General features: G+C 35.7%; 1 protein-coding gene and 2 pseudogenes across 1 annotated transcript; all 3 read right to left on the bottom strand.

Moving 5' to 3' along the window:
• Positions 1-7,277: 7,277 nt before the first annotated feature.
• LOC135229424 (olfactory receptor 4A5-like) lies at positions 7,278-13,280 on the bottom strand (annotated as a pseudogene).
• A 16,916-nt stretch (positions 13,281-30,196) lies between these two features.
• On the bottom strand, positions 30,197-31,640 carry LOC135229447 (olfactory receptor 4A5-like; annotated as a pseudogene).
• Positions 31,641-53,504: 21,864 nt separating this feature from the next.
• LOC100653820 (olfactory receptor 4A5-like) lies at positions 53,505-62,764 on the bottom strand. Its single transcript, XM_023542577.2, has one exon. The coding sequence runs from the start codon at positions 59,120-59,122 to the stop codon at positions 58,136-58,138; it is 987 nt and encodes a 328-aa protein (XP_023398345.2). The 5' UTR covers positions 59,123-62,764; the 3' UTR covers positions 53,505-58,135.
• Positions 62,765-69,359: the final 6,595 nt, after the last annotated feature.

Genomic DNA, 69,359 nt, shown 5'->3' with positions numbered 1-69,359 from the left:
AAGAAAGTGGGAGGCCTTACTCTACCTGATTTTAGAATCTATTATACAGCCACTGTAGTCAAAACAGCCTGGTACTGGTACAACGACAGGCACATAGACCAATGGAACAGAATTGAGAACCCCTAATCCATCCACATATGAGAAGCTGATATTTGACAAAGGCTCAGTGTCAGTTAATTGGGGAAAAGATAGTCTTTTTAACAAATGGTGCTGGCTTAACTGGATATTCATTTGCAAAAAAATGAAACTGGACCCATACCTCACACCATGCACAAAAACTAACTCCAAGTGGATCAAAGACCTAAACATAAAGACTAAAACAATAAAGATCAAGGACGAAAAAATAGGGACAACTTTAGGAGCCCTAATACAAGGCATAAACAGAATACAAAATATTACCAAAAATGACGAAGAGAAACCAGATAACTGGGAGCTCCTAAAAATCAAACACCTATGCTCATCTAAAGACTTCACCAAAAGAGTAAAAAGACCACCTACAGACTGGGAAAGAATTTTCAGCTATGACATCTCCGACCAGTGCCTGATCTCTAAAATCTATATGATTCTGTTAAAACTCAACCACAAATAGATAAATGATCCAATCAAAATTGGGCAAAGGATATGACCATGCACTTCACTAAAGAAGATATTCAGGCAGCTAACAGATACAGGAGAAATGCAAATTAAAACTAGGATGAGATTCCATCTCACTCCGACAAGGCTGGCATTAATCCAAAAAACACAAAATAATAAATGTTGGAGAGGCTGTGGAGAGATTGGAACCCTTTTACACTGCTGGTGGGAATGTAAAATGGTACAACCACTTTGGAAATCCATCTGGCCTTTTCTTAAAAAGTTAGAAATAGAACTACAATACAACCCAGAAATCCCGCTCCTCAGAATATAACCTAGAGAAATAAGAGACTTTACAAGAACAGATATATGCACACCCATGTTTATTGCAGCATTGTTTACAATAGCAAGAAGCTGGAAGCAACCAAGGTGTCCCTCAATGGGTGACTGGTTAAATAAATTATGGTATATTCACACAATGGAATACTATGCATCAACAAAGAACAGTGAAGAATCTGTGAAACATTTCTTAACATGGAGGAACCTAGAAGGCATTATGCTGACTGAAATTAGTCAGAGGCAAAAGGACAAATATTGTATAAGACCACTATTATGAGATCTTGAGAAATAGTATAAACTGAGAACACATTCTTTTGTGGTTACGAGAGGGGGGAGGTAGGGAGGGTGGGAGAGGGTTATTTACTGATTAAATAGTAGATAAGAACTACTTTAGGTGAAGGGAAGGGCAATACCCAATATAGGGAAGGTCAGCTCAACTGGACTGGACCAAAAGCAAAGAGGTTTCCTGAATAAACTGAACGCTTCGAAGGTCAGTGGAGCAAGGGCATGGGTTTGGGGACTATGGCTTAAGCGGACTGCTAAGTCAATTGGCAAAATAAATTGTATGAAGAAAACATTCTGCATCCCACTTTGAAGTGTGGCATCTGGGGTCTTAAATGTTAACAAGCGGCCATCTAACATGCACCAGTTGGTCTCAACCCACCTGGATCAAAGGAGAATGAAGAACACCAAGGTCACACGATAACTATGAGCCCAACACAGAAAGGGCCACATGAACTAGAGACTTACATCATCCTGAGACCAGAAGAACTAGGAGGTGCCCAGCCACAACTGATGACTGCCCTGACAGGGAGCACAACAGAGAATCCCTGAGGGAGCAGGAGAACAGTGGGATGTAGACCCCAAATTCTCATAAAAAGACCAGACTTAATGGTCTGACTGAGACTAGAAGTATCCCGGGGGTCATGTTTACCAAACCTTCTGTAGGCCAAGGACAGGAACCAGTCCTGAAGACAACTCATCAGACATGGAAGGGACTGGACAAGGGGTTGGAGAGAGATGCTGATCAAGAGTGAGCTATTTGTATCAGGTGGACACTTGAGACTGTGTTGGCAGCTCTTGTCTGGAGGGGAGATGGGAGGGTAGAGAGGGTTAGAAACTGACAAAACGGTCATGAAAGGAGAGACTGGAAGGAGGGAGCGGGCTGACTTATCAGGGGGAGAGTAAATGGGAGTATGTAGTAAGGTGTATATAAGTTTATATGTGACAGACTGACTTGATTTGTAAACTTTCACTTAAAGCACAAGAAAAATTATTTTAAAGAATACCGAATGAGAGAAGATACTGACAGAAAACAGAGATCTAGGAGATACACGAAGTGGAGGCCCCCTGTCAACAAATGTGAACAGTGTTGCCATCTTGAAGCACAGCCAGCAACGAGCTCAGACAGGAAAGATGGGAAAGCAACTTCACAGAGCTCACAACAGGACATAGAACCCTTGGTAACCAGAAATACAAGCTTTTCCATACCTCACCCTTCTGCCCCATATGCCGCTTCCCTCCTTTTACTTGGGCCCCCACAAAGCAGCCAAGGCTAGAGCATCCCCCAACACTCAGGCACACCTCCATCCCAGATTTCCATTGCACGTCCTCTACCACCACTCAACCAATTGCTGAATGGTGGGAAGTAAGCCTGTACCACACCCCATCTGACACCCCCGCCCAACTGGTGAGGGGCTGTGAATATTTGCACACCTCTGGAACAACATCAGAAGGCAAAAAACACCCACCCAGTATACCTTCACCCACCTCACCAAATCAGCGTAGAAAGAAGTGGGCTCACCCTGCCTGGTGTTGCCTTGCCAGTCAGAGAAGGTGGTGAAAGCTATCATACCAGAGACAAGCAAGCACCAAAGAATGTCCAGCCTACCTACCCTGAGATGAAAACAAAAGAGAAAAACAGGATGAAACAAATAAATATACAATCAATATATAAAGAAAATAAGACTTTAATATCTTGGAGACAGCAGGACAAGATGGCTCCAGCAAGTGACCAAAATAAAGAATCAGATAAACTTCTGGTAGAAGAAAAGGCAATGGAACTACCTAGTAATTCAAAATACCAATATTTAGAGCTTTCCAAGACATTAGGAAAGAGATTAAGAAAAACACAGGGGAAAAAAAAGAAAAAATTCACAAAATCATGGAAAAAAAGAGATGAAACCAACAAAAACATACTCAAAATCAAGGAAAACAAAGACAAAAATATACAAGAATTCAGGAAAATCACAATAAATAAACAATTAGAAACCATGCAAAAGAAAAAAAAAGGCAAATCTAAATCAAAAAGATAACAAAAGTTCAGAAATAGACAACTTAATAGAAGGTTAAAAGCAAATTTGAAACAATAGAAGACAGAATCAACTATATTGAAGGCAAACATATGTACACCACTTTCTCTGAGGAAAAATTAGAGAAGACAATGAAGAAAAATTAAGAATTATGTGGGACATAATCAAGAGCAAAAATTTGCATATGATTGGAGTATAAGAACAGGGAGAGAAAGTGGAAAACATAGAGAAGGTTGTTGAAGATTTACTGACAGAAAACTTCCAAATATCATGAAAGAAGAAAACCTGACCATCTAATAAGCTCAGATAGCCCCATATATGATGAACTACAAAAGAATGTCACAACAATACATCATAATCACACTTGCCAAAACCAAAGACAAAGAAGGAATCCTGAAAGCAGATCTAGAAAAACGAAAAGTCACTTATAAAAGGGAAAAATAAGATTAAACTCTGATTACTTGGCAAAAACAATGCAGGTAAGAAGGTGATAGGATGACATATATAAAACCTCGAATTGATAAAAATGCAAACTAAGAATAATATATCCTGCAAGACTCTCCAATACAATAGCAAAATAAGTACATATCCAGATAAACAGAAGTTGAGGTAATTCTAAAAAACCAAACAAATATTGAGGGCAGACCTTATGTTAGAGAACTAGCAACATCAGACAACACCAGAGTCTGGGACATAGGTCAGCATCAGCCAGATACTAACCTAGATAAAGAACTCTTAATATTAAAATAAAGCTAAAGACTTAGAAAGGAAAACAGAAATGTCAATCAGTAAATGATGACAGTGTCAAAACAATAAAAAGGAGAATAAATGGGGTAAACATAGAATTTTCAGATGGAGAGGAAGTCAAGGCAATATCAAGCAATAAACAACTGATTCAGACTTAGGAAGATATGGGGAAATTTCAAGGAAACCACAAAGAAAGTTAACAAACTTAACCATCCAAATAAAAAAAAGAAGAAACACACAAAAATTCAGTAAACACAAAACCTACACAAACGAAAGAAAATCCACAAACAAAAGGAACGCAGCACAGGAAAGTAAGAGCAACAAAGAAAACATCAGCACCACAAAAGAAAAGCACAACATGAAGGCAATAAATGCATACCTGTCTATCAATAATCACACTGAATGTTAATGGCTTAAATGCACCCATAAAGAGACAGAAAGTGTCAGAATGGATTAAAAAAAAAAGATTCATCAATATGTTGTCTACAAGAGACATATCATTGACACAAGACATAAACATAATAAAAATTAAAAGAAAGAAAAACTATATCAAGCAAGCAGTAACCAAAAAAGAGTAGGTGTAGCAATATTACTCTCAGATAAATAAGACTTTAAGGTAAAATCGATCATCTAGACAAGGGAGGACATTATATAATGATTGAGATGACAATCAACCAAGAACACATAATCTTAATAAATATCTATGCACTCAATGACAGGGTTCTAAAATACATAAAAGGAATTCTAAGAGCAAGGAAAAAAGAAATGCTCAGTTCCACAATAATAGTAGAAGACTTCAACACATCACTAGGTGAAGGACAGAACATCTAGAAAGAAACTCAGCAAAAATACAGAACATCTAAAGGCCATGATCACCCAACCTGACCTCAGAGGTGTATGTAGAACACTCCACCAAACAGCAGCGAAGTGTGCATTTTTTCAAAGCATATGAAACATTCTCTAGAATAGACCACATTTTAGCACAAAACAAGCCTCAATAAAATCCAAAACATCAAAATAATACAAAACATTCTCTCTAATCACACCACCATAAAAGTAGAAAACAACAATAAGAAGAGCAAGGGAAAAATCAAATACATGAAACCTGAATAACATCTTGCTTAAAAACCATTGGCTAAAAGAGAGAATCAAAAAATTCCCAGAATCACATGAGAATGTAAACTTGTCCTATCGAAGCTTTTGCAACACAGCAAAGGCAGTGTTCAGAGGTCAACTTATAGCAATAAATGCACACATCAAAATAGAAGGACAAATCAAAATGAAAATGTTAGCACTATGACTCAAACAAGTAGAAAGAGAATAGCAAAAAGAGGCCAGAGGCAAGAGAAGAAAGGAAGTAATAAGGATTGGAGCAGAAATAAATGAAATAACAGGAAAAAAAAAAAATAGAAAGAACCAACAAGACAAAAACTTCGCTGCTTGAATAGATCAAAAAATTCGGCAAACCATTGGACAAGCTGACAAGAGAAAAGCAGAAGAGGAAAACACCCAAATAAGCTGAGATGAGAGACTTTACAACAGAAATAACGAAAATAAATATCACACCAGAATACTATGAAAAATTGTACTCCAACAAATTTGAGAAACGAGAGGAAATGGACAAATTTCTAGAAACACACTACCTACCTAAACTAACAAAAACTGAGATAGAAAATCTGAAAAATGCATAACAAGAGAAGAGATTGAATGGGGTAAAAATAAAAAATAAAATAAAATAAAAAACTCCCAACAAAGAAAAGCCCTGGTCTGGACAGCTTCACTGGAGAATTCTACCAAACGTTCAGAGAAGAGATCACACCAGTGCTATTCAAACTATTTCAGAGCATAGGAATGCAGGAAATCTCCCAAATTCATTCTATAAAGCCAGTATAACCCTGATACCAAAGCCAGGAAAACACACAAATTTAAAAAATAAAAATACAGACCAATATCTCTCATGAATACAAAAGCAAAAATGCACAGCAAAATTCTAACTAATAGATTTCAGCATCACATTAAAAAAGTAATACACCCCTACCACGTGAGATTCATACCAGATATGCAAGGTTGGTTCAACATTAGAAAATCAATCAACATAATCCATCATATAAATAGAACAAAAGAAAAAATCCCATAACACAGTAGACATTTGATAAAGCTCAACACTTATTCCTGATAAAACTCTCAATAAAATAGGAATAGTAGAGAAATTCCTCAACATAATAAAGGACATCTATGCAAAACCAAAAGCCAACATCATTCTCAGTGGAGAGAGGCTGAAAGCATTCCCCCTTAGAACATCAGCAAAACAAGGAGGCCCTTTATTGCCACTCCTATTTAACCTTGTGCTGGAAGTCCTAGCTAGAGCAATAAGGCAAGAAAAAGAAATAATGGCATCCAAACTGAAAAGGAATTGGCAAAACTATCCCTATTCGCAGATGATATAATCCTACACATAGACAATACCAAATAGTCCATAAGGAAACTATTAGAATAAGAAAATCTAAACAATATACATTAAGGATACATACATACATAATTAAACTATTTTTAATTGTGATTAAAAACTTAGCATTGGGATTACTTCTGAGAAGAGGTGGAGAAATGTCATCAGAGAAGAGCAATCAGGTAGTTTCAATGATATTGATAATATACTAGGTAAGAGGCCATAAGATTTATAAATAATTGCATATGTTGCTGGATATACATGAAAAATTACACATCAAAAGTAAGAAAAGTTCTAAAACCTTTCTTTTAGTTAAAAAAGTAAAATCTTGTTAAGAGTAGATTATGTTCCATATTACGTTAAGAAAATTCTTTCTGTTTTCTGGTTTGGGGATGTGTCTGGATGGGCTGTAGACTGAGAAAAGCATTTTTTTTACATGAAAATGAAAAAACCAAAACTTTATTTTTACCAAAACAAATCATTACTAAGTGTTTACATTAAAACATATTTAAATTTAATACAACTTTTAGAGAACATGCTGCTTATGTAAAATAACACATTTCTTTTCATAAATTCAATTTCATGGAGATAAAATCAGAACCTCTATCTAATCTTTTAAGAATTGCAAAAATGCACATAATTGCTAATGAGGAAAACATTGTTTATAACTTAGATTAATGTTATTTTCAAACCCACGTGAGCATACTATCTGTCCTCTAATCAAGAGCTAGAATGAGTTTTCTTCATCAACCACATCCTATCTACCAAAATTGCTCAAAGATGGTGTCTCAAACCAAACACAATATCATGTCCCACTAAAATCTGCAGAATTACAAATGCATAGGCATTGCCCAGAAGAAGAGAAATAATCTTAAACACAAAGTACATAGTGGAGCTTAAAAAAAAACTGTTGTGCTAATAGAATAATGAAGAGCAAAATTTTAAAACCGTACTTTTGGCCTCAGAAATTTGTTCTAAGGATTGGCCTAATTGTTTTCTCATTAATTTGAATAATACAAAATTTTCCAAAATAGCTTGTTTTTTTCTCTTTTTAAAAGGAAAAAAACAAAAGAATTTCTTCTAAGTCTTGTTTCAGCATGTACTGAGAAAAATAAAATTACAATGTGAGCTTAGTTTTACTTTTATTTATAAAATAAAAAATACAAATGCCCTTCATCCAGCCTCCAGAATGTCTCTATTAGTTTAATTCTAACCTCAAAGAGTAATTTATTCTACATTTTGGATGTGTTTGCATCAATAAAGAGAAGTATTCCTCGAGAATCCACTGAATTGCCTTAATCGCTCCTTGTGATCATTGTGATCATTTATCGCCTATATTTTGCTTTAGAATTAGCAATGATATTTTCAGTGTGGACACAAATTCTTACTCTACCTGTGGTTAACTTTGTACTCCAGATTTTTTTCCACAGCTTTTTTCATCTCAGAATTTCTCAGGGTATATATCAGAGGATTCAACATGGGAGTGATAACTGTAAAAACCACAGTCATGGATTTGTCAATAGGAAAGTTGGAAACAGGTCTAACATATACGAAGATACATGGGACAAAAAAAAGGACAACCACTGTGATGTGGGAGCTGCAGGTAGACAGGGCTTCGTGCCTCCCTTCCTGACTGTGAGTCTTCAGGGATCTTAGGATAACCCCATAGGAGATTAGTAGAAGGATAAAAATTGCCATACAGATGGCTCCACCATTGGCAACAACAGTGAGCCCTATAAAATAGGTGTCAGAGCAAGCAAGTTCCAATAACGGGTACATGTCACACATGAAGTGATCAATGACATTGGGGCCACAGAAGGGGAGTCTGTGCACAAAGAGAAGTTGAATCACAGAGTGCAAAACTCCTCCAACCCAGGCCACCACCAGCAAGAGAATGCAAAACCGTCGATTCATGACGGTCAAATAGTGCCGTGGTTTACAGATGGCCACATAGCGGTCATAGGCCATTGCCACCAGAAGAAAGACCTCAGTACCACTAAATAAGTGTTCTATAAAGAGCTGGCCCATGCAAGCTGGGAAGGAAATAGTCTTTTTATCACAGAGTAAGTCTAGAATCATTTTGGGGGAAATGGCAGTGGAATAAACAGCATCCATAAGTGACAGATAGGCAAGGAAGAAGTACATGGGGGAGCCCAGGGAGGGGCTGACAATAATAGTCATGACAATAAGTAGGTTGCCCACCATTGTCACAATGTAGATGAGCAGAAACATGACAAATAACACTTTTTGGCCCTCAGGGTCCTGAGTGAGTCCCAGGAGAACAAATTCTGTTACGCTGTTACTGTATCCCATTTACTCTTCTATAAGACCTGCTTCAGAGATGAGAGCTCAGAAAAACAAGACCTGTAATGAAATCATGGACATCACTGTGAATATATGCATTAGGTCATGGAGCTCTTCTTCACTATTAATCTTGTACTGTGGCTTATTCACAATAAACATTTAGAAATATCTACTGAGTTTCTCTTTCAAAGATCCCAGTATGTCTTCCCTTAAGAATTCTACTTATTCTCAGATGACTGGATTGGGCCTATGATTACGAGGTTCTGTCTATAAATCTTAGTGGACCTTATATAGAGAAGATCAGTCAGAGGTTCGACAGCCTTTCATTCATTTAATACTCTTTTTTTAAAACATGACAGTGCTTGGCACAGAGATCAGCAATGACAAAGAGGGAAAGGATTTCTGCTCTCAAGAAACATTCTCTAGTGATGAAGATAAACTCTAAACAAATAAATTGACATAGAATCAGTACTTAGAGCTGGTAGTATTTGTGGTGAGTCCCTTTACAATATGATCTATACAGCACCAAAAATAACCCCTTTTTAGGAATATCTCACTAAATATTATGATATTCCACTCTTAGAAGTTTGGTCCTTTATGCCTCAAATGTTTTTCTGTCTTTATGAATCTCCCATTAAATTTGAAGGGGCTGGAATTTGAAATGTATCAGATAACTATGAAATTATTTAGTATATTATTCCCTGTACAAAGTATTGGGCCATAGATTGAATGTCTCTTCTTAAGGATCCATAGTCCCCTCCATTTTCACTTTGGTTATCCCACAACTCCTAACACATTTCTATACCTTATTGACGTACAGTCAGTATCTTGAGTTGGTTGTATTTGTGGTGAGTACCCTTGCAATATACTCTATATTTTCAGCAAACATTTTTGAACTGAAGTTAACTGACATATAACAACTAACAACTAGTACATTACCAGCCAGCATTTTTCAAATCCATTGCATGTGAGCTGGGTAGCCATGGGGGAGAAAATAGATGCTGTAAAGAGAGGTAGAGGACAACAGAAGAGGGTTTAATATGTAATACTTCTTAGGCGCTGAGAGTGGTCAGAATTAGAACTTCAATATCCAGATTCCGAAAAGAAACATACTCAAAGAAAAAATCCAAACTCAGTGTAAGAAGGTATGAGTTTTATTTATTTGCTATATTTTCTAGATTTAGTCTCAAATCTGTCTCAATTTACTCATTGAAAAATAAAGATTCAAACTAGATGATCTTAGAATCCTTTCTAGTCCAACTGTCTGTGACACTATCAGTGAAACCCCATCTTATTTTATTCTGCTGGATGTTTCTGTTTATATATTTGTAACTAAACAACAATCTCCAAGCTCATCAATGTTACTTTAAAAAATGCTAGTCGGTGTTGGAATTGGATCATTCAAGTGACCAAATAATGGTTAGCTTTCTCACTCAGTGTGTGCCTGTTTAAGGCCCAGGACACCCTTGGAAACAGCGCACAGCACAGTGACGAATAATGCGTACTCTGGGGCAACGCTGTCTGTGTTTGAATTCCGCCTTCACCGCTTACTGTATCTGTGACCTTGTGCAACTTCATAAACCTCTTCGTGCCTCAGTTTCATAATTTGTAAAACGGGAAACCAGTAGTACATATCTCTGAAATTTGTGCGTGTGTGTGTTTTTATATGTAAAGTGCCTAGAGCACTGTTGGATCCTGATAAAGAATCAATAAACAACACCTTTTTATTATTGTCCTTGAATGTTTCTCTATGGACATTTCATCAGAATAAATCTTCTGGATCTTTTTCACATTAGGAATAAGCATACTTCTTATAAAAATAATATTATATACCTGTAACTCACAGACACACAGTTTTGGACATAGGATAAAACTGTGCATTATAAGAACTATCTATTTTGTTGTATATGTGTCATAATATATACCTGTCATGGTATGTATATTAATGAATGTTAAGCAGAAAAAAAGGAAAAACTTGTACCCATGGATCAGATGGAGACCTAAAGAGTAGAAAATGAAAGAAAAGAAGACTCAAAACAGGAAGCAGAGAAATTATATTTAAAAAATTACTATACACAGGTAATGGGGATATTAATGTGTTAAGTGGGGATAGCTTTCTTAAGAAATCTTCAGAAAGACTACTTCTAGTGAAAGAGTGCTGGAAGGTCAACCTCTGAGGCTTCCTGAATTTACTCAGGAGGCTTTCTGGGAAGCCATTACAAATAAACACAGAGCCCATCCTAGAAAATAAAGAATGAAAAAGGAAAGGAAATGAAAGGAAGGGGAAAAGGGAGACAAGAGTAAAACAAACAAACAAAAAAAGAAGAGCAGAGGAGAGAAGATGGGAGGGGAGGAGAGAAGGAAAGAGAAAGGAAGGGAAGGAAAAGAAGAAAAAGAAAAGAAAATTCAAAGGAAAAAAAAGAACATTGATCCCTCCGAGGACCTAGCACTTCTGGTTAAAGACAAACTCAGATAAGACAGAACAGTACATATACAGATACAAACACAATCTCTAGGATTGTTCATTCTTGCAGAAAATTGCCAAATTACTACTTCTCAAACGTAGACAAGCTGATTTCATTTATATGGATTTGGTTGAGGGGAAAGAACCTGTGCAGAAGAATTCTGAGCTTTCTTTTAGAAACCAGCTGTAATGAGCACTCTGTATGTCTGGGTGATTCAGGAGTTCTACCATTTTTGAAGCTGTAGATTAATAAAGGCACAGCTATTGAAGAACATAATGGTAAAGATAGTTTATATCTAATTGTTTTTTAACTACTTATTTTCTGCAAGGTCTAGTGCCCTTAATGTTATTAATAATCAATGCTGGATTTCACTGAAATAAATATTCTATTGCCCAGCTAAATTATTTCCATGTAAAACAATCAGTATGTAAAGTATCCACTATAATTTCACTCCTCAAAGATTTGATACTATAAAAACTAAAATAATTACTAGGCTGTCAACTTAAACCACTAAGTTTACACCTTTCTAGAAGAAAAATCATTTAACTTATTTTTATAAGGACATGGCTTTTTACAAATATTAATTAAAATGCCATAGTAACAAAAATAACTTCTATATAGTACATTACAATTACAGATTTATAAGTCTCTCTAAGCGGCAGTTTTTTTCTAAGCGGCAGTAGGCAAGGTACTTCCTGTTCACCAGTTTCTTTTAGTATAAATTTTTTAAAAAACATATATAGTACTATGGTTGTTGTCAAAATTTTGTATATATACAAAAAGATATACATAAGTAAATATAATATATACATACATATGTAAGGTTGTTGTCATCATTTAAAACATTCACACTTAAAAGCACATATCAAACTTCCAGACATAACAGACATTTTTTTACACCCTGACACACTTGATATAATACATAGCTTTAAATTTTCTAGTTCACATATGGAGCCTTGGTGGTGCAGTGGTTAAGAGTATGGCTGTTAACTAAAAGGTTGGTAGTTTGAATCCACCAGCTGCTCTTTGGAAACTCTATGGGGTAGCTCTACTCTGTCCTTCAGGGTCGCTATGAGTTAAAATCCACTTGACAACAATGGGTTTGGTTTTTTGATTTAGCTCAAATACATCTAAATTAATTATAAATCTTTATTAACATATCGCATATCCTACGAACCAAGGTTACAGACCTACTGAATTCGTTGTAATGCACAGCATGCTTCTTTTGTTTTCTGGCAAACGGACAGTAAACGTCTATCTGATAAAATACTAAAGCGGAATAGACTGTGTAGGTTCTGGTTAATTTCTGTGTTTCTCTTGCTTAATTTTACCAATTAGCAATAAACCTAAAGAAATATTTTTAAGAAACTAGCTCTATTTCTATATATCATGTAATATTTTTAATGAGTGTCCTCCTTCAAATGTTTCAAAATCTCACCTCTTGGTTCTTGTCCTTGGTCCTGAAAATCAGGGCTTCTTGAGAGTAATCGTACATACCTCATGTATTTATCTGAAATCACAGAACGCATGGCAATGTGCATCTGATCAGTGGGCCCAGAAATAGTTCCAAGTGGTTACACTCTTCACACTTCCACACAAGCTACCCATCATACCATTTTTTTTCAGATAACTGTGGAAGTGTATATATAGATGCCTGGAAAATGAAGACTTTTAAAAATAATAGTAAACAGTTGAACATTCTCACCTGTCGGGAAAATGTGCTAGAAGAACAATGAGGGTGCCATGTTTCCATGACTATGTAAAAACTGGGCAAATTAATGGAAATTAACCTGGCCAAGCTCATTATTTAGTGACACAAAGTAAAAATCACTGAAATTAGTTATTTGAATTTTTCTTTCTTAATCAATTATAATGAAGCAAACAAAAGTTTTTGACTGAGGATTTAGGGTCATGCTCATGTCTCTCTCCTCATTAATTCTGTACCTAACAAGGCAAAGGCTGGGATTTAGCTTCCCAGAAAAGCCAATGACAGAGCTTCTCACAGATAGGAACAGAACTTTTCAGACATTCAGTCATTCAAAAAGCATATCAAAGACCATGTCTTTCCTCACTAGAATAATGCTCCTACATCTCTCCAACTGCACTCCAGAAAATCATGACCTTTCAGGAATTCCTACAAGCAATGAGAGACATGTATCAAGAGAAAATATCACAAAAAAACCATTTACAGGACTAGATGCCAATTAAAGAGAGTCTCCAGCCTGGACAGGAATTTGAATTTTCAGAAATCTCTTGGGTCATTCTATCTGGAAATAATTCTTCCATTTATATGTGCAGACATAGTGTGTGGCTTTTTACATCATCACTATTTTAAATGAAAGACAATGCAAGTTCATTATGAATTAGTTTATTAGAATATTTGGAAAAAATTCAAATGAAATTTCCTCTCCTGGAAGGTTTTCTTCCCTAGACATCCTAGAGGAAAAAGGCTTGAGTCTTGCTAAGAAAAAGTAGCAGACAAGCAAGTAATGAGAAAAGTCTGTAATGTGAAGAGAAAATTCTAAAATAAAGTGAATACTAAATTATGAATTTTATATTAGTAAATAAAATGTTGTTGTTGTTGTTGTTAGATGCCATCGAGTCGGTTCCGACTCATAGAAACCCAATGCACAACAGAACGAAACACCGCCTAATTCTGAGCTATCCCTACAATAGTTGTTATGCCTGAGCTCATTGTTGCAGCCACTGTGTCAATCCACCTCCTTGAGGGTCCTCCTCTTTTCCACTGACCCTGTACTCTGCCAAGCATGATGTTCTTCTCCAGGGACTGATTCCTCCTGACAACACCTTCAAAGTATGTAAGACGCAGTTTCACCAGCCTTGCCTCTAAGGAGCATTCTGGCTGTACTTCTAAATCAGGTTTGTTCTTTCTTTTGGCAGTCCATGGTATATTCAATATTCTTCGCCAACACCACAATTCAAAGGCATCAATTCTTTGGTCTTCCTTATTCACTGTCCACTTTCACATGCATATGACGTGATTGAAAATACCATGGCTTGGGCTCGGCCCACCTTAGTTTTCAAGGTAACATCTTTGTTCTTCAACACTTTGAAGAGGTCCTTTGCAGCAGATTTGCCCAATGCAACGCGTCTTTTGATTTCTTGACTGCTGCTTCCATAGCTGTTGATTGTGGATCCAAGTAAAATGAAATCCTTGACAATTTCAATCTTTTCTCCATTTATCATGATGTTGCTCATTGGTCCACTTGTGAGGATTTTTGTTTTCTTTGTGCTGAGGTGCAATCCATACTGAAGGCTGTGGTCTTTGATCTTCATTAGTAAGTCCTTCAAGTCCTCTTCAATTTCAGCAAGCGAGGTTGTGTTATCTGCATAATGCAGGTTGTTTGAGTCTTCCTCCAATCCTGATGCCCCGTTCGTCTTCATATAGTCCAGCTTCTCGTATTATTTGCTCAGTATACAGATTGAATAGGCTTGAAGAAAGAATACAACCCTGACTCACACCTTTCCTGACTTTAAGCCAATCAGTACCCCCTTGTCCTATACGAACAACCGCCTCTTGATTTATGTAAAGGTTCCTCATGAGCACAATTAAGTGTTCTGGAATTCCCATTCTTCGCAATGTTATCCATAGTTTGTTATGACCCACACAGTCAAATGTCTTTGTATAGTCAAGAAAACGTAGGTAAACATCCTTCTGGTATTCTCTGCTTTCAGCCAGGATCCATCTGACATCAGCAATGATATCCCTGGTTCCACATCCTCTTCTGAAACCGGCCTGAGTTTCTGGCAGTTCCCTGTCGATATACTGCTGCAGCCATTTTTGAATGATCTTCAGCAAAATTTTGCTTGGGTGTGATATTAATGATATTGTTCTATAGTTTCCACATTTGGTTGGATCACCTTTCTTGGGAATAGTCATAAATATGGATCTCTTCCAGTCAGCTGGCCAGGAAGCTGTCTTCCACATTTCTTGGCATAGACAAGTGAGCACTTCAGGTGTTGCATCTGTCTGTTGAAACATTTCAATTGATATTCCATCAATTCCTGGAGCCTTGTTTTTCGCCAATGCCTTCAGAGCAGCTTGGACTTCTTCCTTCAGTACCATAGGTTCCTGATCATATGCCACCTCTTGTTATGTTTGAACATTGACTAATTCTTTAGATAAAGTAGATAATATTTATTCCAAAATGAAGGGAGAACAAGTCACAGGCTCTCATGCGTTACTATATTCCTAGTAGAGGAAGGCCTTACTCTGACTGTTAGAGGCATTATACCCAATAAACCTTATGGCTCAGAGGCAGAGAACATTGGGACTAGGTAAGTTACTGAAATTTACCTTCTAATTATTGAAAAGGCAGGTAATCACAGTTCTGCACTTCTGGATTGGAGCAGATGCTGTTGATCTAAGCCTGAATCTAGATCAGCTGGAACCATACTGATCTATTTCTCAAACACCATCAGCAATTGCTTTCATGAATAGTCACAACATGAAGATTTAACTCCCAATCCAAGAGGATGTGTCTTAATCACTTCATTCTTTGTTGGACCAAGACTCAACTTGACTAGGACTTCAAACTGGCACCTTAACTTTGAGTGAGCTAAATTTTACTTGCATGCATGGCTCCTTTACACAAAATTGATACACTTTATCAACTAACCCTGAAGCTTGCCATAACCTTGAAGTTTATAGTTACGATGACCAATTATTAAGTACATTTATAGTTCGAAAAGTTTTTAGTTGAGTTTTTTGTCATTTGCAACCAAAAGCGTCCTGACTGAAGCACCCTGATCTTAAATGTATATGTGAATTTAGGTTAGTTTATGTGTATGAGTGTGTTTTTGGAGCAGTATCACTTGACTTTAATTTTACATTATAGTCTCTCTTCTTATTGGCAACAGTTCATTAATCTTCCAAAATTTTAATTGAATTTCCATGTTTTCTGCTTCCAAATGAACTTTTAGAATTAGAGAAATGTTAGGCATAGTTATATGTAGAAAAAAGGGAAATATGTATTTACACTTTTCCCCAAGGATTGACTTAGAATATTATCACACTTTTGTGAAATAAAATTTAGACAAGATCATACTCAAAGTAAGTTAACTCATTACATTCTTCTGACAGTCCATGGTATTTTAAATATCTTTTGCTGACACCACAATTCAGATGTACTAATTCTCCTTTTGTCTTCTTTTTTCTTTGTATAGCTTTTGCATTAGAAAGCCATAATCCTAATGCTCAGGTAACTTTGGAAATGTCTGTTATACGAACATTTGCACATGGAGACACTGGCAGAAGTCTAATACTGCCACCCAGTGATGAACACTAGGAGGCAGGATTCAATATTTCCCTGATACACTGGTAACATGCATGCTATTTGAAAGACAGCTAGCGTAAGGTCATTGGAATTCATAGGGACACAAGGAAATGACATCATGAGTGCCCTTTACATCATGCTTGATATCAGAGAGTCATTCACTAAAAGATTGAGCAGCATAACAAAACTCCTTAATAAAAACAAAACTGTACATACAGATACATGGCCAGGGATGTGGCTCAGGGGAAGTATACCATATTCATAAGCATAATTTTCAGAACAAACGAAGCCTCTGTCAAGATTTCCATTTCTGTTTTTGAGTGATATGACTGTGATGCTCACTTTCTGAAAGAAAAACAAAATCCTTTGTTTTCCAAAGAGAGCTCTTAAATAAAAGGGTGTGGCATAGTGGTCAAAGAGCTCAGCTGCTAGCCAAAAAATCAGCATTTTGACTCTACCAGCTGCTCCTTGGAAACTCTATGGGGCAGTTCTGCTCTGTTCTACAGAGTGACTATGAGTCAGAATAGACTCGATGGCAACAGATTTGGTTTCTTTTGGGGGTGTACCAGGTATAAATAACATTAGAAATATTTGATTACTGAAATATGTGTTTTAGTAGCAGAGAAATAAACTAAAAAAAGAAAAAGTAGAAGAAAAGATTTGATTATTTTAAAGATGTATAAAATGACATATTAACAGGAAAAAAATTTTCAATTTGTACTTAATTAATAAACTATGCTGGCAGAATATTTTACCAATTTGGAGAAAATAGGTTTAGATATTCTCTTTCTAGAAATAAAAATAAATCCTAGATGGGCTGAAAACAGAATTATTTGAAAAGTTACTTACAAAACAAAACAAAAAAGATTAAAATGTATAGTCAATGAAAGGGAATAGAATTCCTCAAGTTTAAGTAAATGAAGAATTCTAAAAGTAAAAGAGTTTTTAAATAGAATGTATATAAAAACCAGTCATAATGATAATATGAAAAACATGGTATGCTAAACATTTCTAGCAAATATGAAAGAAAACTAGTACATATATTTAATACATGGAGAGTTCATCAGAATCCATCAGTAAAAATTCTGGTTCCAATAGATTGACAATTCAAAAATACAAAGAATTTAAAAGTTTCTGGTGTGATTTCTATATCCCACACATTGCACAAGAAAGAGAGGGCACGACAATAATTAACTTTTCCACCTTCAGGTAACTTATAAATCAGTGAACATAAATAGATAATTAACTAGAATTTTTATCTCATCGTTTGAGATAACTATGCAAATTTTAAAATTGACTAAATTGCCAAAAGTGAAGGATTTAGTTATGTTAACTCAGACCAACCAAATGTTTGACATTATTTGATGAATTGTGTTAGGCTTAGGAAGGGTTGAGTTGGTGTAAGGAATAGCCGTGTAATAATACTGGAGATAAATTCCAGGATACAAAGTCGTGCATACAGTGTGCTTTACCAGTGAAATGGACCCAATGCCCCATCGCATTAGACCATCATAAAATAGGCCTAAATAGGGAAGGCAGGGACCATGAGTGTCTTTGACCACATTTTTCCTACTATCACAGGGGTAGATAATATTTTAAGCCTGATTCAACAGAGAAATGCTCACAAAAATGTAATGAATGAGGCCTCTGTCAAATAAAACAATATATTCCAATCTCTTTATTACCTAATAACCTGCATTTCCCTAGGAAGAGATGTGAGGATGGAAATGGCATGAATGGTCAGCATCTTTCTTGACAATGAAATCACACAAAATAATCCAGTGCCAAGTTCTGGAGTGTACACGTGAAGCTTATTGATTATGGATTTTGCTAAATTTCCAAGTGAAAGTCAGCCTTTTGGAAACCTTGGTGGCATAGCGGTTAATAGCTAAAGCTGCTAACCAAAAGGTGGGCAGTTAGATTCCACCAGGCACTCCTCGGAAACCCTATGGGGCAATTCTACTATGTCCTACAGGCTCTCTATGAGTCGGAATCGGCAACAGGTTTGTTTCTTTTTTTTTTGTTTGTTTAGGACGTTTTGGAAGACCATGAAACACTATGAGAAAGAAGGAGAAGGGATATTGAAAAATAACAAAGGCTCCATCAGGTATTTTAAATGATTTTGGAAGATGAATGCTTCATCTTTATGAAAATATAACACCAAACAAAGCTGCCCCACTTGAGGAGATGATTTCCCAATTTGGAAAACAAGCCAGATTGAGTCATTTTTCTGCTTACCTGCCTTGTTCATTCACATTCCTTTTGTAGCTTTAGCCACTTTATGATTAATTTAGAATTCTGAAGCATTCTTTCTATAAACCTTAACATGCTAACCAATATAAGCAAAACTACATATTTAAAAGATCTTTCAGATATAAAAATAAAAATATAAAATTTTAATGTAATGTGACCTATCTCTGTATGGGGTGGAGTGAAACATATTTTTATGTCATATTTAAAAATGTATTATTCTGAAATTGGCAATAACACTATTAATAGTAAACAAAGGATTAGTTTTACTTAAGAAAGAGACATCAGAGAATCTTCTATCATCTAAAATAAATTTCTGGCATCAGCTGTAGCATAAGTCATCACATGCAACATAAATCTATAGACTCAACAGAACTATTCTACACCAAGAAAAAAGAAAATGTATATATTCCCAGGAAATGAAAATCTTAAAAATATATTTTCAACAAAAGAAATCATCGGAAGCATCCTAATAAATGTTTTTCATCATGCACAATCATGATGACGGGAGGAAATATTTACTACAGTTAAATAATTACACGCAGCTTCCCTGGAATTGACTGGGTGGCAGTGGATTTCAGTGTTTTGTTTTGTTTTCCTGGTAGGGTGGTCGGGACAGTTTTCTTATTGAAAGTAGGTGATGCATTTGTTTAAGACCTCATTTTCTTTTTCTGGCCGAGAGCTTCTTCATGGCATTTTTCATCTCCGATTTTCTCAGAGTACAGATTAAGGGATTCAACATAGGGGTGAAAACAGCGCAAAACACAGTCAAGAATTTATCAGTGGGTAAGGTGGAACGAGGTTTCACATACAGGAAAACACAAGGGGCAAAGAAGAGGACTACCACGGTGATGTTGGAACCAGGTGTAGATAAGGCTTTGCACCTTCCTTCTGGACTAAGATTCTTCAGGGAGTGCATAATGACTCCATAAGAGATGAGTAACAGCATAAAAATGACCACACATATTTCCCCATCATTGGTAACCACAGTGAGACCAATGACATAGATGTCAGTGCCGGCAAGTTATAATAAGGGGTACACGTCACAGCAGAAGTGGTCAATGACATTGGTAGTACAGAAGGGAAGATTATAAACAAAGAGAAGATGAAGTATAGCATGCACAAACATCCAACCCTGGTCATGGACAGCAACAGAATATGCACCCGTTGGTTCATGATGGTCATCTAATGCAAGGGTGTGCAGATAGCCACTTAGTGATCATAGGCCATGACCATCAGAAGTAAAACCTCAGAACCACCAAATAAGTGTTCTGCAGAAAGCTGGGTCAGGCAATCTTGGAAGGAAAATCTTTTCTTCTCATAGAGTAAGTCTATGATCATATTTGGATTAACTGCAGTAGAAGAAACAGCATCTACACATGCTAAGTAGCCAAGACAGAAGTACATAGGGGCACCCAGTGTTGGGCTGACCACTACAGTCACACCAATAAGTAGTTTGTCCACCATTGTCACAATATAGATGAGCAGGAACACAACAAACAATATTTTCTTACCCTGAAGACTGAGTGAGCCCCAAGAGGAAAACTAGGTCACATATTTCCTTTGTTACATAAGTTCTTCTGTGTGTCCTTATTTCAGAGTTCAGGACAAATTTACATGTAATTATAATGACTAGTGACTTTATGAAATCCCCAGGTAATCTATTTATTCATTCAACACATAGGAATTATGATTTACTATGTTTCAGTCCTGTATGATATTTTTAGAATACAATGCTAATTAAAATATGGTCCATAACCTCAGTGATCTTATCAAATAACAAAAGACAAAAATGTAATTAGAAACATAGGGGAATGGAATAGATTATGAAATAAATAGGGTTACCACACTAACTGGCCACATCTGGTAGAAAATAAAATTGTGCATATATGGTTAATGCTATTTATAAAAATAAAATATAAATAGAATAAAGCTTTAATATAAAAATAAAAGAAGATTTACTTAATACTCACTTTCATATTAGTAAATGGGATTATTTTCTACATTCTAGGAATGGTAGAATCTTTTTTTTTTATTAACTTTTATTGAGCTTCAAGTGAATGTTTACAAATCAAGTCAGTCTGTCACATATAAGTTTATATACATCTTACTCCGTACTCCCACTTGCTCTCCCCCTAATGAGTCAGCCCTTCCAGTCTCTCCTTTCGTGACAATTTTGCCAGCTTCCAACTCTCTCTATCCTCCCATCCCCCCTCCAGACAGGAGATGCCAACACAGTCTCAAGTGTCCATAATTAGCTCACTCTTCATCAGCATCTCTCTCCTACCCACTGTCCAGTCCCTTTCATGTCTGATGAGTTGTCTTCGGGGATGGTTCCTGTCCTGTGCCAACAGAAGGTCTGGGGACCATGGCCGCCGGGATTCCTCTAGTCTCAGTCAGACCATTAAGTATGGTCTTTTTATGAGAATTTGGGGTCTGCATCCCACTGATCTCCTGCTCCTTCACGGGTTCTCTATTGTGCTCCCTGTCAGGGCAGTCATCGATTGTGGCCGGGCACCAACTAGTTCTTCTGGTCTCAGGATGATGTAGGTCTCTGGTTCATGTGGCCCTTTCTGTCTCTTGGGCTCTTAGTTGTCGTGTGACCTTGGTGTTCTTCATTCTCCTTTGTTCCAGGTGGGTTGAGACCAATTGATGCATCTTAGATGGCCGCTTATTAGCATTTAAGACCCCCGATGCCACATTTCAAAGTGGGATGCAGAATGTTTTCATAATAGAATTATTTTGCCAATTGACTTAAAAGTCCCCTTAAACCATGGTTCCCAAACCCCCGCCCTTGCTCCGCTCACCTTTGAAGCATTCATTTTATCCCGGAAACTTCTTTGCTTTTGGTCCAGTCCAATTGAGCTGACCTTCCATGTATTGAGTGTTGTCCTTCCCTTTACCTAAAGCAGTTCTTATCTACTAATTAATCAGTAAAAAACCCTCTCCCTCCCTCCCTCCCTCTCTCCCCCCCGTCGTAACCACAAAAGTATGTGTTCTTCTCAGTTTATACTATTTCTCAAGATGTTATAATAGTGGTCTTATACAATATTTGTCCTTTTGCCTCTGACTTTGCTCAGCATAATGCCTTCCAGGATCCCCCATGTTAGGAAATGTTTCACAGATTAGTCACTGTTCTTTATCGATGCGTAGTATTCCATTGTGTGAATATACCACAATTTATTTACCAATTCATCCGTTGATGGACACCTTGGTTGCTTCCAGCTTTTTGCTATTGTAAACAGAGCTGCAATAAACATGGGTGTGCATATATCTGTTTGTGTGAAGGCTCTTGTTTCTCTAGGGTATATTCCGAGGAGTGGGATTTCTGGGTTGTATGGTACTTCTATTTCTAACTGTTTAAGATAACGCCAGATAGATTTCCAAAGTGGTTGTACCATTTTACATTCCCACCAGCAGTGTATAAGAGTTCCAATCTCTCCGCAGCCTCTCCAACATTTATTATTTTGTGTTTTTTGGATTAATGCCAGCCTTGTTGGAGTGAGATGGAATCTCATCGTAGTTTTAATTTGCATTTCTCTAATGACTAATGATCGAGAGCATTTTCTCATGTATCTGTTAGCTGCCTGAATATCTTCCTTGGTGAAGTGTGTGTTCATATCCTTTGACCACTTCTTGATTGCGTTGTTTGTCTTTTTGTGGTTGAGTTTTGACAGAATCATATAGATTTTAGAGATCAGGCACTGGTCGGAGATGTCATAGCTGAAAATTCTTTCCCAGTCTGTAGGTGGTCTTTTTACTTTTTTGGTGAAGTCTTTAGATGAGCATAGGTGTTTGATTTTTAGGAGCTCCCAGTTATCGGGTTTCTCTTCATCATTTTTGGTAATGTTTTGTATTCTGTTTATGCCTTGTATTAGGGCTCCTAGGGTTGTCCCTATTTTTTCTTCCGTGATCTTTATTATTTTAGTCTTTGATCCACTTGGAGTTAGTTTTTGTGCATGGTGTGAGGTGTGGGTCCAGTTTCATTTTTTTGCAAATGGATATCCAGTTATGCCAGCACCATTTGTTAAAAAGACTATCTTTTCCCCAATTAACTGACACTGGGCCTTTGTCAAATATCAGCTGCTCATATGTGGATGGATTTATATCTGGATTCTCAATTCTGTTCCACTGGTCTATGTGCCTGTTGTTGTACCAATACCAGGCTGTTTTGACTACTGTGGCTGTATAATAGGTTCTGAAATCAGGTAGAGTGAGGCCTCCCACTTTCTTCCTCTTTTTCAGTAATGCTTTACTTATCCGAGGCTTCTCTCCCTTCCATATGAAGTTGGTGATTTGTTTCTCTATCACCTTAAAAAATGACATTGGAATTTGGATCGGAAGTGCATTGTATGTATAGATGGCTTTTGGTAGAATAGACATTTTTACTATGTTAAGTCTTCCTATCCATGAGCAAGGTATGTTTTTCCACTCAAGTATGTCCTTTTGAATTTCTTGTAGTAGAGCTTTGTAGTTTTCTTTGTATAGGTCTTTTACATCCTTGGTAAGATTTATTCCTAAGTATTTTATCTTCTTGGGGGCTACTGTGAATGGTATTGATTTGGTGATTTCCTCTTCGATGTTCTTTTTGTTGATGTAGAGGAATCCAAGTGATTTTTGTATGTTTATTTTATACCCTGAGACTCTGCCAAACTCTTCTATTAGTTTCAGTAGTTTTCTGGAGGATTCCTTAGGGTTTTCTGTGTATAAGATCATGTCATCTGCAAATAGAGATAATTTTACTTCCTCCTTGCTAACCCGGATGCCTTTTATTTCTTTGTCTAGCCTAATTGCCCTGGCTAGGAGTTCTAGCACGATGTTGAATAAGAGCAGTGATAAAGGGCATCCTTGTCTGGTTCCTGTTCTCAAGGGAAATGCTTCCAGGTTCTCTCCATTTAGAGTGATGTTGGCTGTTGGCTTTGCATAGATGCCCTTTATTATGTTGAGGAATTTTCCTTCACCTTCTATTTTGGTGAGAGTTTTTATCATGAATGGGTGTTGGACTTTGTCAAATGCCTTTTCTGCATCAATTGATAAGATCATGTGGTTTTTGTCTTTTGTTTTATTTATCTGGTGGATTACATTAATGGTTTTTCTGATATTAAACCAGCCTTGCATACCTGGTATAAATCCCACGTGATCGTGCTGAATTATTTTTTTGATATGTTGTTGAATTCTATTTGCTAGAATTTTGTTGAGGATTTTTGCATCTATGTTTATGAGGGATATAGGTCTGTAATTTTCTTTTTTTTGTAATGTCTTTACCTGGTTTTGGTGTCAGGGAGATGGTGGCTTCATAGAATGAGTTGGGTAGTATTCTGTCCTTTTCTATGCTTTGAAATACCTTTAGTAGTAGTGGTGTTAACTTTTCTGTGAAAGTTTGGTAGAACTCTGCAGTGAAGCCGTCCGGGCCAGGGCTTTTATTTGTTGGGAGTTTTTTGATTACCTTTTCAATCTCTTTTTTTTGTTATGGGTCTCTTTAGTTGTTCTATTTCTGAATGTGTTAGTTTAGGTAGGTAGTGTTTTTCCAGGAATTCATCCATTTCTTCTAGGTTTGCAAATTTGTTAGACTACAATTTTTCGTAATAATCTGATATGATTCTTTTAATTTCAGTTGGGTCTGTTGTGATGTGGCCCTTCTCGTTTCTTATTCGGGTTGTTTGTTTCCTTTCCCGTATTTCTTTAGTCAGTCTAGCCAATGGTTTATCAACTTTGTTAATTTTTTCAAAGAACCAGCTTTTGGCTTTGTTAATTCTTTCAATTGTTTTTCTGTTCTCTAATTCATTTAGTTCATTTAGTTCAGCTCTAATTTTTATTATTTGTTTTCTTCTGGTACCTGATGGATTCTTTTGTTGCTCACTTTCTATTTGTTCAAGTTGTAGGGACAGTTCTCTGATTTTGGCTCTTTCTTCTTTTTGTATGTTTGCATTTATCGATATAAATTGGCCTCTGAGCACTGCTTTTGCTGTGTCCCAGAGGTTTTGGTAGGAAGTATTTTCATTTTCGTTGCATTCTATGAATTTCCTTATTCCCTCCTTGATGTCTTCTATAACCCAGTCTCTTTTCAGGAGGGTATTGTTCATTTTCCAAGTACTTGATTTCTTTTCCCTAGTTTTTCTGTTATTGATTTCTAGTTTTATTGCCTTGTGGTCTGAGAAGATGCTTTGTAATATTTCGATGTTTTGGATTCTGCAAAGATTTGTTTTGTGACCTAATATGTGGTCTATTCTAGAGAATGTTCCATGTGCGCTAGAGAAAGAAGTATACTTTGGAGCAGTTGGGTGGAGAGTTCTGCGTAAGTCAATGAGGTCAAGTTGGTTGATTGTTGTAATTAGGTGTTCCGTGTCTCTATTGAGCTTCTTACTGGATGTCCTGTCCTTCTCCGAAAGTGGTGTGTTGAAGTCTCCTACTATAATTGTGGAGGTGTCTATCTTACTTTTCAGTTCTGTTAAAATCTGATTTATGTATCTTGCAGCCCAGTCATTGGATGCATACATATTTAATATGGTTTTGTCTTCCTGATCAATTGTCCCTTTTATCATTATATAGTGTCCTTCTTTATCCTTTGTGGTGGATTTAAGTCTAAAGTCTATTTTGTCAGAAATTAATATTGCTACTCCTGCTCTTTTTTGCTTATTATTTGCTTGATATATTTTTTCCATCCTTTGAGTTTTAGTTTGTTTGTGTCTCTAAGTCTAAGGTGTGTCTCTTGTAGGCAGCCTATAGACGAATTGTGTTTCTTTATCCAGTCTGAGACTCTCTGTCTCTTAATTGGTGCATTTAGTCCATTTACGTTCAGCATAATTATAGATAAATAAGTGTTTAGTGTTGTCATTTTGATGCCTTTTTATGTGTGTTGTTGACAATTTCATTTTTCCACATACTTTTTTGTGCTGAGACTTTTTCTTAGTAAATTGTGAGATCCTCATTTACGTAGTGTTTGACTTTATGTTTGTTGAGTCGTTACGTTTTTCTTGGCTTTTATCTTGAGTTATGGAGTTGTTATACCTCTTTGTGGTTACCTTAATATTTACCCCTATTTTTCTAAGCAAAAACCTAACTTGTATTGTTCTATATCGCCTTGTATCACTCTCCATATGGCAGTTCTATGCCACCTGTATTTAGTCCCTCTTTTTGATTATTGTGATCTTTTACATATTGACTTCAATGATTCCCTGTTATGCGCATTTTTTTTAAATTAATCTTAATTTGTTTTTGTGATTTCCCTATTTGAGTTGATATCAGGATGTTCTGTTTTGTGACCTTGTGTTGTGCTGGAATCTGATATTATTTGTTTTCTGAAGAAACAGTTTCCTTTAGTATTTCTTGTAGCTTATGTTTGGTTTTTGCAAATTCTCTAAGCTTGTGTTTATCTGTAAATATCTTAATTTCGCCTTCATATTTGAGAGAGAGTTTTGCTGGATATATGATCCTTGGCTGGCTGTTTTTCTCCTTCAGTGCTCTATATATGTCATCCCATTTCCTTCTTGCCTGCATGGTTTCTGCTGAGAAGTCTGAACTTATTTTTATTGATTCTCCCTTGAAGGAGAACTTTCTTTTCTCCCTGGCTGCTTTTAAAATTTTCTCTTTATCTTTGGTTTTGGCAAGTTTGTTGACAATATGTCTTGGTGTTTTTCTTTTTGTATCAATCTTAAATGGGGTTCAATGAGCATCTTGGATAGATATCCTTTCGTCTTTCTTGATGTCAGGCAAGTTTTCTGTCAGCAGATCTACTATTTTCTCTGTGTTTTCTGTCCTCCCTCCCTGTTCTGGGACTCCAATCACACACAAGTTATCCTTCTTGATAGTGTCCCACATGATTCTTAGGGTTTCTTCATTTTTTTTTTAATTCTTTTATCTGATTTTTTTTTCAGCTATGTTGGTGTTAATTCCCTGGTCCTCCAGATGTCCCAGTCTGCATTCTAATTGCTCGAGCCTGCTCCTCTGACTTCCTGTTGCGTTGTCTAATTCTGTAATTTTATTGTTAATCTTTTGGATCTCTACATGCTGTCTCTCTATGGATTCTTGCAACTTATTAATTTTTCCACTATGTTCTTGAATAATCTTTTTGAGTTCTTCAACAGTTTTATCAGTGTGTTCCTTGGCTTTTTCTGCAGTTTGCCTTATTTCGTTTGTGATGTCTTGAAGCATTCTGTAAATTAGTTTTTTATATTCTGTATCTGATAATTCCAGGATTGTATCTTCATTTGGAAAAGATTTTGATTCTTTTGTTTGGGGGGTTGTAGAAGCTGTCATGGTCTGCTTCTTTATGTGGTTTGATATTGACTGCTGTCTCTGAGCCATCACTAGGATATAAAAAGTGGTTTATTCTATAATTGCTCACTGAGTCTTATCTTGTTTTGTTTTCTTTCAATATACGTGGTTGGGTTACTAGATTGTGCTGTCTTGTTTGTTGTAGCCCTTGACTTATTTATGACCTATTACCAGCTGGTTTGGGCTGTTTCCCGATATATATGCCTGAGTCTGTTCACTATTCTTGAGTAGAATCTGATTTTGGGTCATCAAGTGTGTGCTGCACCCTAATACCTATCCACCTCAAGAAGTAGTGGTGATAGTTGTGTGCACCAGATTCTATTAGCAGCTGGGGTTCACCCTCCGGGGGGGGCAGGATGCTGACAGCCTTCCCCCACGTGTCAGTGAGGTGGGTGTGTCTCTATTCCTATAGCACCTTGGTGGGAGGTCACTGCAGCTGTACCTTAGGCCCCCAGTGCAAGTACCTCTACTGATTGGTAGGTGTCACCCTCCTTAGACCCCTAAGGCAAGAGGCTAGGTGGTCTGGGGGGAGCTTCAGCCCTCATTTCTCTGTTGTGGGTCAGTTAGGGCTCTATTGAATAAGCAGAGATATCAGACCTGGTAAACTTGTTTTTCCAGAATATCCGCTAAAAAAAAATGCAGTCAGATCCCTATCAGAACTGCCTTTGCATTATAACTGCCACCTTCTTCCCTGTAAGGATGAAAGCCTGAGATTTGGATCATATATGCTTGGCTGTAGCTGGTTTTGTGTTTTCAGTCCAGTTAGGGATGGATTTTTTGTCCCTGGGTTTTTTGTGTTTCCTTCTCTCAGGCCGGAAGAATGGGTTAGGAAAAGACCAAAAAAAAAGGGGGGGAAGCAAAGCCGCCGCGGATCCGGAGCCGTTCTCCCTCTGGCTCAGGAAATTCCAATGTTAATGAAGCTGCCTGGGAAGGGTGGGTGAGGGTTCAGAGAGATAGGAGAGTAGCACCTCGGAATATAGCGAAAGTTGCTTGTCTTGCTTGGAATGACTATTTCATCTGAGATTGCCAAGGGGCGTGTCGCCTACGTGTGCTGGCTGTGTGGAGATTGCCCCCGGGGGTCTGGCCCACTGAAGCCACGGTCAGATCCTCCGCTACCAGTCCAAAGCCCAGCGTCAAGGTTCCCCTGCTGGGACGCTGCACTCCCGGCTCCAAAATCAGTCGCTGCCTCCCAGGAACTTCTCGTCCCGCCAGCCGCGTCACCTCGCTGCCCCTGCGGACTGGCTGGGCCCCCTCCCGGGGTTAGTTCAGGGGAGTAGGGCTGCCCCCCTTGTTTGCGCCATCACAAGATTTTTGAGTTCAGCTCCCCTGGGCCCGGAAGCCTGGTGCCAATGCTACCTGACTGGGACGCTGGCTCTAGGCTCCGAAAACAGTCACTGCTTCCCCGTATTTGTTCGTTTTCTGCCTCTAAATCTGTGTTTGTTGTTCAGGGTTCGTAGATTGTTATGTATGTGATCGATTCACCTGTTTTTCTGAGTCTTGGTTGCAAGAGGGATCCGAGGTAGCATCTACCTAGTCCGCCATCTTGGCCCCCACCCCAGAATCTTTTTAAGTAATAACCAAAATCCCCAACGGACATATTTCACAATTTCAAAAACTGGTACTGACAAAGTACTGCTGAGCAATAAAGAAATAAGCATAAAAATGTGTATAATACTACCATAAACCAAAATAAAAATAATTATACATGCATGAATTTAACATTCTAAGATACAATTTTTGTTGTAAATAGATTACAATTTTACTGGTGATGTGTGTGTAGGAGTGAAAGAGATGAGAGAAGAGATCCCAAGGAAAAAAGAAGACCACACACACACAACTATATAATAAATATCATCGATATTAACCAGCCCTGCTATCTCTTAAAATAATCCTAGTAATGATATCCGGTTACTTTTGAAATTTCTGTTGACATTTACTTCAATATCTGATGTCATAATTCTGCTGGACCTCTTATTCACAGTACATGGATTTTCTGTTTCTATGGCTAAAACCTCTGTGTGTGCACTAGATCCCATCCTCTTTGTTACTCTTCCTCCTTTAAGGATACATACATAGTTAAACTATTATTAAAGTATGATTAAAAATTTAGAATTGCGATTACTTCTGAGAAGAGGTGGAAAATGGCATCAGAGAAGTGAACCAGTAAGTTTCAATGATTTTGATAATATTCTAAGTAAGAGGCTACAAGTTTATAAATAATTGCATATGTTGCTGGATATACTTGAAAAATTACACACTAAAATTGAAAAATAAGAGAAGTTGTAAAATCTTTCTTTTTATTAGAAAAGTAAACTCTTGTTAAGCATAGATAATGTTCCATATTACCCTGAGAAAATTCTTTCAGCTTTCTGGATTTGGGATGTTCCAGGATGGGCTGTAGGTGGAGGAAAAACTTATTTTTTTTTTACATAAGATTGAAAAAAACAAAATTTTGTTTTTACCAAAAAAATCATTACTAAGTATCTACGTAAAAAATATTTAAGTTTAATACAACTTTTGGGAAATGCTGCTTGTGTAAAACAACACATTTCTTTCCAAATATTCAATTTCATGGAGATAAAATCAGAAGCTCTGTCTACTCATTTAAGAATCACAAAAAGTGCGTATACTGACTAATGAGGAAAATATAAAATATGTTTATAACTTGGATTGGTGTTATTTTCAAATTCAAACTGAAAGAATACTATCTGTCCTCTAGTCAAGAAAACTAGAATGAGTTTTCCTCATCAACCACATCCTATCTACCAAAATTACACACTGATGGTGTCTCAAACCAAACACAATTTCATGTCTCACTAAAATATGCAGAATTGCAAATGCGTAGACATTGCCCAGAGGAACAGAAGTAATCTTAAACACAAAATGCATAATGAGGTTAAAAAAAAGCTCTTGTGTGAAGAGAATAATGAACAGCAAATTTTTTTAAAAGCACACTTTTAACCTCAGAAATTTGTTCTAAGTATTGGCCAAATTGTTTTCTCATTAATTGGAATGATATAAAATTTTCCAAAGAAACTTGTGTTTTCTCTTTCTAAAAGGAAAAAAACAAAGAATTTCTTTGAAGCCCTGTTTCAGTATATACTGAGAAAAATGAAATTACAATGTTAGCTTAGTTTTATTTTTATTTAAAGAGAAAAAATATGTTTGCCTTTTATCCAGCCTCCAGAATGTCTCTACTAGTTTAATTCTAATGTCAAAGAATAATTTATTCTACATTTTGGATGCCTTTTGTCAATAAAGAGAAGTATTCCTAGAGAATCCATTGAATTGACTTAATCATTCATTGTGATCATTCGTTGCCTATTTCTTGCTTTAGAATTAGCAATGTTATTTTCAGTGTGGATGCTCATTCTTACTCTACCTGTGGTTAACTTTCTACCCCAGATTTTTTTTTTCATAGCATTTTTCATCTCAGAATTTCTCAGGGTGTATATCAGAGGATTCAAGATGAGAGTAATAACTGTATAAACCACAGTCATGGATTTGTCAATGGGAAATTTGGAAAGAGGTCTAACGTACATGAAAATACATGGCACACAAGAGAGGACAACCACTGTGATGTGGGAGCTGCAGGTAGACAGGGCTTTGTGCCTCCCTGACTGTGAGTCTTCAGGGAGCTTAGGATGACCCCATAGGAGATTAGTAGAAGGACAAAAATTATCATACAGATGGCTCCACTATTGGCAACAACAGTGAGACCTATAAAATAGGTGTCAGTGCAAGCGAGTTCCAATAATGGGTACATATCACAGCAGAAGTGATCTATGATGTTGGGGCCACAGAAGGGGAGGCTGCACACAAAGAGAAGTTGAACCAAAGAGTGCAAAAAACCTCGAACCCAGGCCACCACCAGTAACAGAATGCACACCTGTCGATTCATGGTGGTCAAGTAATGTAGTGGCTTACAGATGGCCACATAGCGATCATAGGCCATTGCCACCAGAAAAAAGACCTCGGCACCACCAAATAAGTGTTCTATAAAGAGCTGGCCCATGCAAGCCGAGAAGGAAATAGTCTTTTTATCACAGAGTAAGTCTAGAATCATTTTGGGGGAAATGGCAGTGGAATAAACAGCATCCATGAAGGACAGATAGGCAAGGAAGAAGTACATGGGAGGGCCAAGGGATGGGTTGACAATAACAGTCATGACAATGAGCAGGTTGCCCACCATCGTGACAATGTAGACGAGCAAAAACATGACAAATAACACTTTTTGGCCCTCAGGGTCCTGAGTGAGTCCCAGGAGGACAAATTCTGTTACACTGTTACTGTGTCCCATTCATTCTTCTGCAAGACCTGTTTCAGAGATGCGAGCTCAAGAGAACAAGCCTGTAATGAAATCATGAACATCACTATGAATATGTCCATTAGGTCATGGAGCACTTCAGTGTTAATCTTCTACAGTGGCTTATACATAATAAACTTTTAAGAATGTCTACTGAGGTTCTCTTCCAAAGATCCTAATATGTCTTCCCTTAAAAATTCTACTTTTCAGAAGACTGCATTGGGCCTATGAATAACAAGTTCTATCTCTAAATCTTAGTGGACCTTCTGTAGAGAAGATCAGTCAGAGGCCTAACAGACTTTCATTCATTGAATATTCTTTTTTAAAACATGACCGTGCTTGGTACAGATGTTAGCAATGACAAAGAGGGAAAGGGTTTCTGCTTTAAAGAAACTTATTCTCTGGTGGTGAAGATAAACTCTAAATTAATAAATTGAAGTAGAATCAGTACTTAGAGTTGATAATATTTATGATGAGTACCTTTACAGTGTAATCTATATAAAACCAAATAATAGCACCAAAAATAACCCCTCTTCAGGAATATGTCATACATATTATGACATTCCACTATGAGAAGTGTGGGCCTTCCTGCCTCAAAGGTTGTTCAGTCTTTATGAATCTCTCACTAAATCTGAAGAGCCTGGACTTTGAAATGTATCAGATCACTATAAAATTATTTAGCACACTATTCCCTGTAGCAATTATTTGGGTATAGATTGCTCTTTTCTTAAGCATCCATAATCTTTTCTATTTCCTCTTTGCTTATCCCACAACGCTTAACACACTTCTACACTCTACTGACATACAGTCAGCACTTTAAGTTGGTAGCATTTGTGGTGAGTCCCCTTACAATATGATCCATATTTTAAGCAAATATTTTTGAACTGAAGTTAACTGACACATAACAATTACCAACTAGTACCTTAGCAGCCACTATTTTCATACCAATTGGGGGTAAGCTGGGCAGTGATGGGGGAGAAAATAGACACTGTAAAGAAAGGTAGAAGACAGTGGAATGGGGTTTTGTATATAATGCTTCTTAGGCAATGAGTGTGGTCAAATTTAAGAACTTCACTGACAAGATTCCAAAAAGGAACATACTCAAAGGAAAAACCCAAACAGTGTAAGAAAGTATGAGCTTTAGTCATTTTCTAAATTTAGTCACAAGTCTGTCTCAATTTACTCATTGGAAAATAAAAGGTTTAAACAAGATGATCTTAGAATCCTTCCTAGACCAACATTCTATGATAAATGATACTATCAGTGAAAGCCCATCTTATTTTATTCTGCTGGGTACTTCTATTTGTATACTTGGAATTAAACAACAATCTCCAAGCTCGTCGACGTTACTTTAAAAATGCTAGCCAGTGTTGGAATTGGATCATTACTGTGACCAAATATTGGGTAAGGTTTCTCACTCAGTGTGCACCTTTGTACAGCCCAGGGCTTCCTTGAGGAGAGAGCACAGCACAGGGATGACTAATGTGCACTACAGAGCAACACTGTCTGTGTAGGAATTTCCCCTTCACCAATTAATATCCCGGTGACCCTGAGCAACTTCATAAACCTCTTTGTGCCTCAGTTTCGTAATTAGTGAATGGGAGAACCAATCGTACCTATCTCTTAAGTTTTTGTGTGTGTTTGTTTACATGTAAAGTGCCTAGAACACTCCCTGGATGCTGATAAAGGATCAATAAATAATAGCTTTTTATTATTGTTCTTGAATGTTTCTCTACGGACATTCGATCAGAACAAATCATCTGGATCTTCGTCACATTAGTAATAAGAATATTACTTATAAAAAGAATATTACAAGCACACAATTTTGGACATAGGATAAATTGTACATTATAAGAGTTATCTATTTTATCGTATATGTTTGGTAATATCGACCTGTCACGGTGTGTATATTGGTGGAAGTTAAGCAGAAAAAAGGAAAAACTTGTACCCATGCATCAGATGGAGGCCTAAAGAGTAGAAAATGAAAGAAAAGAAGAACCAAATCAGGAAGCAGATAAATTATATTTAAGAAATTAATATACACAAGTAATAGGGATATTAATGTGTTAAGTGGGGATAGCTTTCTTAAGAAATCCTCAGAATGATTTCTTCTAGTGAAGGAGAGCTGAAAGGCCAACATCTGAGGCTTGCTGAACTTACTCTTCTTGGGAAGCCATCAGGTATAAACACAGAGCCCATCCTAGAAAATAAAGAATAAAAAAGAAAGGGAAATGAAAGTAAAAGAAGGGGAAACGGGAGAAGAGACAAAAAGAAAAAAAAAGTCAAGAGGACAAGAGAGGTGATGGGAGGAGAAGAGAGAAGGAGAGAGGAAAGACAAAGGAAAGGAAGGAAAAGAAGAAAAAGAAAAGAAAATCCAAAGGGAAAAAAAAAGAACATTGAATCCTCAGAGTTCCTAGCACTTATAGTTGAAGACAAAATCAAGAGAGAATAGTACATATGTAGATTCAAACACAATCTTTAGGATTATTCATTGTTACAGAAAATCACTGAATTACTAAACCTCAAATGTAGACAAGCTGATTTCATTTGTATTGATTTGGTTGAGGGGAAAGAACATGTGCAGAAGAATTCTGAGCTTTCTTTTAGAAACCAGATGAAATGAGCACTCTGTATGTCCAAGTGACTCAGGAGTTCAATCATTTTTTGAAGCTGTAGACTAATAAAGGCACAGCTGTTGGAGAACATAATGGTAAAGATAGTTTATATCTAATTGTTTTTTAACTACTTATTTTCTGCAAGGTCTAGTGTCCTTAATCTTAGTAATAATCAATGCTGGATTGCACTGAAATAAATATTCTATTGGCCAGTTAAATTATTTCCATGTAAAACAATCAGTATGTAAAGTATCCACTATAGTTTCATTCCTCAAATTTTTGATATTATACAAACTAAAAGAATTAATAAGCTTTCAACTTAAACCACTAAGTTTACACCTTTATAGAAAAAAAATCCTTTAACTTATTTTTATAAGAACATGGCATTTTACAAAGAGAAATTAAAATACCATAGTAACAAAAATAACCTCTATAGTACATTACAATTACAGTTTTATAAGTCTCTCCAAGTGACAGTAGGCAAGGTACTTCATGATCGTTGCTTTCTTTTTGTATATATAAAAAAGATATATATATATATATGGTTATTGTCATAATTTTGTATACACACAAAAAGGACACACAGTATAAAGTTATCATAATTTTAAAATATTCACACTTAAAAGCACATATCACATTTCCAGGCATAACAGGCATTTTCTCTTTACACCTTGACACACTTGATATAATACACAGTTTAAAATTTTCTAGTTTAAATACGGAGCCTTGGTGGTGAAGAACATGGGTGCTAACCAAAAGGTCAGCAGTTTGAATCCACCAGCTGCTCCCTGGAAACCCAATGGGGCAGTTCTTCCCTATGAGTTGGAATCCACTTGACTCGACAGCAGTGGGTTTGGATTTTTTATTTAGTTCAAATATATCTAAATTAATTATAAATCATTATTAACATATCACATATCCTATGAACCAAGATGACAAACCTATTGACTTACTCGTAATGCATAACGTACTTCTTTTGCTACCTGGTAAAAGGATAGTAAACATCTATCAGGATAAAATACTAAAGCAAAATAGACTGTGTATGTTCTGGTTTATTTCTGTGTTTTTCTTGCTTAATTTTACAAACTCAAAATTAATATAAATGAAATATATTTAAGGAATTAGCTCTATTTCAATATATCATGTAAATTTTTAATAAGTGTCCTCTGTCAGATGTCTCAAAAACTCACCTCTTGGTTCTTGTCCTTGGTCCTGAAAATCAGGGCTTCTTTCCTTGAGAGTAACTGTAGATACCTCATGCATTTATCTGCAATCACAGAACACATGGCAACTTGTGGGTGATCAGTGGATCTAGAAATAGTTCCAAGTGGTTACACTTTTCATACTTCCACACAAGCTGCCCATCATATCATTTTTTTTTTCAGGTAGCTGTAGAAGTGTGTATGTGGATGACTGGAACATGAAGATATTTAAAAATAATAATAAACAGTCGAACGTTCTCACCTGTTGGGAAAATGTGCGGGAAGAACAATGAAGATGCTGTGAGTACCTGACTGTAGATACTGGGCAAATTAATGGAAATTAACCTGGCCAAGACTGTTATTTAGTGACACAAATGAAAAAAAGGGAAAAAATCACTCAGTTTAGTTTATTGAAATTTTCTCTTTTTAATCAATTTTGATGAAGTAAGCAAAAATTACTTTGTTTTAACTGAGGTTTTAGAGTAACACTCATATCTCTAGTCATTAAATCTGTACCAAACAAGGCAAACACTGCGATTTAACTTCCCGGAAATGCCAATGACAGAGCTTCTCACAAATAGAAGCAGAACTTTTCAGCAATTCAGTCATTCAAAAACCATATCCAAAGACCATTTCTTTCCTCATTAGAAGAATGCCCCTATATCTCTCCAAATCGTGGCCTTCCATAAATTCCTAAAAGCAATGGGAGGTACGTATCAATGGAAAATATAACAAGAGAACATCTACAGGATTAGATGCCAGTTAAAGAGAGTGTCTCCAGCCTGGACAGGAATTTGAGTTTTAAGTAATCTCTTGGGTCATTCTGTCAGGAAATAATTATTCCATTTATATGTGCAGAGGTAGTGTGTGGCTTTTTACCTCATCACTGTTTTAAGTGAAAGACAATGCAAGTTCCTTGTAAATTAGTTTGTTAGAATATTTGGAACAAAGTCAAATGAAATTACCGCTCCTGGACACTTTTCTCCCCGAGACATCCCTAGAGAAAAAAGACTTGGGTCTTGCCAAGAAAAAGTAGCAGATGACCAAGTGATTAGAAAAGTCTGTGATGTGAAAATTTTAATATAAAGTGAATAATAAGTTATGAGTTTTATATTAGTAAGTCTTTAGATAGAGTAAATAATATTTATTCCAAAATGAAGGAAGAACAAGCCCCAGATTCTCTTGCCTAACCATATTCCTAGCAGAGGAAGGCCTTACTCTGACTATTAGAGGGTCTAATACCAAAAACCCCTATGGCTCAGAGGCAGAGAACCTTGGGGCTAGGTTACTTATTGAAATTTACTGTCCATTTCTTGAAAAGGCAGATAATCACAGTTCCGCACTTCTGGATTAGAGCAAATGTTGTTGATCTAAGCCTGAATCTAGGTCAGCTGGAACCTTAAAGATCTATTTCTCAAACACAGTCAACAATTGCTTTCATGAATAGTCACAACATGAAGATTTAACTCCTGATCCAGGAGGATGTCTCTTAACTTAATCACTTTGTTTTCATTTGTACCAAGACTCAACTTGACTAAGACTTCAAACTGTTACTTAACTTTGCATAAGCTGAAATTTTACTTGCATGCACGGCTCCTTTACACAAAATTGATATACTTTATCAACTCACCCTGAACCTTGTCATAACCTTGAAGTTTATGGATATGATGGCCAATTAATAAATATCTTTATATTTGAAAAAGGCTTCAGTTGAGTTTTCTGTCATTTGTAACTAGAAGCATCCTATCTGAAACACCTCGAATTTAGGTTAGCTTACATTTATGAGTGTGTTTTCTGAGCAGTATCACTTGATTTTGATTTTTACAACATTAGAATCTGTCATATTATCAGCAACAGTTCATTGCTTTTTCAAAATTTGATGCAATTTCCATATTGTTCTGCTTCCAAATGAGCTTTTAGAATTAGCAAAATGTTATTTGTGGAAAGAAGTGAATAATATTTACATTTTTCTTTAAGGATTGACTTAGCATACTATCACAGTTCTGTGAGATAAAAACTTAGACATGATCATACTCAAAGTATGTTAATTCATTACAATCTTCAGGCAGTCCATAGTATGTTAAATATCCTTTGCTAACACCACAATTCAGATGTATCAATTCTTCTTTGGTCTTTTTTCTTTGTTTGGCTTTTCATTAGAAAGCCGTAATCCTAGTGCTCAGACAACTCTGGAAATGTCTATTATATAAACATATGCAGACGGTGACACTGGCAGAAGCCGAATACTGCCACCCAGTGGTGAACACTAAGAGGTGGGATTCAGAAATTCCCTGATACAGTGACAAGATGCATGTTATTTGAAAGACTACTACTGGAAGGTCATTGGGCTTTCACAGAGACACAAGAAGATCAAATCATGAGTGCCCTTTAGTCCATGGGTGATGTCAGAGGGTCATTCACTAAAAGACTGAACAGCATAACAAAACACTTTAATAAAAAAAAAATACTACATACAGATATACAGCAAAGAATGTGGCTCAGGGGAAGTCTATCATACAGGTATAATTTTCAGAACAAAATGGAGCCTCTGGCAAGATTTCCATTGCTGTTGTTGAGTGATATGAATGATGTAACATTCACCTCCCGAAAGAAAAACAAAATTCTTTGTTTTCCAAAGAGAGTTCTCTAATAGAATCATGTGGCTTAGTGGTTAAAGAGCTTTGCTGCTAACTAAAAAGTCAGCACTTCGAATCCACCAGCTGCTCCTTGGAAACCCTACAGGGCAGCTATAGGGTGACTATGAATCAGAACAGACTTGATGGTAACGGATTTGGTTTCTTTCTTTCTTTCTTTCTTTTTTTGACCAGCTATAAATAATGTTAAAAATATGTGATTACTGAAATAGTGTGTGTTAGTGCCAGAGAAATAAGCCAAAAGAAAAAAAAAGTAGAAGAAAAGATTGACAATTTTAGATGTATGAAATGACATATTAACAGAAAAAAGATTAAGTTAGTACTGAAAATAATTAATAAACTATGATGTCAGAATATTTTACTCATTTGGAGAAAACAGGTTTAGGTTTCTTCACCACAAACGAAGATAAATTCTAGATGGTTGAAAGCAGAATTATTTCAAAAGTTATTTACAGGACAGAAAAAAAAGGTTAAAGTGTATAAAGTCAATGAGAGGGAGTGGAATTCTCCAAGTATATGTAAATGAAGAAATCAAAAAGCAAAAGAGTTCTTAAATATAACATTTGTATATAAAAAAGCCCATAATTATAATATGAAAAACATGGTACAGTAAACATTTATAGCAAATATCAAAGAAAAGTGGTACATGTATTTAATACACAAAAAGTTCATCAAAATTCCTCAGTAAAAATTCTAACTCCAATAGGTTGAGAATTCAAGAATACAAGTAATTTACAAAGTTTTTGAGGTGAATTCTTTATCCCAGACATTGTACAAGAAACAGAGAGCACAAAAATAATTATCTGCCTTCAGGTAACTTATAAATCAGTGAACATAAATAGGCAATTAACTAGAATTTTTATCTCATCACTTGATATAACTATACAAATTTGAAAATTGACTAGATAGCCAAAAGCTGAGCATTTAGTTATACTAACTCAGAACAACCAAATGTTTAATATTATTTGATGAATAGTGTTATGCTTAGGAAGGGTTGAAATGGTATAAAAAATAGCAGTGTAATAATACTGTAGATAAATACCAGGATACAAAGTCAAGCATACAGAATGCTTTACCAGTGTAATGGACCCAACACCCCAACACATTAGCCCTCGTGAAATAACACTAAACGGGGGGGCAGGGACCATGAGAGCCTTTGACCACAAGTTTCCTACTATTACAAGGGCAGATAATATTTTAAGCATGAGTCCAAAGAGAAATGTTCACAAAGATGTAATGAATGAGGCCTCTGTCAAATAAAACAATATATTCCGATCTCTTTATTACCTAATAATCTGCGTTCCACTAGGAAGAGATGTGAGGGCGAAAACAGCATGAATGGTCAGCACCTTTCTTGATAATGACATGATGAAAGATAATCCAGTGTCAAGATGTGGACTGTATATTTGAAGTTCATTGATTATGGATTTTGCTAATTGTCCATATGAAAGGCAGGGTGTGGGTCCTTTTGGAAACCCTGGTGGCATAGTGGTTAAGAGCTACAGCTGTTAACCAAAAGGTCAGCAGTTTGATTCCACCAGGCACTCCTTGGAAACGGTATTAGGCAATTCTACTCTGTCCTACAGGGTCGCTGTGAGTTGAAATCGGCAACAGGTTTGCTTTTTTTTGGTTTAAGACCTTTTAGAAGGCCATGAAACACTATGAAGGAGATGAGATATTCAAAAACAACAAAGTCTTCATCAGATAATTTTAAATGACCTTGAAAGATGAATGCGTCATCTTTATGAAAATACAACACCGAACAAAGCTGCTCCACATGAGGAGATGATTAACCAACTGGGAAAAGAAGCAAGATTGAGTCATTTTTCGGCCTACCTGTCTTGTTCACTCACATTCTTTTTTGTATGTTTAGCCTCCTTATGGTTAATTTAGAATTCGGAAGCATTATTTCTCATAAACCTTAACATACTAGCCAATATAAGTGAAACTACATATTTGAAATATTTCGCAGATACAAAAATAAATATATAAGCTTCTAAGTAACATGAGCTATCTCTGTATGGGGTGAAGGGAAAGATTTTCATATTTCAAAAAGTATTTTTCAGAAATCTGTAATGACCGCTATTAATTTTGAAAAAAAGGATTAGATTAATTTAAGAAAGAGAAATTAGAGAATCTTCTATCAACTAAAATAAATTTATGGCATTAGCTGTAGCATAAGTCATCACATACAACATAAATCTATAGACTCAATAGAACTAATCTACACCAAAAAAAGTATGCATATTTTCTGAGGAAAAGAAAATCTTAAAAATATATTTTCAACAAAATTTATCACTGGAGATATCCCAATATATGTTTTTCATCAGACACAAACATGATGACTTGAGGAAATATTTACCACGATTAAATAATTACATACAACTTTCCTATAATCAACAGGATGGCAAAGGATTTCAGCGTTTTGTTTTGTTTTGTTTTCCTGGAAGGGACAGTTCTTTATTGAAAGTAGGTGATGCATTTGCCTGTCACCTCATTTTCTTTTTCTGATTGAGAGCTTCTTCATGGCATTTTTCATCTCCGCATTTCTCAGAGTATAGATTAAAGGATTCAACATAGGGGTGAAAACAGTGCAAAACACAGTCAAGAATTTATCAGTGGGCAAGGTGGAAAGAGGTTTCACATACAGAAAAATACAAGGGACAAAGAAGAGGACCACCACAGTAATGTGGGAGCCACACATGGATAAGGCTTTGTGCCTCCCTTCCTGATTAAGGTTCTTCAGGGACTGCATAATGACTCCATAGGAGATGAGTAACAGCATAAAAATGACCACACATATTGCCCCATCATCGGCAATCACAGTGAGACTAATGACATAGGTATTAGTGCAGGCAAGTTTTAATAAGAGATACATGTCACAACAGAAATGGTCAATGACATTGGGACCAGAGAAGGGAAGATGGTAAACAAAGAGAAGGTGAGCTATAGCATGCACAAAACCTCCAACCCAGGTCACCAGCAGCAGTAGAATATGCACCTGTTGGTTCATGATCATCATATAATGCAGGGGTCTACAGATAGCCAAGTATCAATCGTAGGCCGCGACCACCAGAAATAAAATATCAGAACCACCAAATAAGTGTTCTGCAAAAAGCTGGGTCAGGCAACCTTGAAAAGAAATGGTTTTCTTCTCATAGAGTAAGTCTATAATCTTATTTGGGGTAACTGTAGTAAATAAACAGCATCCATTAATGATAAGTAATTAAGAAAGGAGCGCATAAGGGAATCCAGTGTTGGGCTGACCATAACAGTCACGCCAAAAATTAGGTTGCCCACCATTGTCACAATGTACATGAGCAAGAACACAACAAAAAATATTTTCTGACCCTGGAGACTGTGAGTGAACCCCAAGAGGACAAATTCAGTCACATTGTTCCATTGTTCCATATGTTCTTCTGTGTGTCCTTATTTCAGAGTTCAGGACAAATTTACCTGTAAATATAATGGCAACTAGTCACTTTATGAAATCTCCAGATAATTTATTTATTCATTCAACAAATAGGACTTATTTGTTATGACTTATTATGTTTCAACACTGTACAATATGTTAGGAATATAAGGCTGATTAAAATATGGTCCATAACTTCAATAATCTTATCAAATAATGAAAGACAAACAAGTAATTAGAAACTTAGGGGAAAAGAGAAGATTATGAAATAATTAGGTTACCACACTAAATTGTCACATCTGGTAGAAAATAAAATTCTGTATATATAATTAATACTATTTATATTATTTTTATAAAATAAAATCTAAATAGAATAAGTTTTAATATAAAATAAAGGAAGATTTACTTAATATTCACCCTCATGTTAATAAATGAGATTTATTTTTCTGCATTCTACGAATGGCAGAACCTTTTTAACTAATAACTGAAATCCACAATGGTCATATTTCATAATTTTAAAAATTGTTGCTGACAAGGTACTGTTGAACAACAAAGAAATAAGCATAAAATTATGAACAATACTATTATAAAAAAATGTGAGCATGAATAAAACATGGAAAGATACAATTTTTGTTGTAAATGGTTTACTTTTTTGCTAGTGATGTGTGTGCAGGAGTGAAAAAGATGAGAGAAGAGATTCCAAGGGAAAAATGAAAAAGAAGACGGCACACACACACACACACACACACACACACACACAGGCACACACACAAACTATATCATAAATATTTTCAATATTAACCAACCCTGATTTCTCTTAAAATAATCCTAGTAATGATATCCAGTTACACTTGAAATCCCTAGTGACATTTGCTTCAATATCTGACATGATAATTCTGCTGGACCTCTTCTTTACAATGCATGAATTTTCTATTTCTATGACCAAAATCTCTGTGTGTGCACTACATGCCATCACTTTATCACTCTTAAAATAGTTCTCCTGTAATTGTCTCCTCCATTTCCTGCAGTCATTATTTTCCTCTCTATTTTTCTATCTCCATTGTTTAAAATATTAATCCATCTACTCCACATCTATTTCAAGCACACAACCCAATTCTGTGCTCTTCTTTATAAAAACACCTTCTATTTGGTAAGTCTACTGAACAATTTCAGTCCTCTTCTTACCCAACCTATCACTCCTGTGAATTGAAGTAAAAACCTGCTTTCGTAAGTATCATCTAAGGTCTTTGAAAGTCACTCATTCGAGGTTTAAAGATTTACATTATACTTTAATTATTAACAGATTACAGAGCACTTCTGTTGATCCTATATGAGATTTGCAAATCTCTGTCCATTAAAATAACTCCCACATACTTACCCTTTAAACTAGTTTCTAAAAATATTGATGTTACAGGAGGTAAATATACTCTATATATGTACAGTATGAAAATATCCAAAAGGATATTACAAAATTAAGTCAATCCCCATATTTTTTATAGACCACAAAGTTTCTCTAACATGTCTGATTATCAAAATAACTCTGGAGAACTTTTAGAGGACTACAATTTTCCAAATCACACTACCAATGTACTCTTGCATAATATAAACCCTAGTGAAGACTCTTATGTGTAAAAACACTTCCTGAGTTTCCTGCATAATGAAACAGTCACTCAGTCCAAGTTCTGGATTGTTCTTCCTTCTCCCATGTCTTAAAAGATAACAGCCTCATACACTGATGCAATCTCTGTGAACACAGACAGTAAGATAGTACATGTACCATCACCTGAACTAAAAATGTTTCCCTGTGGCCAAACTTTCCATGCTTCAGGAAGTCTGTCTCAACCTTTCATAAAATTGTTACCTTTTAAATTACTGGGACTTCTAACACAAATATCAAAAATGTCCTCTAGGAATAAAGAAATTCATAGAATGCAACGCGACTGAAAACACTTCCTATCAAAATCTCTGGGACACAGCGAAATCAGTGTTCAAAGGTCGATTTATTTCAATAAATGCATACATACATAAAGAAGAAAGAGCCAAAATCAGAGAACTGTCCCGACAACCTGAACAAATATAAAGTGAGCAACAAAAGAATCCATCAGGCACCAGAAGAAAACAAATAATGTAAATTAGAGCTGAACTAAATGAATTAGAGAACAGAAAAACAATTGAAAGAATTAACAAAGCCAAAAGCTGGTTCTTTGAAAAAAGTAACAAAATTGATAAACCCTTGGCCAGACTGACTAAAGAAATACAGGAAAGGAAACAAATAACCCAAATAAGAAAAGAGATGGGCCATATCACAACAGACCCAAAAGAAATTAAAAGAATCATATCGGATTACAACAAAAAATTGTACTCTAACAAATTTGAAAACCTAAAAGAAATGGATGAATTCCTAGAAACACACTACCTACCTAAACTAACACAATCAGAAGTAGAACAACTAAAGAGACCCATAATGAAAGCAGAGATTGAAAAGGTAATCAAAAAACTCCCAACAAAAAAAAGCCCTGGCCCGGACGGCTTCACTGCAGAGTTCTACCAAACTTTCAGAGAAGAGTTAACACCACTACTACTAAAGGTGTTTCAAAGCAGAGAAAAGGACGGAATACTCCCTAGCTCATGCTATGAAGCCACCATATCCCTGATACCAAAACCAGCTAAAGACAGCACAAAAAAAGAAAATTACAGACCTATATCCCTCATGAACATAGATGCAAAAATCCTCAACAAAATTCTAGCCAATACAACTCAACAACATATCAAAAAAATAATCCACCACGGCCAAGTGGGATTTATACCAAGTATTGAAGGTTGGTTCAACATTAGAAAAATAATTAATGTAATCCACCATATAAATAAAACAAAAGACAAAAACCACATGATCTCATCAATTGATGCAGAAAAGGCATTTGACAAAGTCCAGCACCCATTCATGATAAAAACCCTCAGCAAAATAGGAACAGAAGGAAAATTCCTCAACATAATAAAGGGCATTTATACAAAGTCAACAGACAACATCATCCTAAATAGTGGGACCATGAAAGCATTTGCCTTGAGAATAGGAACCAGACAAAGATGCCCTTTATCACCACTCTTATTCAACACTGTGTTGGAGGTCCTAGACAGAGCAGTTAGGCTGGATAAAGAAATAAAAGGCATCCAAACTGGGAAGGAAGAAGTAAAATTATCTCTATTTGCAGACGACATGATCTTAGACACAGAAAACCCTACGGAAATCTCCAGAAAACTACTGAAACCAATAGAAGAGTTCAGCAGAGTATTAGGTAACAAGATAAACATAAAAAAATCAGTTGGATTCCTCTACATCAACAAAAAGAACATCAAAGAGGAAATCACCAAATCAATACCATTCACAGTAGCCTCTAAGAAGGTAAAACACTTAGGAATAAGTCTTACCAAAGATGTAGAAGACCCAAACAAAGAAAACTTCAAGGTACTACTGCAAGAAACCAAAAGGGACCTACATAAGTGGGAAAACAAACCTTGCTCATGGATAGGAAGACTTAGCATAGTAAAAATGTCTATTCTACAAAAAGCCATCGATACATTTAATGCAATTCCAATCCAAATGCCAATGACATTTTTTAATGTGATGGAGAAACAAATCACCACCTTCATATGGAAGGGAAAGAAGCCTCGGATAAGTAAAGCATTTCCGAAAAAGAAGAACAAAGTGGGAGGCCTCACTCTACCTGATTTTAGAACTTATTATACTGCCACAGTAGTCAAAACAGCCTGGTATTGGTACAACAACAGGCACATAGACCAATGGAACACAATTGAGAATCCAGATATAAATCCATCCACATAGGAGCAGCTGATATTTGACAAAGGCCCAGTGTCAGTTAATTGTTGAAAAGATAGCCTTTTTAACAAATGGTGATGGCATAAATGGATATCCATCTGCAAAAAAATGAAACAGGACCCATACCTCACACCACGCAGAAAAACTCCAAATGGACCAAAGACCTAAACATGAAGTCTAAAACGATAAAGATCATGGAAGAAAAAATAGGGACAACATTAGGGCCCCTAATAAAAGACATAAACAGAATACAAAACACTACTAAAAATGCCGAAGAGAAGCCAGATCACTGGGAGCATCTAAAAATCAAACACCTACATTCATCTAAAGACTTCAATAAAAGAGTAAAAAGACCACCTACAGACTGGGAAAAAATTTTCAACTATGACACCTCCAACCAGTGCCTGATCTCTAAAATCTACATGATTCTGCTAAAACTCAACCACAAAAAGACAAACAACCCAATTAAAAATTGGGCAAAGAATATGAACAGGCACTTCACTAAAGAAGACATTCAGGTGGCTAACAGATACATGAGGAAGATTTCTCAATTATTAGCCATTACAGAAATGCAAATCAAAACTACAATGAGATTCCATCTCACTCAAAAAAGTCTGGCATTAATCCAAAAAACACAAAAGGATAAATGTTGCAGAGGCTGTGAAGAGATTGGAACACTTCTACACTGCTGGTGGAAATGTAAAACGGTACAACCACTTTGGAAATCCATCTGTCACTTTCTTAAAAAGCTAGAAATAGGACTATCATACGATCCAGAAATCCCACTCCTCAGAATATATCCTAGAGAAATAAGAGCCTTTACACGAACAGATATATGCACACCCATGTTTATTGCAGCACTGTCTACAATAGCAAAAAGATGGAAGCAACCAAGGTGCCCAACAGTGGACAAATGGATAAATAAATTATGGTATATTCACACAACAGAATACTAATCAACAATAAAGAACAGTGAGGAATCTGTGAAACATTTCATAACATGGAGAAACCTGGAAGACATTACACTGAATGAAATTAGTCAGTTGCAAGAGGACAATATTGTATAAGACCACTATTATAAGATGTTGAGCAATGGTTTAAACTGAGAAGAACACATTCTTTTGTGATCATGAGAGTGAGGAGGGAGGGAGGATGGGAGAGGGATATTTACTAATTAGTTGATAAGAACTATTTTAGATGAAGGGAAGGACAACACTTAATACAAAGGAGGTCAGCACAACTGGACTAAACGAAAAGCAAAGAAGTTTCCTGAATAAACTGAATGCTTCGAAGGTCAGTGAAGCAGGGGCAGAGGTTTGGGGACCATGATTTCAGGGGACATCTAAGTCAATTGGCATAATAAAATCTATTAAGAAAACATTCTGCATCCCACTTTGAAGTATGGCGTCTGGGGTCTTAAATGTTAGCAAGCGGCCATCTAAAATGCATCAGTGAGTCTCAACCTACCTGGACCAAAGGAGAATGAAGAACAGCAAGCACACAAGGTAATTACAACCTCAATAGACAGAAAGGGCTGCATGAACTAGGGACTACATGTTCTTGAGACCAGAAGAATTAGATGGTGCCGGGCCACAACAGATGACTGCCCTGACAGGGAACACAACAGAGAACCCCTGAGGGATTCAGTGGGATGCAGACTCCAAATTCTTATAAAAAGACCAGACTTAATGGTCTGACTGAGACTAGAAGGGCCCCAGTGGTCATGGTCCCCAAACCTTCTGTAGGCCCAGGACAGGAACCATTCCCAAAGCCAACCCATCAGACATGGATTGAACTGGACAATGGTTTGGAGAGAGATGCTGATGAGGAGCGAGCTACTTGCATCAGTTGGACACTTGAGACTAGGTTGACACCTCCTGTCTTTAAGGGAGATGGGACAGTAGAGGGGGTTAGAAGCTGGCAAAATGGTCACGAAAAGAGAGACTGGAAGGAGAGAGCGGGCTGTCTCATTAGGCAGAGAGTAATTGGAAGTATGTAGTAAGGTGTGCATAAGTTTATATGTGAGAGACTGACTTGATTTGTAATCTTTCACTTAAAGCACAATAAAAATTATTAAAAAAAAAAGGTCCTCCAAAAGAATTCCGAATCTTCATTATAAACAAAGAGATTCAAAAACCCCAATCCTGGCATAATTTGTTCTAAAAAATCAAATGTTACTTAAGTTGTATGAGGTTAAAAAAATAAAAAGTAAATTTTGTGAAAGAGAAAACTGTGAATAGTTTAGGGAAATATTTTGCATTTTGTGGTTTAGAAGTGAAGTAGCCCTTACAACATTTTGATGCTCAATCTGTTATACTGGCCTGACTTCTTACAACATAGTTAAACTTTGGTATGCGTGAAGGATGGAGAATAATTTCATTTTAATATTTCATTACGTTTTGGCTCCAGCATTTCAATTCCTAAAACTACCAGTCAGTCATGTAAATACTCACACAGGTAAGCACTCTCTGGGGTAATGTAAGAACCTTTGGACATTTTATTTCCATTTGAAGTACAAAAAATATTGTTGAGTCATTTAATTGATGCATCTCAAAGGGTGACACTTCCATCATTAAATTCATTGGAACCTTAATCATAATTCGGAGAGTAGAGTCTGCATCTCCAGAGATGCTACAAGAATAATCACCCATGTAAAAATAGGATTTACAGACCCAGGTCTTCAGGGGAAAAAAATCCCAAAAGTATAACCTGATTGGGGAGAATTTAAATGTGTAGAAATTCTCTTTTTTTAAATCATGACCTCCAAAATAGGCAAACCTTTCGAATGTGTAATTTTAAGTTATACCTATCAGATGACATCTGAACTCGCTCCCAATGGACCAGGAATACTGATTTCAGAACAAATCATTGAAAGTTTAATTCAAATACATATAAAGCAGGGTTCTCACCTGTTACGGATTGAATTGTGTCCCTCACAAACATAAGTTGAAGTTCAAACCCCTGTACTTATGAATGTGACTCTGTTTGTAAATAGATTCTATGAAGATGTTATCAGTTAGATTAATATGAGATTTCATTGGAGTAGGGTGGGTCACACTGGTGATCTTATAAGAGAGAAGATACACACAGAGAAAGAGAGAGAGATGAAGGGTGCCATGTGATGCTGCAGTAGAAACTCAGGAATTCTGGAGGTATTAGGAGCTAGGAGAGGAGTAGAACAGATCTGCATCAAAGCCTCAGAAAGAATCAACACAGTTGATACCCTGATGCTGAACCTCTGCTCCAGAAGTGAGACTAACTTTCTGTTGTTTAAAGCCACCTATTTTGCAGAATTTTCTTATCGCAACCCGAGGAAACTAATATTTCACACTAGCAGTAAGAGTCTTGAGTTTTTCATGAAAAGAGTTTTCAGACAGACAAACTGGTAAAATCTGTATTGAACATGAAAATAAAGGAAGAATAAAAAAAATTAAAGGAGTAGCTTGAAAATCTAGGAATTCTAAGTCTTATCACACAGCCCTTTCTGAGGAAAACACTACCAACTGTTTCTTTTTACAAAAAGCTTCAAGGAACTCTGTTCCTGTGGGAGGAGGAAATTCTATCACTTGGAAATAGTCATAAAGAGAATGAAAATTTGTAGGAATTGCAGAGTTCTGGTGGCCTTCTTTATATTTTCTGCTCCCACCACCTTAGTGTTATACCTTATATTTCCAGGGAACTCAATAGTCCCAGGTTTAAAAAAAATTAAATTTCCCAGCATTCTTTGAAAATTAATGTGGCCTTTATAAGATACAAGTTAAAGTCATTAAGTGAGACATACAGGAAGTGAGATGATTCAATTGGAAGCCAAACTCCGTTTTACCTTCCTCTTCGATGTTTCTCTAGATCTCAGATAAAATGTTCAGAGCTCCAACAGCCATCCTGTGACCACAATCATACCACAAGAATGGAAGTCAAGAGATTAGAAGTTGAGAGTCCTACTCTGTTCCTTTTCAAGATGCTTAAGCAATTAAGAGCCCTTGGCAGTTCCATGCACATTTGAGGATTGATTTTTCCATTTTTGTAAAGAAAGCTGTTGGAATTTTGGGGGGGAGGAATTTTCTTGAATTTATAAATTGCTTTACGTAGTATTGACATCTTGACAATACTGAGTCTTCCAATCCCTGAGCCTGAAATGTTCTTCCATTTATTTAAGTCATCTTTAATCAATTTTAGTACCCTTTGCACCATTCTCTACACAAGTCTTTCTAAGATTATTCCTAGGGATTATATTCTTTTAGATGATATGGTAAAAGGGAGTTTTTTTTTTCTTTGTTTCCTCTTTAGTATGTTCATTGTTGATTTAGAAAAACTCAAATTACATGCATGAGCACAAGAAAATTTTTCCCAGAGATAATCTTAAAGTTTTAAATCTTAAAACAAAACTATCCCCTGAAGTCTTCCATGAACTAAAAAATAGATTATTTTAATTAGTAAATTACCTCTGCTCTGAGCATTCTACTCTTTTGAAGAATTATCTTTGTGAGATTAAATTTAGAAATGGTAACTCAAAACATTGTATAGGAAACTTAGGCAGCAGTTAGTTTAAGATAATGATGGTAGAATAATGTGGTAAGGTAACTAGCAAAATGGTAGCACAATTTGAATAATGTAACCAATGTCACTGAAATGTACATGTAGAAATTATTAAAATGATGTATCTTTGGCTCAGCATACTTTCCCCAAAATAAAGAAATTAAAAAATAATAATAACATGGAAATCAAGAGTTAATAATTACTGAGTAGAAGAATTCGGTGTCCATAAGCTTTTGGGACTCAATTCAGTCAACTTACTCTGTATTTCTTTCATAAACAGAAAATCAAAACTCTACCTTGTTAAGGTCACAGTTCTTTTAGATCTTTGTTACTATCAGCCCGCAAACCACCTTAATTACGCTTCGAAATGTATGCTGAAGGATTCTGTGGCATATCCCAGTTCTCCTTCAGGCAGCTCAGTCTTGACAGAAATGAAAATTGTTACATACATCGATGGTTCCCCACTGCCTAATTTTCCTGTGTAATCAATGCCTATTGTCAAAAATCACATAAGTGTTCTATTTACAAGTCAAAACACCGTACCTCAATTTTTAAAAAACATTTCATACAATTTGCTTCCCAATACCCATTAAAGTGTACTTAAATTAACAATTACTATATTTCATTCCGAAGCAATTTTTAGAAATAAATATTTCTAGACTGGAATATAATTATAGATATAAATTTCATTTTGGAATTCATTTTAAGGAAACGATTAAAAATTCACTGTAACTTATACTGCAAGAAGAATTCTATACAATTATCTCAACATTAAATCTGATTATAAAACTCAGTGCAAAATTCCTATAATAATTCTAAAATAAGAAGTTATACTTTGTAGAATAAAATGCTGGGTAGTGATTATCGGAGTCTAAAGCTTTATAAAAACAAAAAAATTATAGTAAACCAATGAAGACAAAAGGTGATGGTATGGCAATAGAGAAAAGAAAGGAAATGTGGGACTATTTTATTTATGACAAAGTCCTCATGGAACATTCACCAAAATAGAAAACATTCTAGCACAAAACAAGCTGCGATACATTTCAGAGGACTTATATCATACGGAAATATGTATGAGAATATTAACATGCAGCTACAAAATTTGAATAAACAAGTAACTATACACTCCCCAATCATTTACAAATTAAACGACACAGTTCTTAATAAGTTATGGATCAAAGAAAAAATCACAATGAAAATTAGAATATATTGTGTACAGTAATATAGTAAAAAAACTAAAATTCATTGGATGCAGCTTAGATAGTGCTTAGAGAGAAATATATATCTTTAATTGTCAATATTAGAAAATAGGAAAGATTATTAAAAAATGAACTAGCTTCTATCTCAAGAACTTAGAAAGGAAAGAGTAAAATTAACCCAGAGAATATTGTAGAATTGAAACAGTTAATATAAAAGAAAAATCATTAACATAGAAATTAATCTTAAAAGTAGAGAAAATACATAAAACTAGGAGTTGCTTTTTGACAAGACTAATAAAATGAATGTGTCTAGCAAAATGGATTTAAAAAAATAAGAGGAAAACAAACTGAGATTTGCTAGAGAAAAAAGTGCCATCACGGCACATTCTGTATATTCTAAAAGGATAATAAAAGGATATTATAAATGAATACATGCCAATATTTTTGTCAACTGACAAGAAGTGGAGGAAAACTTTGAAAAATACAACTTTCTGAACACAAATATACAAAATCAAAAAACATAATAACATGATGCCTGTTAAATTAAATGACATTTTACTATCTCCTCCCCCTCCAAAAAAATCAATTCGCATATAGCTTTATCAATGAATTCTACTCACCATTTCAGCAAAAGATACTTTTGGGACAAAAGGAAATTAAAATACTTTCAAACTCATTTCGTGTAACAGCATAACTCTTAAGCAAAGATGAAAAAAGGAGTTACGAGGTTTTGTAAAAATTCATCAACATAGCCACAAAATTTCTCAAGTATTATTTAGCAATTCAAATACAGCCATATATTTAAAAAATCTAATATGACGAAGTAGGTTTTATTTTAAGAATAAAAGCTGGGCTAATGTTTGAAATAAATTGATGTAATTCAACTGACTACAGTAAGCACCGTAGCCTTTTGCTTGCCACTCTTTTGAAGAGTAGTGTCTATTTTGGTTATCTTGCATTCCCTCCCATTATATGTTGTGTGTGTGAAAGAGAGAACATGACTCCAGTTCATATATTTTTAAATACAGAAAAACAATAATTTAGGAGCTGTACGAAATGAACTATATCCAAGGAGCCTCATCCATACCTGATATGGATTTAGAAATTGAAGTCCTGAACTTCAAGCTGATGCCATGGTGAGATAAGATGTTGATGAAGAGGATGAATGTGCCTGCTTGTGTGAGTATGTGTGTTATTGTGACCATAGGTAAACCAGTAAAAATTGTATTTCTAAAGGTGGACACAATATCTTCTATCTTATGCTTTTCTTCATGTTATATTAACGCTGCCCAAAGATATGGAGTCAATTTCTTCACCCTTATCAATCTGGACAATTGTATGGTTGCCTTGATCTCTAGAATATGACAGAACATTGAGCCATTTGGGGGGATAGCCCTTACCTAGCATGGCAGCTTCTGCCTTCTCCCTCTGAGAGGCATGAGTAGCCATTTTAGGATTCTAACAAGCTTGCTGGAGAAACCTTATCTACATAGGTCTGCATGGACTACAAAACAAATGTAATTAATACTCTGTTACACTGTTGCACAATTAGACAAATAGTTGAACAAAATTGAACACAGAGTCTAGAAATAGAACCACACATACATGTTCATGTATTTTCAACAAAGTTTCATTAAATTCAATAGAGAAGAGAAAGACTTTCAAGGAATGCGTATTCAAACAACTGGATATCCGTATTAAAAAAAGAATCATGTGAATCCAGCCTACATTACATCCTAGACAGATGAACCATGCCATCTCTCTGCAGCAAAGACACAAAAAACTAAATAAAACAGATACAGATATCAATCCTGGAACTTTAACCATCAAATGAAGGGATAAGGAATCAGGTCAAATACTGAATGAAAGAAGATATTGACAGAAAACAGAGAACTAGGAAAGACATAAAGTGGAGGTCCCCTGTCAACTAATATGGAACAGTGCTGCCACCTTGAAGCATAGCCAACAATGACCCCAGGCAGGGAAGACAGGAAGGAACTTCATGGAGCTCACAACAGGATACAGAATACTTTATAACCAGAAAAACAAGCTTTTTCACACCTCACCCTTCTGCCCCATATGCTACTTCCTACCATTTATCTGGACACCCTCCCAGCTGCCAAGGCCATAGCATCCCTGATACTCAGGCACACCTCCACCACAGACTCCCATTGCACATGTCTTCCCACCAATTGACAAACAGCTGAATGGTGGTAAGTAAGCCTGGACCACACCACGTTTGAATCCCCCACCCATCTGGTGAGAAGCTGTGAATGCTCCCACAACTCTGGACCAGTATTGGAAGGCAAATAGCATGCACCCAGGCCACCTTCACCCACCTCACCAAATCAGTGTAGAAAGATGTGGCCTTCCCCTGACTGTTGCTGCTCTGCCCACCAGACAAGGTGGTGAGAGCTATCGTTTTCACAACAAGCAGGCAGCAAGCACGTCCAGCCTATCCATCATGACATCAAAACAAAAGAGAAAAACAGGATGAAACAAACAAATATACAATCAATAAATAAAGAAAAAAAGACCCTAATGTCTCAGACACAGCAGGAAAAGAGGGCTTCAGCAAGTGACCAAAATAAAGAATCAGATGAAGTTCTGGTAGAGGAAAAAGCAGTGGAACTACCTGATAATTCAAAATAGTAATATTTAGAGCTCTCCAAGGCATTAGGAAAGAGATACAGAAAAAAACACAAGGAAAAAAATACACAAAATCATCAAAAAAAAAAAAAAAGAACAAAAGAAAACAAAGCCTAAAAAAGGGAAAACACAGACAAAAATATGGAAGAATTCAGGCAAATAATACAAGAATAAAACAATCACACTAAATAAACAATCAGAAATCGTGAGAAAAGGCAACTAGAAATCAGAAAGATAATAAAATTTCAGAAATAGACAACTTAATAGAGGGCTTAAGAAGCAAATTTGAAACAATGGAAGACAGAATCAGTGATATTGAAGACAAATATATGGATACCACTTTGAGGAAAAATTAGAGAAGACAAAGAAGAAAAATTAAGAATTATGTGGGACACAATCAAGAGGAAAAATTTGCACATTATTGGAGTTCCAGAACAGGGGGAGAATGTGGAAAACACAGAGAAGATTGTTGAAGATGTGCTGACAGAAAACTTCCAAAATAGCATGATAGAAGAAAAAGTGATGATCCAGTAAGCTCAAAGAAGCCTATATAGGATGGACTCCAAAAGAAGTTACTGTGATATATCATTACTACACTTGCCAAAACCAAAGATAAGGAAAGAATCCTGAAAGCAGCTCTAGAAAAAAACAAAAAGTCCCTTACAAAGGGAAAAAATAAGATTAAACTATGATTACTTGGCAAAAGTAATGCAGGCAAGAAATTGATGGGACGACATATATATATATATATAATTGACAGCCAAGAATAATATATCCAACAAAACTCTCCAATAAAATAGGAAAATTAGTACTTATCCAGATAAAAAGAAATTCGTGGAATTCTAAAAAAAAAAAAACCAAACTTACAAGAAACATTAAAGGGAGACCTTTTGTTAGAGAACCAACATTAAACAATAACCGGAGTCTAGGACATAGGTAAGCATCAGCCAGATACCAACCTAGGTAAGAACTCTCAATACTAAAATAAAGCTAAAGACTCAGAAAGTAAAACAGAAACGTCAGTCAATAAATGATGACAATGTCAAAACAATAAAAAGGAGAATAAATGGGTAGGTATAGAACTTTCAGATGGAGAGGAACTCAAAGCAATATCAGGTAATAAACAACTGATTCAGACTAAGGAAGATAAGGGTAAAATTCAAGGAAACCACAAAGAAACTTAATAAACCTAACCAGCCAAATAAAAAAAACAAAAAAATAATAAAGAGTAAACACAAAATCTACCGTAACGAAAGAAGAAAAGAAAATCCACAAACAAAAGGAACTTGGCATGGGAAAGTAAGAGGCACAAAGAAAACGTCAGCACCACAGAAGAAAAGCACAGTATGACAGCAATAAATTCACACCCATGTGTCAATAATTACACTGAATGTAAATAGCTTAAAAGCACACATAAAGAGACAGAGAGTGGCAGAATGAATTAAAAAAAAAAAAGATTCATCAATATGCTGCCCACAAGAGACATATCACTGACAAAAACACATAATATACTGAAAATTAAAAACAGAAAAAATATATCAAGCAAACAGTAACCAAAAAAGAGTAGAACTGGCAATATTACTCTCAGGTAAAATTTAAGGCAAAATTGAACAGAAAGACAAGGGAGGACATTATACAATGATTAAAATGACAATCAAATATCATCTATACACTCAATGACTGGGTTCCAAAATACATAAAACCAACTCTAAGACCATAAAAAAAAAAAAAAAAGAGCATGGAGAAGAGAAATACTCCGTTCCACAATAATAGTGGAAGACTTCAACACACCACTATATAAAAGACAGAACATCTAGAAAGAAACACAGCAAAAATACAGAAGATCTAAAGGCCATGATCACCCAACTTGACCTCGGAGACATATATAGAACACTCCACCAAACAGCAGCAAAGTGGATATTTTTTACAACACACATGAAACATTCTTCAGAATAGACCACATTTTAGGCCAAAAAATGCCCTCAATAAAATCCAAAATATTAAAATAATACAAAACATTCTGTCTAATCACAACACCATAGAAGTAGAAATCAACAAAAAGAAGAGCAAGGGAAAAAATTAAATACATGAAACCTGAATAACATCTTGCTTGAAAAGCACTGACTAATAGAAGAAATCAAAGAGGAAATCAAAAAATTCCTAGCATTAAATGAGAATGTAAAGATATCATATCAAAGCCTTTGAGACACAGCAAAGGCAGTGTTCAGAGGTCAATTTATAGCAATAAATGCAAACATCAAAATAGAAGAACACACCAAAATAAAAATGATAGCTGTATGAGAATAACAAAAAGAGGCCACAGTCAACAGAAGAAAGGAAGTAACAAAGATTAGAGCAGAAATAAATGAAATATCTGGAAAAAAAAAAAAAAACAGAAAGAATCAACAAGACCAAAACTTTGTTGTTTGAAACAATCAAAAAATTCAGTAAACAACTGGACAAACTAACAAAAGAAAAATAGGAGAGGAAACAAATAACCCAAACAAGATGAGAAGAGAGGCATTACAACAAACCTTGCTAAAATAAAGATCATAACAGAACACTACGAAAAATAGTACTCCAACGAATTCGAGAAACTAGAGGAAAGAGATAAATTTCTAGAAACACACTACCTACCTAAATGAACAAAAACTGAGATAGAAAATCTGAAAAATACATAACAAGAAAAGAGATTGAATGGGGTTCAAAACAAAACAAAACAAAAACTCCCAACAATTAAAAGCCCTGGCCTGGACGGCTTCACTGAAGAATTCTACCAAATATTCGAGAAGAACTCACACCAGTGCTATTCAAACTATTTCAGAGCAAAGAAATGAAGGAAATCTCCCAAAATTCATTCTATAAAGCCAGTAAAACCCTGGTACCAAAGCCAGGAAAACACACAAATATAAAAAATAAAACATAAAAGCAAAAATGCTCAGCAAAATTCTAGCCAATAAAATTCAGCATCGTATTAAAAAAGTAACACAACACTACCAAGTGGGATTCATACTATGTATACAAGGATGGTTCGACATTAGAAAATCAATCAACATAATCCATCATACAAAAAGAACGAAAGAAAAAAATCTCATGATAATGCCAATTGACAATTGATAATGCCCAACACTTATTCCTGATAAAAAAAAAAAAGCCCTCAGTAAAATAGGAATAGTAGAGAAATTTGAGGAACATCTATATCAAACCAGAAGCCAGCATCATTCTCAATGGATACAGGCTGAAAGCATTCCCCCTGAGAACACAAACAAGACATGGAGGCCCTTATCATCACTCCTATTTAACCTTGTGCTGGAAGTCCTAGCTAAAGCAATAAGGCAAGAAAAAGAAATAATGGCACCCAAATTGAAAAGGAATTGGTAAAATGATTCCTGTTCACAGATGATATGATCCTACACACAGACAACACCAAATATTCTTTAAGGAAACTACTGGAATAAGAAAACCTAAACAATATTCTTTAAGGATACACGCATACATAGTTAAACTATTTTTAACTATGATTTAAAAGTTAGGATTGGGGTTACTTCTGAGGAGGGGTGAAGAAATGGCATCAGAGGAGTGCAATCGGGTAGTTTCAACGACGTCAATAGTATTCTAGGTAAGAGGCTATGAGATTTATAAATAATTGCATGTTGCCAGATATACACGAAAAAGTACAAACTAAAATCTAAAAATAAGAAAAGCTCTAAAATCTTTTAGTTAGAAAAGTAAACTCTTGTTAAGCACAGATAATGTTCCATATTACACTGGGAAAATTCTTTCTGCTTTCTGGTTTTGGGATGTTCCTGGATGGACTGTAGACTGAGAAAAATTTATTTTTTTTACATAAAATTGAAAAACAAAATTTTGTTTTTACCAAAACAAATGATTTCTAAGTCTCTATGTAAAAATGTATTTTAGTTTAATACAACTTTTAGGGAACATGCTGCTTATGGAAAATAACACATTTCTTTCCATATCTTCAATTTCATGGAGATAAAATCAGAAGCTCTATCTAATATTTTAAGAATCACAAAAAATGCACATAATAACTAATGAGGAAAACATAAATGTTTATAACCTAGATTAATGTTATTTTCAAATACAAAGTGAAAGAGTAGTATCTGTCCTCTAATCAAGAACTAGATTGAGTTTTCTTCATCAATGACATCCCATCTACAAAATTGCTCACTGATGGGGTCTCAAACCAAACACAATTTCATGTCCCACTAAAATAGGCAGAATTATAAATATGTAGACATTCCCCAGAGGAACAGAAGTAATCTTAAACACAAAATGCACAGTGGAGCTAAAAAAAGCTGTTGTGCTCATACAATAATGAACAGTAAAATCTTAAAACCACACCCTTGGTCTCAAAAATTTGTTCTAAGAACTGGGTAAATCGTTTTCTCATTAATTTGAATGATAGAAAAATTTTTAAAGTAACTTGTTTTTTTCTATCTTTAAAAGGAAATAATTTTTTTTCTAAGCCCTGTTTCAGTATATTCTGAGAAAAATAAAATGACAATGCTAGCTTAGTTTTATTTTTAATTATAACAGGAAAAATACTTATGGATTTTATCCAACCTCCAGAATGTCTCTATTACTTTCATTCTAATGTAAAAGATAATTTATTCTACATTTTGGATGTCTTTGCATCAATAAAGGGAAGTATTCCTAGAGAATCCATTGAATTGACTTAATTGTTCATTGTGATAGTTTATTGCCTATTTCTTGTTTTAGAATTAGCAATGATATTTTCAGTGTGGACACAAATTCTTATTCTACACGTGGTTAACTTTCCACTCCAGGTTTTTTCCATAGCATTTTTCATCTCAGAGTTTCTCAAAGTGTATATCAAAGGATTCAACATGGGAGTAATAATTGTATAAACCACAGTCATAGATTTGTCAACGGGAAAGTTGGAAACAGGTCTAACATACATGAAAATACAGGGAACAAAGAAGAGGACAACCACTGTGATGTGGGAGCTGCAGGTAGACAGGGCTTTGTGCCTTCCCTCCTGACTGTGAGTCTTCAGGGACTTTAGGATGGCCCCATAGGAGATTAGTAGAAGGATAAAAATTACCATACAGATGGCTCCATCATTGGCAACAACAGTGAGCACTATAAAATAGGTTTCAGAGCAAGCAAGTTCCAATAATGGGTACAGGTCACACATGAAGTGATCAATGACATTGGGGCCACAGAAGGGGAGTCTGTGCACAAAGAGAAGTTGGATCACAGAGTGCAAAAATCCTCCAACCCAGGCCGCCACTGGCAACAAAATGCAAACCTGTCGATTCATGATGATTAAGTAATGCAGTGGCTTACAGATGGCCACATAGCGATCATAGGCCATTGCCACCGGAAGAAAGATCTCAGAGCCACCAAATAAGTGCATTATAAAGAGCTGGCCCATGCAAGCTGGGAAGGAAATAGTCTTTTTATCACAGAGTAAGTCTAGAATCATTTTGGGCGAAATGGCGGTGGAATAAACAGCATCCATGAGTGACAGATAGGCAAGGAAGAAGTACATGGGGGAGCCCAGGGAGGGGCTGACAACAACGGTCAAGACAACGAGCAGGTTGCCCACCATTGTCACAATGTAAATGAACAAAAACATAACAATTAACACTTTTTGGCCAACAGGATCCTGCGTGAGCCCCAGGAGGACAAATTCTGTTACACTGTTACTGTATCCCATTTACTCTTCTATAAGACCTAATTCAGAGATGAGAGCTCAGAAGACCAAGACCTGTAATGAAATCATGAACACCACTGTGAATATGTCCATTAGGTCATGGAGCTCTTCTTCACTATTAATCTTGTTCAGTGGCTTATTCGTAAAAAACATTTAGAAATATCTACTGAGTTTCTCTTTCAAAGATCCCAGTATGTCTTCCCTTAACAATTCTACTTCCTCTCAGATGACTGGATTGGGCCTATGAATAAGAGCTTCTACCTCTAAATCTTAGTGGACCTTCTATAGAGAAGATAAGTCAGAGGTCCAACAGTCTTTCATTCATTTAATACTCCTTTTATAAAACATGACAGTTCTTGGCACAGACGTCAGCAATGACAAAGAGGGAAAGGATTTCTGCTTTCAAGAAACATTCTCTAGTGGCGAAGATAAACTGTAAACAAATGAACTGACATAGAATCAGTACTTAGAGTTGGTAATATTTGTGGTGAGTCCCTTTACAATATGATCTACATACCACCAAAAATAACCCCTCTTCAGGAATATCTCACGAAATATTATGATATTCCACTATTAGAAATTTGGTACTTCCTGCCTCAAATGTTTTTCTGTCTTTATGACTCTCTCCTTCAATTTGAAGAGGCTGAACTTTGAAATGTATCAGATAACTACAAAATTTTTTAGTACATTCTTACCTGCAGCAATTATTTGGACATAGATTGTCTCTTTTTAAAGGTCTGTAATGCCTTCCATTTTCTCTTTGCTTATCCCACAACTCCTAACATACTTCTATACTCTATTGAAATACAGTCAGTACTTTGAGTTGGTAGTATTAGTATTTGTGGTGAGTACCCTTACAATATGATCTATATTTTCAGCAAACATTTTTGAACCGAAGTTAACTGACACATAGCAATTAACAACTAGTACATTAGCAGCCAGCATTTTTCAAATCCATGGCAGGTGAGCTGGGTAGCCATGGGGGAGAAAATAGAGGCTGTAAAGAGAGGTAGAGGACAACGGAAGAGGGCTTTATATACAATACTTCTTAAGCACTGAGAGTGATCAGAATCAGAACTTCAATCTCCACATTCCGAAAAGCAACATACATAAAGGAAAAATCCAAACTCAGTGTAAGAAGGTATGAGTTTTAGTTATTTTCTACATTTAGTCTCAAATCTGTCTCAATTTACTCGTTGAAAAATAAAGATTCAAACTAGATGATCTTAGAATCCTTTCTAGTCCAACTGTCTGTGATACTATCAGTGAAACCCCATCTTATTTTATTCTGCTGGATGTTTCTATTTATATATTTGTAACTAAACAACAATCTCCAAGCTCATCAATGTTACTTTAAAAAATGCTAGCCAGTGTTGGAATTTGACCATTCAAGTGACCAAATAATGGTTAGCTTTCTCACTCAGTGTGCACCTGTTTAAGGCCCAGGACACCCTTGGAAAGAGCGCACAGCACAGTGGTGAATAATGCGTACTCTGGGGCAACACTGTCTGTGTTTGAATTCCACCTTCACCGCTTACTGTCTCTGTGACCTTGTGCAAATTCATAAACCTCTTTGTGCCTCAGTTTCATAATTTGTAAAATAGGGAAACCAGTCATACATATCTCTGAAATTTGTGTGTGTGTGTTTTTACATGTAAAGTGCCTAGAGTGCTGCTGGATCCTGATAAAGAATCAATAAACAATAGCTTTTTATTATTGTTCTTGAATGTTTTTATGTGGACATTTGATCAGAACAAATCATCTGGATCTTTGTCACATTAGGAATAAGTGTATTACTTATAAAAAGATGTTATATATCTATAACTCAGAGACACACATTTTTGGACACTGAATAAAACTGTACTTTATAAGAATTATCTATTTTGTTGAATATGTATCATAATATCTACCTGTCACGGTATGTATATTGATAAAAGTTAAGCAGAAAAAAAGGAAAAACTTGCACCCACGCATCAGATGGAGACCTAAACAGTAGAAAATGAAAGAAAAGAAGAATTAAATCAAGAAGCAGAGAAGTTGTACTTAAGGAATTAATATACACAGGTAATGGGGATGTTAATGTGTTAAGTGAGGATAGCTTTCTTAAGAAATCTCCAGAAAGACTTCTTGTACTGAAAGAGTGCTGGAAGGTCAACCTCTGAGACCCTGAACTTAGGAGGCTTCTTGGGAAACCATTACAAATAAACACAGAGCCCATCCTAGAAAATAAAGAATAAACGATGAAAGGAAAGGAAGGGGAGTAGGGAGACGAGAGTAAAAAAAAAAAAAAAAAAGAAGAGCAGAGGAGAGAAGACAGGAAGAAAGGAGAGAAGGAAAAAGAAAGGAAAGGAAGGAAAACAGGAAAAAGAAAAGAAAATTCAAGGAGAAAAAAAAAGAAGAATGCTGATCCCCCAGAGGCCCTCGCATTTATGGTTAAAGACAAACTCAAATAAGAGAGAATAGACATATATAGATAGAAACACGATCTTTAGGGTTATTCATTCTTGCAAAAAAATTGCTGAATTGCTACTCCTCAAATGTAGACAAGCTGATATCATCTTATTGATTTGCTTGAAGTGAAAGAACCTGTTCAGAAGAACTTTGAGCTTTCTTTTAGAAACCAGGTGTAAAGAGCACTCTGTATGTCTGGGTGATTCAAGAGTTCTATCATTTTTGAAGCTGTAGATTAATAAAGGCACAGCTGTTGATGAATATAATGGTAAAGATAGTTTATATCTAATTGTTTTTTAACTACTTTTTTTCTGCAAGGCCTAGTGCCCTTAATGTTATTAATAATCAATGCTGGATTTCACTGAAATAAATATATTATTGGCCAGCTAAGTTATTTCCATGTAAAACAACCAGTATGTGAAGTATCCACTATAGTCTAAGTCCTCAAAGATTTGATACTATAAAGACTAAAATAATTACTAGGCTGTCAACTTAAACCTCTAAGTTTACACCTTTCTAGAAAAAAATCTTTTAATTAATATTTATAAGAACATGGCTTTTTACAAATAGAAATTAGAATGTCATAGTAACAAAAATAACCTCTACATTGCATTACAATTGCAGTTTTGTATGTTGAATCGATTTGATGGCACTGGATTACTGGGTATGTCTAAGTGGCAGTAGGCAAGGTACTTCCTCATTTCCAGTTTCTTTTTGAATAAATAAAAAAAGGTATATATATGTATACCTCATTATGGTTGTCATAATTTTGTATATATACAAAAAGATATACATATGTATGTATATATATATACATAAAGGTTGTTGTCATAATTTAAAATATTCATGCTTAAGAACACATATCAAACTTCCAGACATAACATTTTTTTTTTACACCCTGACACACTTGATGTAATACATACTTTCTAGTTCAGATACAGAGCCTGGGTGGTACAGTGGTTAAGAGTATGGCTGTTACCCAAAAGGTCGGCCGTTTGAATCCACCAGCTGCTCCCTGGAAGCTCTATGGGGCATTTCTACTCTGTCCTTCAGGGTTGCTATGAGTTAAAATCCACTTGACAGCAATGGGTTTGGTTTTTGATTTAGCTCAAATACATCGAAATCAATTATACATCTTTATTAACATATCACATATCCTATGAACCAAGATTACAAACCTACTGACTTCCTTGTAATGCATAGCATGCCTCTTTTGTTATCTGGCAAATGGACAGTAAACGTCTATCTGATAAAATACTAAAGGGAAATACACTGTGTAGGTTCTGGTTAATTTCTGTGTTTCTCTTGCTTAATTTTACCAATTAGCAATTAATCTAATGAAATATTTTTAACAAGCTAGCTCTATTTCTGTATATCACGTAAAATTTTTAATGAGTGTCCTCTGTCAGATGTTTCAAAATCTCACCTCTTGGTCCTTGTCATTAGTCCTGAAAATCAGGGCTTCTTTCATTGAGAGTAATTGTAGATACCTCACGTATTTATCTGAAATCACAGAACACATGGCAATGTGCATCTAATCAGTGGGCCCAGAAATAGTTCCAAGTCGCTGCACTCTTCACACTTCCACACAAGCTGCCCATCATACCATTTTTTTTTCCAGATAACTGTAGAAGTATATATGTGGATACCTGGAACACGAAGACATTTAAAAGTAACAGTAAAAAGTTGAACGTTCTCACCTGTTGGGAAAATGTGCTAGAAGAGCAATGAAGATGCTATGTTTGCGTGACTATGTAAAAACTGGGCAAAATAATGGAAATTAACCTGGCAAAGCCTATTATTTAGTGACACAAAAAAAGAAAAAATCATTGAAATTAGTTATTTGAATTTTTCTTTTTTTAATCAATTACGATGAAGCAACCAAAATTTACTTTACTTTGAGGATTTAGGGTAATACTTACATCCTTAGTCATTAATTCTGTACCTAACAAGGTAAAGGCTGGGATTTAACTTCCTGGAAAAGCCAATGACAGAGCTTCTCACAGATAGGAACAGAACTTTTCAGACATTCAGTCATTCAAAAAGCATATCCAAAGACCATTTCTTTCCTCATTAGAAGAATGCCCCTACATCTCTCCAATCTCACTCCAGAAAATCATGACTTTTCAGATTCCTACAAGCAATGAGAGATATGTATCAAGAGAAAATATGACAGGAAACCATCTACAGGACTAAATGCCAATGAAAGAGAGTCTCCAGCCTGGACAGGAATTTGAATTTTTAGAAATCTTCTGGGTCATTCTCTTAGGAAATAATTCTTCCATTTATATGTGCAGACATAGTGTGTGGCTTTTTACATCATCACTGTTTTAAATGAAAGACAATGCAAGTTCATTATAAATTTGTTTGTTAAATATTTGCAAGAAATTCAAATGAAGTTACCTCTCCTGGACAGTTTTCTTCCCTAGACAATCCCTAGAGAAAAAAGTCTTGAGTCTTGCCAAGAAAAAGTCACAAACAAGTATGAGAAAAGTCTGTAACGTGAACAGAAAATTCTAAAAGTGAATAATAAATTATGAGTTTTATATTAATAAATCTTTAGATAAAGTAGATAATATTTATTCCAAAATGAAGGGAGAACAAGCCCCAAATTCTCTTGACTAACCATGTTCCTAGCAAAGGAAGGTCTTACTCTGACTGTTCGAGCCATTATAACCAATAAACCCTATGGCTCACAGGCAGAGATCATTGGGACTAGGTAAGTTACTGAAATTTACCTTCCAATTCTTGAAACTGCAGATAACCACAGTTCTGCTGTTCTGGGCTGGAGTAGATGTTGTTGATCTAAGCCTGAATCTAGGTCAGCTGGAGGCATAATGATCTATTTCTCAAACACAATCAGCAATTGCTTTCATGAATAGTCACAACATGAAGATTTAATTCTTGATCCAAGAGGATGTGTCTTAACTTAAGCACTTTACTCTCAGTTGGACCAAGACTCATCTTGACTAGGACTTCAAACTGGAACCTTAACTTAAAAAGCTAAATTTCACTTGCGTGTATGGCTCCTTTACACAAAATTGATACACTTTATCAACTAACCCTGAAGGTTGCCATAACCTTGAAGTTTATAGTTATAATGACCAATTAATAATTATATTTATAATTCAAAAGTTTTTAGTTGAGTTTTCTGTCATTTGCAACCAAAAGCATCCTAACTGAAACACTCTGATCTTAAATGGATATATGAGTTTAGGTTAGTTTATGTGTATGAGTGTGTTTTTGAGCAGTATCACTTGATTTTAATTTTTACATTATAATCTGTCTTATTATCAACAACAGTTCATTACTCTTTCAAAATTTAACTGCAATTTCCATATTGTTCTGCTTCCAAATGAACTTTTAGAATCAGAGAAATGTTAGGCATAGCTATATGTGGAAAGAAGTGAAATATATATTTACATTTCTCCTCAAGGACTGACTTAGCATACTATCACAATTCTGTGAGATAAAATTTTGACATGGTCACACTCAGAGTAAGTTAATTCATTACAATCTTCGGACAGTCCATAGTATGTTAAATATCCTTTGCTAACACTACAATTCAGATGTATCAATTCTTCTTCTTCTTTGTACAGCTTTTGCATTAGGAAGCCATAATCCTAGTGCTCAGATAACTTTGGAAATGTCTATTGCATGAATATTTGCACACGGAGAGACTGGCGGAAGCCTAATACTGCCACCCAGTGACGAACACTAGGAAGCGGGAATCAAAAATTCCCTGATACACTCGTAACATGCGTGCTATTTGAAGGACAACTAGTGTAAGGTCATTGGGTTTCATAAGGACACAAGGAAATGACACCATGAGTGCCCTTTACATCATGCTTGATGTCAGAAGGTCATCCATTAAAAGACTGAGCAGCATAACAAAACTCCTTAATAAAAACAAAATTGTACGTACAGATATATGGCCACAGGGAAGTGGCTCAGGGGAAGTATATCATATTCATAAGTATAATTTTCTGAACAAATGAAACCTCTGGCAAGATTTCCATTTCTGTTGCTTAGTGATATGAACGCAATGCTAACTTCCTGAAAGAAAAACAAAATTCTTTGCTTTCAAAAGAGAGTTCTTAAATAGAAGGGTGTGGCATAATATTCAAAGAGCTCAGCCGCCAACCCACGAGTCAGTATTTTGAATCCACCAGCTGCTCCTTGGAAACTCTATGGAACAGTCCTGCTCTGTCCTGTAGAGTAGCTAGGAGTCAGAATAAACTCAATGGCAATGAATTTGGTTTCTTTTGGGGGGGTGGGGAACAGGTATAAATAACATTAAAAATATTTGACTACTGGAAGGGTGTGTTTTAGTGGCAGAGAAATAAACAACAAAAAAAGTAGAAGACAAGGTTGATTCTTTTAAAGATGTATAAAACAACATATTAACAGGAAAAAAAATTAAATTTGTACTTAAAATAATTAATAAGTTATGCTGGCAGAATATTTTACCAGTTTGGAGAAAATAGGTATAGATATTCTCTCACCACAAATAAAAATAAATTCTAGATGGGTTGAAAATAGAATTATTTGAAAAGTTATTTATAAAACAAAGCAAAACAAAAGAAGATTAAAATGTATAAAGTCAATGAAAGAGAATGGAATTCTCCAAGTATAAGTAAATGAAGAATTCAAAAAGTTAAAGAATTTTTAAATAGAACATCTGTATATAGAAACACTCATAGTATGAAAAACATGGTAACATAAACATTTGTAGCAAATATCAAGGAAAACTGGTACATATATTTAATACATGAAGAGTTCATCAAAATTCATCACTAAAAATTCTGATTCCAATAGACTGAGAGTTCAAAAATATAAATAATTTACAAAGTTTCTGAGGTGAATTCTATACCCCACACATTGCACAAGAAAGAGAGAGCACAAAAATAATTAACTTTTCCATCTTCAGGTAACTTATAAATTGTGAACATAAATAGATAATTAACTAAAATTTTTATCTCATCACTTGATATAACTATGCAAATTTGAAAATCGACTGAATAGCCAAAAGTGGAGGATGTAGTTACGTTAACTCAGTCCAAACAAATGTTTGATATTATTTGATGAATAGTGTTAGGAAGGGTTGAGGTGGTATAAGAAATAGCCATGGAATAATACTAGAGATAAATACCAGGATACAAAGTCATGCATACAGTGTGCTTTACCGTGAAATGGGTCCAATCCCTATCATCGCATTAAAAATTTTTTTTTTTTTTTTATCATCGCATTAGACCATCATAAAATAAGACTAAATAGGGGAGGCAGGAACCACGAGTGTGTTTGACCACAAGTTTCCTACTGTAACAGGGGCAGATAATGTTTTAAGCCTGATTCAAAAAAGATATGTTCACTAAAATATAATGAATGAGGCCTCTGTCAGATAAAACAATATATTCCAATCTCTTTATTACCGCATAATCTGCTTTCCTGTAAGAAGAGATGTGAGAATGGAAACAGCATGAATGGTCAGTATCTTTCTTGACAATGAAATCATGCAAAGTAATCCAGTGTCGAATTCTGGAGTGTATACTTGAAGATCAGTGATTATGGGTTTTGCTGATTTTCCATGTGAAAGGCAGGGTCCAGGTCCTTTTGGAGAACATGGTGGCATAGTGTTTAAGAGCTAAAGCTGCTAACCAAAAGGTAGGCAGTTTGATTCCAAGAGGCACTCCTTGGAAACCCTATGGGGCAATTCTACCCTGCCTATGGGCTTACTATGAGCCAAAATTGGCCAACAGGTAGGTTTTTATTTTTTTGGTTTAGGATCTTTTAGAAGACTGTGAAACACTATGAGCAAGAAGGAGATGGGATATTGAAAAATAAGAAAGTCTTCATCAGATATTTTAAAATACATTGGAAGATGAATGCATCGTCTTTATGAAAATATAACACCAAACAAAGCTGCTCCACTTGAGGAGATGATTTCCCAATTGGGAAAAGAAGAGCAAGGTTGAGTCATTTTTCTGCCTATCTGCCTTGTTCTTTCACATTCATTTTGTATGTTTAGCCTCCTTATGATTAGTTTAGAATTCTGAAGCATTTTTTCTATAAACCTTAACATGCTAACCAATATATGGAAAACTACATATTTAAAAGATCTTGCAGATACAAAAATAAAAATATAAAATTCTAATGTAATATGAGGTATCTCTGCATGGGGTAGAGTGAAACATAATTTTATGTCGTATTTCAAAATGTATTATTCTGAAATCGGCATGAACACTATTAATTGTGAAAAAGGATTAGATTTATTTAAGAAAGAGACATGAGAGAATCTTCTATTAACTAAAATAAATTTCTGGCACTAGCTGCAGCATAAGTCATCACATGCAACATAAATCTATAGACTCAACAGAATTATTCTACACCAAAAAAGTATGTATATTTTCCCAGGAAATGAAACTCTTAAAAATATATTTTCAAAAAAAATCATTGGAAACATCCTAATAGATGTTTTTCATCATGCACAATCATGATGACGTGAGGAAGTATTTTCCACAATTAAATAATTACATGCAGCTTCCCTGGAACTGACTGGATGGCAGTGGATTTCAGTGTTTTGTTTTGTTTTCCTGGTAGGGACAGTTTTCTATCGAAAGTAGGTGGTGCATTTGTTTAAGACCTCATTTTCTTTTTCTGGTCCCAAGCTTTTTCATGGCATTTTTCATCTCTGCATTTCTCAGAGTATAGATTAAGGGAGTCAACATAGGGGTGAAAACAGTGCAAAACACACTCAAGAATTTATCAATTGTTAAGGTGAAGGAGGTTTCATATACAGAAAAATACAAGGGACAAAGAAGAGGACCACCACAGTAATGTGGGAGCCACAGGAGGATAAGGCTTGGTGCCTCCCTTCCTGACTAAGGTTACTCAGGAACTGCAGAATGACTCCACAGGAGATGAGTAACAGCATAAAAATGACCACACGTATTGCCCCATCATTGACAATCACAGCAAGACCAATGACATAGATGTCAGTGCAGGCAAGTTTTAATAAGGGGTACATGTCACAGCAGAAGTGGTCAATGACATTGGGACCACAGAAGGGAAGATTGTAAACAAAGAGAAGATGAAGTATAACATGTAGAAACCCTCCAACCCAGGTCACCAGCAGCAGCAGAACGCACACCCGTTGGTTCATGATGGTCATAGAGTGCAAGGTTTTGCAGATAGCCACAAAGAGGTCATAGACTATGACCATGAGAAGTAAAACCTCAAAACCATCAGTGTTCTGCAAAAAGCTGGGTCAGGCAAGCTTGGAAAAAAATTGTTTTCTTCTCATAAAGTAAGCCTATAATCATTTCTGGAGTAACTGCAGTAGAATAAACAGCATCCATATATGATAAGGAGCCAAGAAAGAAGTACATAGGGGTATCCAATGTGGGGCTGACCACTACAGTCATGCCAATAAGTAGGTTTCCCACTATTGTTACAATATAGATGAGCAAGAACACAACAAATAATATTTTCTGACCCTGGAGACTCTGAGTGAGCCCCAAGAGGACAAACTCAGTCACATTTTTCCTTTGTTCCATATATTCTTCTATGTGTCCTTATTTCAGAGTTTGGGACATATTTACATGTAATTATAATGACTAGTGACTTTATGAAATACCCAGAAAATCTGTTTATTCATTCATAATAGGCATTATGATTTATTATGTTTCCGCCCTGTACAATATTTTAAGAATACAAGGCTGATTAAAACATGGCCCATAACCTCAGTGATCTTATCAAATATGGAAAGACAAAAATGTAATTAGAAACA

Source organism: Loxodonta africana, unplaced genomic scaffold, assembly GCF_030014295.1.
Source record: "Loxodonta africana isolate mLoxAfr1 unplaced genomic scaffold, mLoxAfr1.hap2 scaffold_29, whole genome shotgun sequence".
In the NCBI taxonomy this organism is placed as follows: Eukaryota; Metazoa; Chordata; class Mammalia; order Proboscidea; family Elephantidae; genus Loxodonta; species Loxodonta africana.
The sequence above is the reverse complement of the archived record's forward strand: the minus strand, read 5'-3'. Positions and strand labels throughout refer to the sequence as shown.

What these genes read in the sequence shown, in the direction of transcription:
- LOC100653820 (XM_023542577.2), bottom strand. Translation starts at nt 59,122, where the DNA reads ATGGGATACAGTAACAGTGTAACAGAATTTGTCCTCCTGGGGCTCACG.